General features: G+C 36.4%; 1 long non-coding RNA gene across 1 annotated transcript; it reads right to left on the reverse strand.

The window, feature by feature from the left end:
* Positions 1–32,510: 32,510 nt before the first annotated feature.
* Positions 32,511–45,726, reverse strand: LOC148758222 (uncharacterized). The gene is made up of 3 exons (XR_016021430.1): positions 45,647–45,726; positions 36,064–36,124; positions 32,511–32,624 (listed from the first exon to the last, which is right to left on the reverse strand). It is a non-coding gene; the product is annotated as an uncharacterized LOC148758222 (long non-coding RNA).
* Between the last annotated feature and the right edge of the window lie 26,363 nt (positions 45,727–72,089).

Raw genomic sequence — 72,089 nt, forward strand, 5'->3', positions numbered from 1 at the left:
TGGGTTCCTATGATAACCCCAGTGTCCTATCACTACACCCACCTGTGACACAGACTCTTGGAGACACTACTTCCAGACAGAACTAGGGTAACTGCTGTCGCCCCGGGGGCATTCCTGCCACCCTCAGGCTGTGTGAAATAGGTGGTGGGTAGGGAGCTTGGCGCCCTCACAGAAAGGAAGCAGTGCAAAGAAACTGCCACCCTGAGAAGCAGGACCTCGGGGACAGAATATTGCCTGCCTCGTCCCCTCTAGCTGCAGCAAGCCAGGGCATTTATGGAGCACTCAATAAGTTAGAGCCAACCTCGTGATATGTCATTAACAGAGAGCAATGCAAAGTCCCATGGAAGCCAGAGTGAAGGAGAAACTGGATCAGCACAGTGCTGATCTCAGGGGAAAAGGCAGCACAAGCAGGAAGCATTTGCCGAGAGAGGGACAGGAGGACTGAGGAGTGTTCACAGGGAGAAGGGCATTGGAAGCATGGAGAAGGGCTGAGTTTGTTAAGCTCCTGCTGTATTCTGGTTGACCCAATCGCTGACTGCACTTTGTATAGTATACAAGACACCACTTCCCTCGGTAGAGATTCAGTTTCCCCATTGGATGGCAGAACAAGTGTCCCACTTATCATTCTGGCTCAGCTGGGTTTCCCTAGAAGGGCCTGAGATGGAGATTCTCATCAAATGATGTACAGAGGGGGCGGTGCACTTAGGTGAAACACGTAAAGAAGTAAAGACAGCACAATGGGTCCAGGGAAGGACCTGAGCAGGGACGTGCTCTCAGCCAATGAGGAACTTCAGCCTGATCTCATGGGAAGCTCTGGGCCCAGAATTGTACCAGAGTCCGTCAATCATCGATCAAGTCCTGACTCAAGGAGTAGGTCACCTGTCAAGCAAGGAAGCTCCTTTCGAACCAAGGACAATTCTTTGGAGAGAGGGTGGCTATGGTATGCTAAGTGCCAGTACCGCCCAGTGGCTGCAGGATGGTGTACCTGCTGGTGAAGTGCTTCTGGATGGGGCTCTGAGAGCATCCATGAAACCTTTCTATCTCAGTAAGATATAGAAGAGAGTGGGAAGTGCCCAGTCATCCATCCCATTCAATCAGCCAGAGTCATCTACACACCAGCATGTCCCCTGGAAGAGGAGGAAAATGCTGAGCCTGATTTGAAACAATGGCCCAAACTCGCTCTTCGGCACTTTTTCTTTCTTTTAGTTTTTTTTTTTTTTCTCTCTCTGCTTTTCCTCCTGCTCCTGCAGATGCTTTGCCCCTTTGATCCCAAGCCTAATTCTGATTTCTGAATTGGTTCTGTGTTTACTCCTCCAGACTCTGCCTGGGCTCGTGCCCTAGGTTCCTAGTGTCCATTGGTAAAGTCGAGCAGCCTTACCTCAGGCCCTTGAGACCACATGTCCTATCCGGGCCACCAAGCACGAGTGCCCCCGATAGTCTCACTCTCTCAGGCAAAAGTGACAGATCAGATTACTCATTTGAAAGTTTACAAAAAGAATTTCTGATAACATTCTTTGCCGTCATGCCTGTAAATTAGTATTTTACGGTCTTTTATTTCACGGACACCAAACTGAAAGTATTGTTTTCACATTAAAAACTATTTTTAGCTTGCAGAGGGAACAAGATGATATATGCTGCAGTTGTCAACTGTCTTTTAAAATGTATGTAGCACACTGGAACTCATACATATTTAAAATGCCTAAATAATTGTCTAAAACTCCCCAGTCTGTTTTTTCAAATGATCATTTCCAGAGGGAGCAAGGGAGCATTTATTTGTTCTTTGTCAACTGTCCAGACAGAATTATCATATTTGAAAACTTGTCCCTCCTGTTTGTTGCTGGTTTTGTCATTTTTGACTCACTACCCAGTCTCCCTTCTCCATCTCCCCGCTTGTTTCAGTGCTACAGATTTGGCCCGTGTGCCAAAATACCTCCCTCACAGTCTCTGCCAGATAGAGGATCGGACCATCCTGGGAACCTGCTAGAAAGAAGTCATAAACAGGGTCAAAGGATAGACACTGAGGACATGCTGGCTCTTCCTGAATTGTCAGGGACTCTCCTGGGCAAAGTGTGACCATGCCTCAGTTATCAGGGGCATTCTTAGAACATGTCTGTAGGTCAAGGAAGTTTCCAAGTTTCCTGGATGGAAAAGGATGGCAATACGGTGAAAGAGAAATAGCAGAGAAATTGTAATTATGTCTTGGCCACTTGCTAATAGTGTATGTTTCATGCACTTATTATAAGGCAAAGCTCATAATAGTTACCTTGCAGGTTTATTGTGTGAATTAGGTTAATGTTTTAAGAATTAGATAAAATGCAGAGCCTAGTACCAGAGACCTATTAAAAGCTCAATAATTGGTAATGATTACAGTGTTTATATATTATCCACTCTTTTAAGTAACATAACATTTAAAATTATTTCAGGAAAAATACTTTCAAATATAGTTTATATAGTGTTCCCATCTTCAACATGGTGAATACTAAAAAAAAAAAAAGTTGCATTTCCTTGATGTCACCATCATTAACTTGAATTATAATTTAGGTGTAGGAGTTGGATGACCCTCAGGCTTATTGAAATATGTAGAGATGATTGTCCCTACACTATTGTTGGATTGCAATACATACTATTTTGGTCTATTATCTGTCGATATATATCTTTTTTCTCTATTTCCATGTTTCTTAGGAAAGGCATGTATTTGCTAGTAGTAAACTCTCCTCTTGAATTGCTGCTTCCAAGTGGATGTGCCTTTATAAACCAGATCACCAAGCTTAGCAGAATTGCAAATATCCAGTGTTTCTGAGAATATGGAAAACAATATATCATGGAAGTTCTACCAATAAAAACACCTATGAAAACGTGGATGAAAAATAATAAACACAATGTTAACGCACAGCAGAGGTCTCAAGGATTTAAGGGAAATACTGAAGGACCACACCTGAACAAGAATCTGAAATCTGACATGAGGAGGTACTGAGGTGTCAGCCACTTTGGGAGAAATTGAAATCTCAATAACTGAGAGTTAAGAGTTTTAACAGCCACATATGGTTAGGAGAAAAGTAGTTGGGCAAATACTAATATCCCATATAAACCTGTGATGCTGAAAATGATTCATCTTCAGTAATAAGATAAACTAGAATTTTTTAAATGGCACCTCAGAGATAAAGGAAGGGGGGAAAAAACCTTTTCTATTTTGCTGTGAATTTTGAATAAGAGAAAAGAAAAAAAAATCCCTTAAGAATTTATAAAGATGATTCTCTGCTCAGAAGGATTTAAGTTTGAAATTCTCAATGCCTGCATGGTCCAGGAAAGCTCCAGCTAATAAATTTAGAAAACAGGTGGTCCCAGGCTGGTAATTCCTCAGGAGGATCAGGCACAGGTGGTTATCTTAGACCGGATTCCTTAGAAAGCAGAGCCTATAGCAAAGGACCTATTGGTGAGAAACAGTAATTATTTTAGGGTAAGTGAGAGACAAGAAGAATCAATCAAGCTGGGAAGGAAGAAGCCTCCAATACAAGGATGGATTCCATGGGAACTGTCCTTCAAGTAACCATAAAACTACATCTCAGCAGTCTTTCCAGAAGAAGCAAGGAGAGAACACCATCTTCTGGCTCCGATATTTCACTTGTCAAATATTTGTCCCATGAGGCATTAATGTGCCCAATGTCCCACTGTTTACTGAGCTAGGTATTTGAGGTTCCAAACCCTGACATCTAAGGCTAAGGCTAGGCAAGAGGCAAAAGGCAAATGGTGTTAGCATGAGGCTAGTGAGGTGGAGTTGTGTCTCTGTGAAGTCAGTAGGAGCCCAGGCAGACCTGGTGACTACATTGGCAGTGGGAACAAGAGGCAAATTGGGCTGAGAAGCTCGGAAGTGAGCTATAAGTGGTGTCTTATACACCAGGCTATACAAGTTTACCACAGATAACATTTCATGGGCAATGCACTTGCAATTTCAAATTACAAAACCCACGATGAAGCAAAACATCATGAGCAAAGCAAATAAATCAACATAAAACCCAAGGAAATCTATAAAATCACTATATATTGTGAGAAGAGAGACAATCCTAAAAGCAGACTTCCAAATAATTAATGTAGGTAGGAACCCCTGTAGCTTAATGTACTTCTTCTATTCTTAACTGTGGGCTGGGATTAGTGACTTGCCTCCAAAAAGCCCAGGGTGAAAATGGGTGGAAAAGTAACTTTACAGTGGAGAAACCTGGCAAACATCACCTTGATCAGTTGATCAAGATTAACATCATCAGTGATAAGTCATGTCAACAGGATGTACCTTCAAATGATGTAATGAGAATTGTTCTTTAACTCTATCTCCTTTCTAAAGCCCATGATCCCAGTCCAGCCCTGAGAAAACTACCAGGCAAACCCAAAATCAGGGAAATTCTAAAAAATTCCTTTCCACTACTCTTCAAAATTGTCATGGTCATCAAAAACTGTCACAATCTAGAGAAGCCCAATGAAACATAACACCTAAATGTAATATGGTCTCCTGAATGAGATCCTGGAACAGAAGGACTCTTGTGAAACCCAAATGAGGTGTGGAGCTTACTTAATAGCAATATATCAATGTTGGTTCTTTCATTTTGACAAATTACTATGAGTGGAAAAGCATCACAATATATGACATTGAGTAGTTTCTTCAGAACACTATGGCTGGAGTAGTTGGATTAAATTAGCTCTAGCATAAAGACTTATGGTAAGAAAGCTTGAGAGCAAGCTAGAAATGAATATACTGATCCTAAGTAATGGCATGCCAGAACAAAGTTCAACAGTATTTAAAGGAATACAAAAAATTGTAGCACCCAAAAATATAAAATCCAAAATATCCAGAACTATATCAAAAATTACCAGACATGTAAAAGTAGCAATACATGCCCATAGCGAGGGGAAAATAATCAATCAACAGAAATAGACCTAAATGGAAGAGATTATAGAATTAGAATATAAGTATTAAGAAAACAGCTATTATAAATCAGCATGATATAGTCAAGAAGATAGAGAAAATTATGGAAATGAGTAAAAATTAGATGAAATGAACTGATTCCTAGAAAAGAACAATTTACTAAAGTTAATAAAATAATTAATGAAAATACAATAGTTATTTGACTAGTAAAGAAAACCAATTCTGTAATAATAAAAAAGTCTCCCACAAAATACACCTGGTACAGATCATTTAACTAGTAAATTTTACCAAATATATAAGAAAGAAACAAAAATAAGTCTTACGGATACTCTTCCAGTAGAGACACAAATAATAACTATTTCCCAGTTGTTTGTATGAGGCCTACATGAACTTGATACCAAAGCCTTACAAAGGCTTTAAGAGAAAAGAAAATTGTCTTTTGTAAGCATGGATACAGAGAACACTAAAAACATCAGCTAATGATAGCAAAAAAAGTATGTATCAATTAATCTCTATATCCATATCCACATTCATATTTATATCTATGGATATGTCATCACCAAATTTAAAATATTCCAAGAGTGAAAGTTTGCTTTAGCATACAAAAATATGTCAATGTCATTTTCATGTTAATAAAGTAAAAAATATTATGTAAGTATTCAAGAGATGCAGAAAATAGTTTTACAAAAGTCACCATCTTAGGAAGCTAAAAATATAAGGAAACTGGTAAAGCATATTCATAAAATAATAATTGGGAAGAGAAACTTTAGATGTAATAGTCACTTATATAGAACATTTCTTTTAAAGGCAGAATAAAAAAGGGCATTTATGCCCACCCACCCACACCACTTTTATTCAACATTGTGTTTGGCCAAAAAGAGCCAAGGTATTCTTGAAAAAAGACAAGTGGAACAAAGAAGAAAATGAAAAGACTTATCCCACTAATTTTCAAGATTTATTATATAGCTACAGTAGTTAAGACATTATGTTATTAGTGCCTATCTGAAAAACAGACCTGTAAACAGAATGACAGTACAGAAACAGACTTACACATGTGTGACCACTTGATTTTAACAGTGGCGGTCCTCAAGAACAATGAAGGACAGTTTTCAGTAATGGTGCTTGGAAAATTTAATATCTATGTGGATGAAAAAAAGTCTTGCTCCCTATTTCACAACTCACAAGTAATAAATTTCAAGAGAATTTTAGCTCTAAATGTAAAAGGTAAAAAGTGAATTGTGGAATACAGAAGAACATGAGTATATTCATAACATTTATATGAGAACAGTTTTAAAATACCAACCATTGAGAAAAGTTGGACTACATTTGAACTGTCAACTTTTACTCATCATGAGATTCCAGCAAAACAACTAAAAAATATACCACAAAGTGAGAAAAGATGTTTTCAATATACATAAAGAAATGATCCTATCAAGATATATAAAGAGCACTTTCAAATCAATAAGAAATTTAAGTTACAATCAATAACAAATCAGTAAGGCGAACTAATAAAAAATTGAAAAATCTGAAAAGGTAGTTCACAAAATGGACAATTATTATATGAAGTTATATTAGTGCAATAAAATGGAAAATATGACAGTAATAAGATACCACTTCACATTCACCAAAATGTCAAGAAATGAAAATTTTGATCATTTAAATTTGGTAAGAAGAATCACTGGTATCCTTTTCAATTCTGCACACATGCTTCGAAGATTTTAAAAACATATTGATATTATCAACTAAATTTGAGCATAATATATAATCTGGCAATATCTAGAACAAATGCATTCATGTATATAAGAATATGCATGTCCAAGAATATTTATAACATTATTAATCACAATAGCCACAAATTTGTAACCACACAAATGTCCATCCACTTCAAATAATAAATCAGTGGAACATTATCTAACAATAAAAATGTTAAATTACAACTACATGTTAAATGGTAAATGAGTCCAACAACTTGAGCCAAATAATGCAAACATAGCAATTATTTACTGGATTATTCTATTTATGTAAAGTTTAAAAACAGAAAAATTAATATACAATGTTAAAAACCATAATACTTATAAACTTTGGAAAGGAGAAAGAGAGGAATGTTTGAGGGAAAATATGAGGGAAATTTCCAGAATTCTCAATATTCTGTTCCTTGAATTATTTTATCTAGTTCATAATAATTTATTGAACTCCATATATGTTTTAATGCACTTTTCTGTGCATATGTTCTATATTGAGTCGGTGACATTTTAAAAAGGATGTTTGATGCAGTTTAGAATAAAGAAAAACCGCAACAAATGTAAATGTCTTTCAATAGTTGGCGATGGATAAATTTCTGGTGTATAGTTAATTTGGAATGACAGCCAGTCATTTAAAACGCTGTGATATTAAGACGTGGCACTTAAGTGCAACATACGAAAAAATGTAAAAATATTTATTATGCAATTCCTCACCCCCCCTTCCAGAAAAGTTTAAAATCATGACTCCTTTGCAAATTACTTTTAGATAAATAAAGGTGACTTCTTTTCCCACCTCAAGTAGCCTCTGTTGTTTCTCAAACTCGAAAATACCTGGGAGTGGGGTAGGGTAATTTGAAACGGGCCCCTATACAGAGAGGGCAAAGAAGACCAAATAGACAGTCAGGCCACTCCTGACTGGTAGGTAGTGGGTTTGACAAGCAAAGGAATTTACTTACGAGGCTCCTTCCTGCCTGACCGCCACAAGGCTAGCAGCGCTCTGCACCCCGCTTCGGAATCTTAGCAGCTTATCCAGAGGCCCTAACGTGGTGCAGTCACGTATTCCGTCAACATGGTCTCAACAACACCTACTCTCCCAAGGTTCCGACCTTGAAATGGTTCCTAACTGGGGAATGGAGGGCAGAACGTGTGTTCTCAGGGCTGGCAGGGAATGAGGTTGCCCCAGTTTGAGGGTCAACCAGTGGTCATATCCTCTCTATGACTTCCTCCAACAGCCTCCTCAGAAATTACTCAACTCTGTGCAGCAGCTCAGAGATATATTTTATCCTCGTTTTCAGTAAATTGCTTATGTGAGATAAACCAATGACCTTTGTAGCCAGAAAAGTTCCCCTTTCTTTATTTAACCTGGGGAAAATGGTCTATGTTGCAGAATAACTATAACATTCTGCAACATTCTCATGATTTAAGATATTTTAAAACCTTCTTTTATTTATCTGATTTTATAACACTGGACAAAACATACACCTAACAGGATCTCAGTTGTACCCTGATGGTTGACTCCTGACATTTTATAGAAATAAAACTTTTTTTCAAATACTGATTATCAGTGTTTCCTGGTCAGGTCCCATTTCATTTCAGTGGAGATCATGGCAATTTCTCTCACACAATATTAAGAGGAGCAAGCAAATTGCAAACATAACTATGCTATAATAATGTTTACATAAAATATAATTATACAGCTAACTATATACATGCACTTCCATGTATGTGAGTATAAATATGTAGTGAAATCCTTCCAGATTCTGGTTTAGGCCAAGGGGCAGCACTGCTTGGAGATGAGATGGAGGAGGAAGTGGAGGTGAGAGTATTTATTCATCTGGTTTGTTATCAGCCCTGTCCCTCCAGCACCTAAGGCTACAGCTACAGCTTTCTCTTTTTTCTCATAACCACTCTCTCCCCAGCCTTGAGGCTTACCCGATGACACAGAAACTGCTAGAATGAAAAAGCCAAGCCTGAGCCCCAGCATGATTTAGAAAGACTCCATGTTTGTAGAGCAGCAGATACAAAAACTCCCCACATCTATTTCCCATTGTTGTGTGATCACAGCCACTTCACAACTATGATGATCTTGTTGAAAGAGATATAAGAGTGGGCCACTGAATGTTCTCTACGAAATATACAATACAGAGAAATAAAGAGTTTAAATGAGGCTGGAGGTGATTTCCGTGTTGACCTAAGTAAGAATTGTCCAATACAGATGAATACAGGTTTAAAAATATTCTGCGGATCACTTTTGAGAGACTATGGAAGAGAGAGTGGAAAGGAGAAGACATGTGCATGTTTTTAGGTAGCAATTAACCTGTCGTTCACAATAGCCAGGCTCATGGCTTGAGTTTTTTCCAAAAACAAAGAAGGCAGAGCATGGATCAGTAACGGAAGGCATTCCATGTATCTTTGAACCTCTATGCTTCCATTTCTCAGGTCACAGAGCCACAGAATCAGAGCTCACTGACAAGAAAAGGGATGAATGAAAAGCAAAGGGATGATTGAAAAGACAGGAACCAATGGGAGATGGGAGCAAAATCTGCTTTTTATTCCTTTTCCTGTGAAGATCCTACCTTATCTCATATAAAGAATGGATCTTAAAATCAGACCTATTATATTTCTTAGTAAAGAGCACAGCAGGGGAATGTCTTGGGGTTTTTTGTTTGTTTAAATTTTCTTATTTTATTATTGGCATCCATCAGTACTGGCCTGAGCCATTTGTCTCTGGGTTCTGTGAGTTCTGGTAAGAGAAGTGGGCCCAGAACTCCTAAGGGAATTTTGCCAGAGCACCTCTAGCTGCCATGGTCTTCCAGCTGTTCTGCATCACTAACAACTTTTTCTTGGTTTGTCAAATTGGTGTCAACGCTGGGTGGGTTACTCTGAAAATTGCCTCATGGCCCCAGGCTTCCTAATGAGAATGGATCACATTTCCTGTGAGGCTGCAACAGTCAGGGGCCTCCAGCCTGCCAATCATTCAGCAGAGAGAGAGCGAGTGTATTCTTCATGGCACTGCCAAGATCTGTCTTGGAAGGCAGAAAGGGCAAAACCAGAAAACCGAATTCTAATCTGTTCTCCAAAGAATCCCATCGTGCTTTTTATCTTCCACTATTTGAAAACAAGTTTTTTAAAAAAACAGTTAAATAACATTTTCCATGTTTTTAAAGTATAATATGTTCTTCACAGAAAATCCAGGAAATAGGTTTGTATAAGAAAATAAACATAGTCCATAAACCTAACACCCAGATAGATCTACTGTGTAGGCATTAACATACTTATTTTCATCTATCTCATCTGTTTCTCTCTACATATATTTGAAAGCTGCTGCTATTTATCTAAGCTACAAATGATGACTATTTAAAGGAATAAGCCTTCCCGTTTTCTCCATTTCCATTTCATATGTACATGTGAGTGTCTGTGTGTGCTTCTGACTTATTTGTGACCGTTATTCTATCCTTGTGAAATTCTAACTGCTGCTGCTACAGTTGCCTCTTTAGTCTTTTCTAGCTGCCCCAAACCTTGCTATTATTTATTTACTTAAGTTTCAAAATCTTTCTCAAAATCCTTACAGAAGACTATATAATTTGAAAATAAAATCAACCCCATTTTCAAACACCCTCATCCCTGACCTTCCTGTTTGGTCTTAGTTCTGGCAGAATAATTCTCCATTTAAGGTCACGTCAAGCCCTAGGTATCATTCTTATCAGTTCCCATGGATCTCTGGTCTTTGTGCAGGAACTTGGGGCTGCCTATGACACTACCCCATTGTAGTATTCACACACATATTGCCTAACCTTCTTATAATGTTCTTACCCTGTTTTGTGATTGTGGGGACAGAGCCCCAGAAAGTAGTTTCCAGGCTCTCAGCCTCACATAGACAGGTGCTGGCTCAGGTAGTAAATGGCCATCAACTGTGATTGCATGGCCATCAGCTGTGGCTAGTTGGCCGTCAGCTGTAACCAGTGAGCCATTGGCCACTAATATAACTGCTGTGGCTACGCTAGAGAAGAGGAAGAGAGAAAAGAATGGGGGCTAGCAAGAAGATGGCGGCTGGGCTGGCAAGCGTGGATGGCGGTTTGCGGACCGTGTGGATCCAGCCTCCAGTGAGAATATAGTGCCGCCAGAGAGAATATAGTGGTATGACTCCCCTACCTATGGCTCCGTGGGTGTTCCTTTTTGGCCTCACCGTGTCCTGCGTTCTTGTATGGGGAGTGGGAGCAGAAACCCCGCAGGCCGCCCCGCACGACAAATGGCGCAGCGAGCAGGGTCTCCCGCATGACAGTGATTGTAATGGTATACTATCTGTCATTCACCTTATTACCCAAACTAGAAATTTGTGAGGCATCCGAGACTCCTCCCTCCCCTTCATTCTCAACAGACAATCCCAGATCCTCCAGATCTATGTCCTGAATCACCCTGAATTAATCTCTTCCTATCGTTCCCCTTTGATATGACCCTGGTTCAAACTCTGCTCATGTCTCCCCTGAAATACAACAAAAGCCTCCTCCTTGGATGGCCTCTCTCTGATCCAGCCCTCGCCTCATTTAGCTTCCATATGGCCTCTTTCCAAACACAACTTGGCTCCATGCTCATTGCCTCCGGAGCCTATCACTCTATCATTTAGAAATCCTCACCAACTTTCTCACTCAGGCGTTCTTTCAACCTTTGTCCCGCAAGTACCTGAGAAACATACTAAAGCAGTAGTTCTCACAGTGTGGTCACCAGACCAGCAATATCAGCATCAGCTAAGACCTGGTAAGAGATGGATATTTCCAGGCCCCAGCCGAGACCTCTGGTGGTGGGATCTAGAAATTCATGTTTTACAAACTTGCCTGGTGACTGACGTTCACTAAAGTCTACACTAAAAGAATGTCCTATTCAAATATATATTTCACTGGTTCTTAAGATAATGGAATTTTCCATCTACAAAGAACATTTGAGGATTCTCACTTTCTCAGATGAAGACAGCAAGCATCACAAAGGATACAAGGAATGAACAAGATGACCAACTGATTAAAGGAAATACTGGACCCAGTATCCTTATCAGTATTAGTGCCCCCCACTCCATGCTGCTTAGAGTACAATTCTCCTGCCTAAGAACAGTCTGACTCCATGACAGAGATGCTTGGTCACATAGATCACCTGTGAGACAACTCATTTCTGCAGACTTTATGGCCAGAGAATGGAAGCTACAACAAATGTCAGAAAGCTATCAAAATCTTTACGACCATTACCCTCTTTTCTTTTCCTGCAAAATGTATTCATGCCTTTATTTCTTAATTTCTTCCTTTATTTTCCTGTCAACCACTGAGATGTTGATTGAGAGTTCCTGGTGGTCAAGAATGATGTCTTCTATTCATCAGTAATAACAGAGATAATAATATAATTGCTAGCTAAGAAAAACACAGATTCACAGGAAAAAATTACACAGTACGTTATTTGTGAACTGTGCCAGGAATTTTTATATATTGCTCATGGGTGCCAAGATTGATTCAACCATGTCTGAGGGAAATTTTAAGAGATATATTATAACTTTAAGTATAATCTAGTAAATTCATTTCTTAGAATTGCTCTGAGACAATACAAATACGCACTTGGTGGCATAGAAAAAGGATGTTCTGTGCAGCTGCTTTTATAACAACAAATAGGTAGGATAACTGTTAAGTCAACTAAAACACATTCATCTTAAGGAATGCTAACAGCTATTACAATTGAATGAGGTTTGTTTATATATTTTGACAGTAAAAACTCTTCAATGCATATTGCTGCATGAAAAAAGAAAGCTATAAAAATTCCTAAAATTTGTAAATTTTTTTAGTTAAAAAAGCCATAAAAATAATTACATGCCTATTTTATATATATTTATATGACATATATAATATTAATATATAGATTTGCATGTGTGTTAATGCATAGCATATGATAGGGGTACATATCAATATCAAAAATAAAAATAGGTGTTACCTCATTGGAGAGAAACGGGATCAGTCAGGGGACTTTGTTTTATTTGTACTATTATTTTTTTCCAGCTTGATGCATTCATGCTGTATTTAGGAAATTAAAATAAGTGTAAAAAAAAAAAAAAATCCCCCCCCCAAAAAAACTATGTTATATCAACCTCAGAGAGAGAGAGAGGAGAGAGAGGACAAAGTATTCATACCTTACTGTCTTAGATTAAGATGGTCTCTAATCATCTCATCAAGAAAGTCCCCACGTCCCTAGTTGAGAGTCCTGTCCCTAAAGTCAGAATCTCTTCCCAGTATATGAAAATACCTCTGTTTATTTCTTGTACCCTTCTGTTTATTCTTCAGGTATATAGACAACTTCCTACATGGTCTCAAATGCCATAGGACTTAGTCTATCGTTGTGAAGGTGGATGGAATTTTCCCCGGCGATGGAAGTTGTCCTTTGCTGAAGGAACTTCATCCTCACATTACATCAGTCACAGAAAACATAGGTAGATACAAATGCATTGGAAATCCCTCTGATCCTCCTTTTCCATATTAAGTACCTACGTCTTTTCCTCTCCTCGCCTTTCAGAACTGCATAGGCCAGTTTGTCCTGCCTCACCTTACTTTAGGACTTCTGAGAACAAATGCAGCATAGTGCAAAATATCTGGGCTTTGGAATCCAAAATCCCAGCTCTGATAATAACCAGCTTTGTGACCCAGGGAAAGTCAACTTCTCTGAGCTTTAGTTCCTTCATCCATCAAATGATGAAAATGCCAGTCTGGCACACAGTAGGTACTTAATATTTTCTTTACCTCCAGCCTGCTTTCCTCCAGCCCAAACCTCATACCACTGGCAGACCCCATCCTGGACCATCACTTATTAGCTTTCAACTAAAAAACTCCAGAAGCTACTTATTGTTCATAGGATAAATTATAATCCCTGTATTTTTAACTCATAGCCCTCTGGAAACTGACTGCAAACTGTTTTGTTGTTGTTGTTCAAAATACCTTTTGTAGATCTCTGTCTTGGTTATAAATAACCAACTCTGCTCTCTGGAGTATTCCCACTCTAATCCTTTTATCCTCTACTGCATTGGAATTATTAAAGTTTAGTTTACATACAGTAAAATGTGCAATCTGAGATGTAAAACTTAATGACGTTTCATATATGCACACACCTATGTAGCTACCATCCAGTTCAAGATGAAAAACATTTCACCCCAAAATATTCCTTAATTCCCATTTCCAGGTAATTCCTTCCACACCATGAGTGAATCATTTTTCTGACTTCCATCCCCATAGATTAATGTTTGCCTCATTTTCAGTTTCAAACAGAATCATACAGTATATACTCTTTCGTGTCTAGCTTTTTTTACTCATCCTAATGCATTTGATATTCAGCGATGTTGTTGCATGTGTCAATGGTTTATTCCCTTTTATCACTGAATAGTAGCCCATGGAGGGAAAATGCTACCATTTGTTTCATCATTGTCTTATTGATGAAATTTGAGTTGTTTCCACTTTGTGGCTAAAACTTCATTAATTTTTGCAAGCAAGCCACCTCATCTGTTTTACTCTCTCCTTCCCACCAGTCCATTACATATTTAGCCCTCTCACAACCTCACCCAAACCCGGATGTCTTTTCTGACCACAGGGAACCCCACTGCTACCTTCCTCCTTTTATCCCACCATTGCCAATAACAACAAAGACTTCTGTTTAGAACTATTATGTCTCTGAGTCACATGCTGCTTTATGGTATTTTTTCCTGAGACAGAGCTCCCCAAACTAGATGGAAAGTTAGATCAAAGCAAAAGTTTCTCCTATGTTTTCTCACATGCATCGTAGACTCTCAAGCATTGCATAAGCAATATTTTGTTAGATGTATAAAAATTTAACTTCATATAACCTTCGTAATAGCTCAGTAGCATCATAATGTTAACAATTTCATCATCAACAACAGAATTGGCTGCCTGTTATGAGTGAGCCAGGTGCTCACACCTGAATTCCATTGCTTTACCTCTAATGAGTTAGGTTTTGTTGATGGGTCACACAGCTACTCAAGATCTCAGTGGCAGTGTCTATAAAATGAGAATATTAGTTCTTATTGATGTTAGGTTTTATTTAAGGCATAGTGCTTTGCATAGTGCTAGGAACCCAGAACATGTTAATAAATGTCATTTCATTATTATCTCATTTAATTTTCATTATTAAATTGCATTTAATTCCACAGGTTTGGCAGCATTTCCACCATCATTCTGTACCACTATTACCACATGATTTGCTTGCTTTCTGCCTTTCCGTATTAATATGCAAGCTCCATGAGGGCAAGAAATGTGCCTCTTTTTTAATCATTCTATCCCCATCCCTAGAAACATGCCTGGCATACAGCGGATGCCCAATAAATGTTTATTGAATATGTGAATGAATAAATATAACATCCACCATTTCATGGATGAGAGACTGAGGCTGAAAGGCTAAGTTCACTTAGCAAGTTTTAAGGGTCTGAAGTGGACCCTCCTTTCATGTCCCCACTAAGCCAACTCTCTGCCTGAATTTGGATGGTAGCAGAGATCCCACCACTCAATAAAACAGTCTATCTGGTGATTGGTAGTTCTGATTTTTAGGAAGTTCTTCCTCATCCTGAGCTGACAGCTCTCTCCTTGTGCAAAATGACAGTGTCTCTGAGTTGAAAGGGACATCAGGTAAAGATCCTAGTGCCTGAGCACCCAGCAGTTACTGTTTGCCTGAGATGTCATGCTGGAGGCAGCATTTAATTCAGATGAGAAGTGACACCCACGTCCTGATACCTCAGCTGCCTGCAAAGGGCCAGTGACAACTTCCATTACACAGAAGGGTGAGCCAGGTGTCCTAGAAAAACTCCAGCTTCTCAAATCCCATCTACCTAATTAGATTCTCTCTGCAGAGTTAGCTGGTTCCCTTCCTCTGTGTCAAGTCCTAAATTCTGCTTTAAAAAGTGCTACTTCTGTGCTGCAATGCTGTAAAGAAAGCTGCAGTTAGGGATCAGAGGAACAGCAGGAGCTGAGTGACAGGAAGGATGAAGGGAAGGGGATTTGGGAAAGGAAAAAAAAAAATGAATATTGAAATACACCCACTTCTATATTTAACAGAAAATATTTGGTCTTAAGGCATTAATTTGTGGGACATGTTCAATCTCATTAAGTTCACAGTTTTGAGATTTGGAAGAAAAAAATTCTCTGAATCCCATCTTGGGTTTTGTAGGATGCTCAGATGTTTGACTTTAGAAAAGCTTTAAATGAAACTGTTATTATTAACTCAAGTTACCTTTGCCTTCTTTCTCTTCCTGGTCCTAGAATTGTGTGGCAGGAGTTGGAAAGGGATGTCCCTTACGTACTCTGGGCGTGCATTAGAGAAAAACCACAGAGCTGCTGATAAGAAGTGATGGCAGCAAAGGGGCTGTGAGACAGTCGAGGGAAAGGTCGGGTTTATTTCAGTCTTTTTCACTGATGATACAGCACTGGCATCAAAATTATCATTTTGTGTGTTCATATGTACATGAATTGGAGCAACCACAAATCAAGAACAATTCAGGAAAAGGATAACATTTTTGTTGAGTTCGAAGTAGAGGTGATGCTCCCATGTTAAACATTATGTTTTATATGAAGAGAAATGGAACACACTAATGGCACTATATTTTTCATCCAGAAATCAAGGCATCTGATGTGACAATGAGACATTATTTTTGAAATTGAGAAAAAAACTCAGAAAACATGGGCCTTATATGAATAACTTCTGTACGCAAAAGTTCATGATATGGCCCTTGGTAAACACAAAGAGCTCCTATATTTTCTATCAATCACTGCAAGTGAACAAATGTCTTCCTAAGCCATGTGCAGGGCCCTGAGGAGGGGGAGGGCGGGACTTAGACATAAATCAAATAGGAACTTGCAGTATGTTAGAAGAGAAATGATGTTTTGCAGGTTACCACGGGACACGGTCTACAGTGAAAATTGCATTGTGAACCACCATAGAGAAAACGGACTGGAGTGTTAAGGGGTAGCTGATGTAAACCTATAGAATCAATTTAACGTAATTAATTTAAGGGACGAAAAACAACAGTGCCCTGAGAGATGTGTGAGTTAGATGGGTGTATGAGGCATTTCTATGCACTTGGGTGGCAGGGGATTCAGCCTGGTGTTTGAGGATGGGCTAGGATATCAGAGGAACCCAGTGTTAACACGGTAGGGGAGCCTCACTGGAGAGGGCCTTAATTGTCCGGTTGAGGAGTCAAGCCTCGATATACCATAGGAGGTGCTGCAGGAGGCATTGGGGGCTTTTGAGCAAGAAGGTATAGGAAATGCCTTGTGTTAGGAAAGTCAGCAAATGGCACTTACAGACAGCAGTTCCTGGTTCCTTGTTCTGCTTCTGCCAGGTGAGGTTTAAGGGCCTCTTGGAAGAGGTGGCATTGAGATGATATTATGCTAGTGAGAAGAGAAGGTAAAGATGATACTGAGGGGAACAGAGATAAGTTGGGCAAGAAATACCTCGTTACCATCTGTTTCCATAATCTTTCAGGCAGGCCCGTTTTATCCTCCAACATTCATGCTAGGGCTACAAGAAATGGAAACTGCTCCTTCAACAAAAGCAAGTCTGCAGATTCTCATGCCCTCAGCCTACTCAGGAGCCTTTGCTCCAGTTTCATGCAAGAGCCCCTTACACTCACACTTTTCCTGAAGTTCTTTACATGGGGGATGAAAGAATGTTTTAAAATACAAACAACACCTATCACTGAATTCTGATGTACGTTCAAATTAAAGCGTCCCTTTAATCCCACATACAGGGGTTGCTAAACACTGTGGTCCTGCATTGGGCCACTGTCCCTTTCAAAGACAGAGGAAGTAGAAGTGATGGAAAAAGAGGCACCTAGCATAAGAAATAAACAGGTAGGAAAGAGTTATTGAAGAGGGAAGTAAAAGAAAATGATATGAAGTCAGAGGGCTGCTGACCTCCATCCAGACTAGGACCAATCCTATATTTCTATTTTTGGAAAACAAAGCTCTTCGAACTTTAAAGAAGCGAGAATAGGCCACAATACAGGGTCTTCTCTTTTCCATTATATCAGTATAAAATGTCAAGTTTATCTTCTTGCATTTATGCATAGCAATTCTTCAATGAGGAGATACCACATACTCATGTGGTAATAACGAATTATCTCTTTTTTTGATGCAGCATCATCATAGTCCATTATCATTTATTTTTATTCATGGACAAAAATTAAGCATTCATCCATTCTTGGAATTGAAGCATTTTTTCACTTTAGAAACGTAGTGTTTAAAGGAAATATACTTTTTGTTATGGTTAATAGGAAACGAAAAATACGTGGAAGGAGCACAACGTGAGACTAGAATGTGTGTGTTAACATCTTCACTCCATCTCCTACCTTGTGTATCATTTACAAAAGTCCTGTTGACGTTTCTGAATCTTGGAATCTTTACACATAAAGCGGCAGCATCAGTCTTACATGACTCACACCACTGTGGCATAGAATAAAGAAAGAATTCATGGAAAACTCTTTCATGGTCACCTAGTAAATTCTCAAGAAGGTTAGATACTTTTAACCTGAGTACACATTAACTAGGCTCTTTAAAATGCATAAAATAAAAAAGATGGCAAAATGCCTATAATCTCACATTTTAAATGAAAACATATCACGATCGAGTTTGAAAAATTTCTTGGAGTGGTGAACGCACAATGCAATATACAGATGATGTATTATAGAATTGAAACTTACATAATCTTATTAACCAATGCCACCCCAATAAATTTAATATTTTGGGTAAAGTTTGGAAAATCCAAATAATATAGAAAAATAAAAGTATTGAATCAAAGTGCCCTTCCAACATTCTAAGTCCCCTTGTCGAAAATCACCGAGATAAGAGTGTCGTGTAATTATTTCAAGACAATTCTTTGTGCATGCATCGATGTATACTTGTTGATGTTCATAATTGTTCATATTTACACAACAGATAACAGTGTACATGTCTAATGATTTTTGTTTACTTCACTTAATAATACATGTTAAAGAACTTTCCATAACAGCATATATGTATATGCATATATATGCATATATATATATATATATATATATATATATATATATCCTTTACATGTATTTTAATGATTTTTAAAATAGTCTATTATAATATTTCAGATTTTAAAATATATTGCTTGTTTTTTGTTGTTTGTTATATCATAAACAAAACTGTGGTGAGCATTCTAGTTCCAATAACTTGGCCCACTTTTCCAGGTACAAATCAAGAGTTTGGAATTGCTGAATTCACACCCTCAGCTTTTTTATATTCCTCTGAAGAGAAGCAATAATTTACATTTTTCCAGTGCTGGTATTAGTAAATTAAAAATTTTTGTCATTTAAATAGATGAAAAAGTTTATCTCATTTTTACTTTTATTTAAATATCTTTAATTAGGAGTATGTTTCAGCATATTTTCATTTATTGCTTCATTTTTTGTGTTTATGTAGTTGTGAAACATTTGAGAAAACTTCTCATGTATTAATTGTACCAGATTTTTGTAGTATTTTTATAGTCTTAATAAAATATATGTTGCAGATATTTATTCTCTGGTTTCTCATTTGTATTTTAATTTTGTCTGTGATGTTTTAACATATGAAGCTCAAAGTTTTTATGTGCTCACTTTCACTATTATTTTAATTTATATCTTATGAATTCTGAATCCTACATAGACTACTTTGTGTACTTCAAGAAAATATATAAATTCAATCATGCTTGACTTTAACACTTTTGTAGTCTATTTTTGAGGTTAAAATGTGACCAAACTCCAACTTATTTTGGTATAAGAAACAGGATACAAATCCAATTTTAAAATGGACTACTAAAACAATCATAAAATTCTGGAGATCTTTTAGGGAATAAAATTAATAAATAATGATAAGTCTAATGGACATACAATGGTTTTCTATTTATTTAGATCTGTGGTCATACGTGTGAATGTGCACGTGTGTATATTTACTTCAGCAAAATTTGAAAGTTTTCTTCATATAAATCCTTTCTGTTAAGTGTATACAAAAGCATGGTTTATAGACTTGACTGATAAATCCATAATTTGTTTATTTTCTCTACCTGATTATTGCTCCCACATAGGAATTTTTTTAAAGCAAATCCTTTTTACTTTTAGAATTTATGTGTTTAATCATATGTTTTTTTCTCTGATGACACATTAATATGGTAAATTATATTGATTTGCAGCTTCACTAGAATAGAATTGCAGGTCATAGAAACCAATATAATGATTTTAAGAAGAAGGTACTCAAAACCAGGAATCCAGGTCTAAGTTGGCCTTCCAGATCCTTCCAGAACAATTGTGCAGAACTGACCTTCCAAAGTAGCTGCTACCTTAGCCGTACCAGGAAGCAGGAGAATCAGAAAACCTCTGAGCCTGTGTCTGGCTTCCAGATTTCACTCTGGAAGCTCTCAAGGAGGTTGCGAACAAACACTCCACTCCTGATGACATGAGGAAATCACCATTTAAGCTGAGATCTGAATAAGTTACCACCATCTTCACAGCTGTCGGTCTTGTCAGCTCACATCAAAATTGTTAATCATGTCTGTCTCTTGCCCATAGGGAATGTGTAATATATAGAAGTTTGACTGTTCAGCCTCTCCGATGCAGACTTGCTCAGTCTGAGGAAGCTGGCACACATCTGGAATGGGCCAACCTACCATATTTGCTATGCTATTCTAACAGTGAACCACACTCGCACACTTACCATTTGGATCATGCTGTGTTGTATTTCTAAAATACACTGAGCTATATTTTCTTATACATAATTTTTAAGGTTTTAACTTAATATTTATTCATAAGTAAAGTGGGTCTATACATTTCCACTATTGTTGCTCTCTTTGTAAATTTTTACATATTGTGGTTAAAATAATGTGAAAGTATCATCTAATGGGGGGACTTAAAGACTCCCCTCCTCTTAGGTTGATGTCAATTTCTCTTTATCAGTCACTTACTTTTGCTGCTATGCTATTGTAGGCACTTGTCTATCCTTTTCTATTTAACCTTTTTGAGTCACATTGGTTTAGATATGGTTCTTGCATGTAATACATATTGTGCGTTGCTTTTTAATGCAGTCTGAGCCTTCAATGCTTTCAGTAGATTAAAATTTATATCACTTTTCTATTGAACTAACAGAATTGGTCTCTCCAGTGTCTTCTTATATAACTTTCTTCTTAATGTTTCTGTCTTTTTTGCTCTGTGCCTATGTACCTTTTTAGGATATACAGGGTATGTGTGTTTGTGTGTGGTTTTCTAGTATTTTAGAAGCGCTATTGTCTCCTGATGATTCCTCAGTGAAGTTTACTTTTTATACTACTCTTAATTGTCTAAGTCATCTTGTACAGCATACAAAGTGCAGGTAAAAAAATAAGAACTTTACCTCTCCCATCACCTCTGCTATTTCTTCCAGTGTTTTGTATTTATTATTGTTGTTACTATTAGCATATTCTTATTATTACCTCTTCTACTAATGTACTCTGTAACTTTGTTTTTTCTTTTCTAGGTGTATCTAAATTAGGTAGATGCTATTAGCTGGCTATTTTTTAAAATACAAGGAAATTGAAATTTGCACATTCTTTCTCATACTTCCTTCATCATCCATGTCCAGGTTTTGGTTTTATCACCTTTACCTTTATGTTATTAGAGTTCCTGATGTTTACCTTCTGAAAGCATATTCTCAAAAGACAATTAGACTTTGTTCTATATTTAAATGAATTCAATGCTCACCATCAATCCTGCTTCCGTGCTTTCACCTTTCATATCCGGTTTTGTTGTCAAGTTCCTTTCTCAAGAGTATCTCATGTAACTTTCCAATAAAATAAATGGCCAAAAGACATACCTGAACAATACACAAAAGAAATTCAAATGTTCACCAAACATGAAAAAAATGCTTCATATCACTAATAATCAAAGGACTATCAAATAACACATTGTAATAACATTTTATTTTATTTTCTATTGTGACAGTCTGCTGGCTGCTTACCTCAATATCTAGTCTCTTCCTCTGTACCAGTAAAATCTTGCTTTTTAGTTGAGCATACTGCCATCAAGAAAAAAAAATGCAATTCCCAATCTCACTTACAACTGAATATATTCATGTGGTGTTCTGGCTGACGAGATGTAATTGGAAGTTTAATATGGAATTCCTGGGAGTTCTTCTAAAAGAAAGTCAAATCATTTAGAAGGGGCTCTTTTCTTCCCCTCTGTTTTCCCTCCTTCCAATTTGCAATGCTGAGGTGTTGTCCAGAACTCTCTAGTAGTCTTTTTTTGTACTATAATTTACTTTGAAATAGAAAAGTCATGTGCTAAAATTATAAATATGAACATTAGGAGCTGGGGACCCTTAACATATAGTGTACTATCTATTTCCAAATTTCTTACACTTGAGAGATAAATAAAATTGTGTATCATTCTCACCAATATTATTTGGGTATTTCTGTTATATGCAAGTGAATGTATTTTAATTGACAGATCTATTATGTTGAAAAAGATTTTGTAAATGTGTTGGCAAGAGAAAAGATGGAATCCAATTCTATGACTTCCAGTCTCTTGATTATCTTCATGAGAAAAGACAGTTATTCATAATCAAAGGGTTACATTCCAAACACAGGGCAGGTGCCCACACAGAAAGTCATGGGGCAATCCCCACATTGCACTCTGGAGCAAGAAGTCAAGATTCAATGCTTCCCTGTCCCCTGTCACTCCACACCCTTTCTCTTTCTCTTCTGTGTGTGATTTTAACTTCCTTGATTTCCTTCTTGTCTGCTAGCACCTATTTATACACTCAAGATTATTTCCCACCAACTTCATTAGGACAAACATCAAATAAAAATCATCTTCCACACATTAAGTACAAACTACAAGATATAATTGTAATATCTTTCTAGGAATATGAAGGAAGTAAAAAAATGACATTTGATATATATTCCCAAATTACTACCTAGGAACTATATGTATATATTTAATGTAATATAATTTACCTTGAAATAGAAAATAGACGTGTGTGTATTATATATATGTGTGTGTGTGTATTATATATGTGTGTTATATATATGTATATCTATAATTACATTCAATTTGATACTATATAACTGTGTACATTTCTTTAGTTTCATCAATATATGTTTATTTTTAAAATATTTACCAATGTGACAAACACATACATGTATGACATACACTTAAATAAATAATTTTGTTATAATTTATGGTTAGTATCTTGTGATTCTTCTCTTCATGTCTTTAAAACAATTTTTGATTCTTGTGTTTATTTCTCTTTTTAATTTATTTGTAATAGCACTTTTGATTGAAAAAATATTGACCTGGGTCATAATTGATAATGCACAATCATTTCTCATGTCTTATTTTAGAGGTGTTTTTAAGTTATTTGTAATAAAACTCTAATGTCTCCCCAATATCATTCAGTTGAAGCAATCCCTGATTGTATACAGGACGGCTATCTTTTGGGGAAGGATTCCCTACTGTACTCTAGGCATCTTGGAGTAACACCATGGGCTTGAAGGATGCAGTAGACAATTTGGGGGACTAAAGTCAACAATTCTGATCCTTCTACACGTGAGAGTCAAAGATAAAGTTGTACAAATTTAGTGTTCATGTGTGCATGTGTGTGACTGCGTATTGTGAAAGGGAAGATCAAGTCCTAGTTTCTCTTTTTCAAGGTTCTCACTCATTTCTTGACTTTGCTTTAAGATGATGTGTATTTAAATAAAAGTTTTAAATCAATGAATAAACTAAGTCAATAAGTAGGTAAAAGTGTGTGTGTGTGTGTGTGTGTGTGTGTGTGTGTGTGTGTGTTTCTCACTGATAAATTTTAAGGAATTGTGATCCTTTCCCTTCCTAGCTACTTGCCTTCTTCCATGATAGAAAAATTTAGTTCTGCATTAAAAGAAATATATATATTGAAACTTGTGCCTCACAAGTTTCAATAAAATATTTTGGATCCCAGAAAGATTGAATCAAAGAGCTCAGTTTTCTGAGAAAGGTATTTGGATGACTAAAGGCATTCTGTTGTTCTGCTTATCACTTACTGTGAGTTCGTAGGACATATTAATAAACAGTAGTCTGGCTGTACTTCCTGGTTCTAAAATGCAAGCAAAAATACAATGCCCTTATTAGATAAAAATTAAATTACTGTACTGAGTATAAACTTTACCACTGGGTAATTTTAAATGTCAAAATTCATCAATACAGCATGTATAGCATAATTGCGGGGGGGGGGGGAAGACATTTGCAGCTTTTCAGGAGGACAAAATTGCATAACATCATGAGAGACTCAGAATGGGACATACAGAAGAAAAGTGCTGGCTAGGATGAGCTGAGGTCCACAATGTGATAAACCCCAAATACTCAATAGTGCATCTCATGGGCCAAAGAATTACAAATACAAATAGGGAGGCAATGGCAAGAAGGGTGAGCAAGGAAAAGTATACTACTTCAGGGGTGGAGTTTATTGAACTAAGTGACAGTCTTTGTGATGTCACTGAAAAAGCATAGACTTTGCAGTCAGACATGAGCAGATTACAAACCTGGCTCCACTACTCTGACCACAAATGGTTACTTATCCTCTAGGACCCTCAATTTTCTTATTTATGAAATCGTAAAAATGAAGCCAATCTAATAGGATTATTCAAAAATCAAAGGAGACACTTGTGTGAAGGACTGTGTCGGACATCTCTTCCTACCTTATCCTGCTTCCCTACATTCACTCTAGCCATGTTGTAATAACCCACACTACTGAACTGTAAACTGATAGCACCTTGCTTCAGCTCTACACATATCTCTCAATTTCTACCTCAGTGTCCCCTGACATATCCTGGGGCCTCTGGAGAGAACTTCCACACTCTCATGCACAGCCTAGAAGTGCTGTGGGAAATTCTTAACCTATAGGACATGGGAGTTAGTGGACAAATCCTGTCTTATGTCCCCTGAGGTGGAAAATTTGGAGGTCTATTCCTTATGGTTTCTCATAAGGTCATGGAATTTCCAGCCTGAGAATCTACCCAAAGTCATGGAATTTCCAGCCTGAGAATCTCCTTTCCTGTTTCAGTCTCCCAGTCTCTTACTTTTGTTCCCTATTATCACATCACAAACTCTAGTATACGCCCAAGCCTATGTCTAGAGGAACTTAGGTTAAGAAAAGCCCTTAGCTAAGCACGTACTAAATGACTTGGAACATTAATACCCTAACTTTGCATCCATCCATTCTTAACAGCCATCCCCATGGACCACCTAGGCTAATATATTCTGCTTTAGAATTATGGTCCATAAAATCCTGGATGGGAACCACTAACTATGCTCCCTAGCTTTAACACCTTGAGAACTAAGTTGCCCATTAAAAGCCATTTTGTTCTATATTTATCAAAAGCCAGCACCAGGCTTTAGAAGCCAGAAGGTAAGTTTACCATTCATGTATTAATTCATTCACAGTCAATAAGCCATTAAATTCTTGCTGAGTATCCCTACCATGGGGGAATGCCAGGAGGACACACAAATGCAACGTCTCTTCTAACCTCAGGAAAGGAGATACATGAACATTACAACACTGTAGAATACTAGAAAAGTCAACATGGCATTTATGCTATGATAGCTGATAATTTTTTAAGAGTCTTATTATAACTCAGAACATCAGAAACGTTACCAAAATTAGCTTTCCCTGTAAGGTGTGGCCAATCTCCCCCAAGGAGTCCTCCCACCTTACCGTGTACGTATCATCCTTCCTGGTCCCCTATTAATACAATTCCCCTCTGTACTGTAATGATAGGCTCGTCTGGTTGATTCTCCAAGAAGCCTATGACCAATTCAAAGGCAAGTATCATGATTTATTAATGGCTACAGCCCAACATCCAGGCAAGTGCCTGGAAACTGTTAGCCATCAAAACATCATGTTTACTTGTCATCAGGTTCTTCATAGAAGCTCTTTGAGGATATTCCACTTAAGTGTGCATCCTCCATTTACCTTCTTAATGGTTCACATAACATACTCATATAAGATCATCTTTCAAAAATGTATGCCTACTCATAATTATTTTCCTGCTTTAAATTTTTCAATGGTCCCCATGATTTTCATGATAAAATTTAAATCCCTTAATATGGTTTATGATATTTTTTCTGATAATTGCCTTTGAATGCCTTAACAGACTCAACTCCTTCCATTTCTCCCCAAATCCTCTTTCTGCATCAAATATAGAACTGGTTTATAAAATTACTATAGGAGTGACTACTGTTATCTTATCTGAAACAGGAGTGTATGCGGTCACTCATATAGGATGATAATAAAACAGAATGAAGGAATATCAGATTATATTGGGCAGACCCTTCAAAAGAGACTCTGATATTATGGTTTAAGCCAATAAGCAGAGAAAGACACAATAGGATCTAGAATAAGGGAGCAGGATTTACAAATCTGGGCAACTATGGTCCAGGACAAAGTGGCAACAGGGAGATGAAGAAACATCTGGATGCAATGGACATTATAGAAGAAGGATTCATAGAACACGGAGATAGTTTGAGTTGGGAATGGCTGGTTGGGAGATAAAAGATGCCAAATGCCAAATTAGTCCAAAATAATTTGAAGGACATGAGTAATACTACTTCACAACATTCAGCAAGTTTTTGTGAGTGCCTACCACGTGTCCTGGCAATTCTAAAAGTCTGGGAAGTGGAGATGAGGAGATATAGCCCTTATTGAGAACTTTCGACTTCTCTAAGATACACTTAGCTGTTTATGTGCTAGATGTTTTCTATGCATTGACTCATTTCAATGTACTAAACATGTTGTGAGTTGGGTAGTGTTTGTTTTATCTTAACTTGTGTGCTTCGTTTCAAGGAGTTCCGTTTGAAATGTCAGAGCAATTCTCTTCAGGCAGTGAAGATGAGGGATGTAATCAAAGCAGCAGATGCCTGGAAATGATTCCAAAGTGGCGGTTTTGCCCACCCACTACCTTTCACCCCAAATGTTCTACACCCGAGTCGCTGTCTTTCAGGTCTTGTCGCAGTGCCACCACCTGCACACAGCTTCCCCTCACCTCTGACACCAAAGGAACAGAGTCTCCTTCTTCTGAAGCCTCACAATGCCCAGTTGGTGTTTCTTGTGTCCTGTAAGGTTATCCAATTGTGGCTACTTATACGTTTAAAATATCTACCTGATAGTTAGTAAATTCCTTGAAAGAGCTCTGTATCCCCCCTCAGAACCTGATTTCACATCTTGCATAAAGAAAGTGTTCAGATATATGAGATGAAATGAATAGAATTTAACTTTTCCACATCAAACTATTGAGGATGTGGCAACATGTTTACCAATTTTATTTATTTCACTAAAATTTGATAATAAAGATAATATCATCTTTCCAAGAAGTACACTTTTCAGTGACAAAAGATTATACTGCATAAAGTTTAACAATTAGCAGCTGTTTTTAGTTTACAATGTTAACTGGATTATTGATGGTGACAGTAACTGAAACAGCATCAAATCCCGTAAGTTTAGTTATATCACACTTGTTACAGCCAGTGTGAATGCAGTAACACATTTTTTTAGAGGGTAAAATTATTTTTTCACCCAGCAGCACATCATGAGTTTGGAAATCTGGATGGTATTATGTTCTTCTTTCTCAAGAGGTGTGTTTTGAACATATTTCACAGAATCTACTAGAATGTTAAAATCTTTTAAGAGATGAACATTTGTTTAGCAGTGGAGATCCAATCGATTTCACTGCTTTCCCTCTTCTTAGGGGACCAAAAATTATTGAGATAGCAAGAAAAAACATTGTTCTACCTAAAACCTATTCTTGACCTACAGTGCAATATTTTGTTTGAACCATTTTGGGACTATTTTTGTAAGCCAGCCATCCAGCTGAACGTACCCTTTGGTTGAATTTCATAGCATACTACAAAAAAAACTTCCTTCTTTTAAATTTCACAGTATAAATTACTACAAAGAATCTACATACAAAGTGCTAAGGAAGATCAATCCCGTCATATTAAAAATTTTGGTTGTCAAGAAAGCCTGCCCCAGACCCTGCAGCAGACACAGAAATCAGTGCCATGTCTGCTGCCGCCAATCCTTGTCACAATATGGTGGGAACATAACAAATGCCCATTGACCACAGTAGCATGGTCACAGTCAAAGAACCCACATTCCTGGGACACAAACACAGGTCTCTTTCTTCTTCCTCTTCCATATATTTTTATACTTCTTCATTTCTCAAATTCTCTTTTTCTTTTTTTTCCCCCTCTGTCTTCCAATTCTCAACCAAATATATCTCAGCCTTCTACTCTAAGTCTGTCCCCAAGTATAAATTCCATTCTTAAGATTCCATCCATAAATCTTTTCATTAAAGCTTTCTTGTAGCTTGAGAGCAACGAGAACTGAAATATATCCAGTCAGTAAGTCAATTAGATGATCAGTTTAGCACGTGGAAAAAATGGTTTTGGTCAAAATGGATCATTTAAAGGTTTCACTTGGATTGTTGTAATACCATGGGAGAAACAAACAAATTTGAACGTCCCTATTATCTGAAGGAATCGTGAGATCTGTGCATAGGGCTGACTGAAGGAGCCATGATTTCATAGATGCCCCAGATTTCACACTCAGTCTTATAAGGGGCCTGGCGTCTACACTACTAGATTCTGCTTGCACAGATGCTGTGACTTTATAAGACAATGACTTAAAAGCAAGCAGGTTATTTGTGACAAATAACCTCTTAACCCCGAAACATAGTAGTAGGAGAAGGTTTGGGGAGATTCTGTAACATTTTGTAAGAACAAAAGTATTTACAAGAATAATTCGAGTCTCTGAAATGTGCCAAGTGTTGTGATACGTGTTTTGCATAGATTACCCCTAATTTTCATAAAACCCCAGCAAAGTGGTACTGTTTTACCCAGTTCTCAGAGTAGGACACTGAACATTATAGAAGTTAAGTGGTTTGCCCAAATTCGCATGTTTAAAAAGTTGGATTCTGACACCAAAGTCTATGCTTTTTCCTTTGCGCCTTGCTGGAAGGAAAAGGGAGATATACATGCAGCCTCCAGTGCAAATACTGGGCTCCCAGTGTCAGAGCCCTGACTGGTATGGGGAACGTCTGCCTTTGAGGAATGAGAGCAGGTGACATGGATGGTAACAGTAGACACACTATGTGATAGCATTTTAAGGGACCCTAGATCATGACTCATATCTATTCATTCTTATTTTGTCAGGACCAAGTATAGTGTCTGATATAGAGCAGATACTCAGTATATAAATTAATCTAATTTAAACAAGGGCCCAAATTGGTTGCAACACTAGGAATAAATTTCATGTATGTTTAATCCCATCTTGGCGTCTGCTTCTTGGAGGACCCGAACTAGCACAAAGAACATGCCTGATACCTAGTGTATGTCTCACCTCTTTGTCTTCTCGGATAATTGTCACCCACCCTTTCTTAGGACATCATTATGGGGACTCACACTGCAGTGAAGGAGGGTTATTTCATTATTTCACACACCTAAGTGTCCCAACATTACTCTCCACATTAAGTCCAAATTGCCTCCTCTCTATCACTTACGTTCACTGGTTATAAAATTTTCTTCCCTTTTTCACATGTGTTTGTCTAATTGGACATCCTGTTGAGTCACTACCAAGTGCCCTGCCCTGGGCTGGCAAGATATATACATATATATTTGCCTTGTGAAGTCTGATTGATACATCTGTGTTCTAGGTAAAAACAAAACAAGATTACAAAGCTTTTGAAGCTCAGAAAGTTTAGATATTTGATCAAAGAACATATAGCACATCAGTGGCAGAATCCAATTTCAAATCCAGATCTGTATCTCTCTCTCTGACTATGTTTAGCCTTGCATCTAGATTCAGTTCTGAATCCTGATACTAAAGCTTCAAGTACCCAAAGAGCCAGGGTTCACAGAGAGTGTGTGCTTATTGTCTGTTGCAGAGATGTTGTAGCCTCCCAGAGGAGACAAATCAGGATGTATTGGAATGGTAATATCAGATATTAAAATAATTTGAAATCCACCTATTGCTACGAGCCACACTCATAAGCCAGGAGAAGTCCTTTCCTTGGGGTATTTACAGTCTAGCAGTGAAGGTAGGCATGCAAATAAAGGACAAGATGCTAATACTTATAAAAATAACATTATGTAATAATAGCAGTTAACATATGTGAAGTACTTACTGTATCCTAGGCACTCTTAAAGGAGCCGTACATGCATTATCTTATTTCGTTTATGCACAACAACTTTATGAGGCACAGACTATATTTACCTCCACTTTACTAATAAATAAACTGAAGTACGGAGTGGTATCGTCAGTTGCCCAAAATCGCACAGCTAGTAAGTAGAAGGGCTGACATCCACTCTTGGATAATTTGACTCCACAGGCTGCCGAGGATGCAGAGATCGTGGAGATGTTTTCAGAACCAATGGGAGGGACACCTAATCCAGATTGGCAGTGACACAAATAGAAGGCAGATGGTCAGGGAAGCACTAACATGCTCACCTATTATTTCTTTACAAATTAAAAAGATCATGATTTTTTATAACACTAAAAATCTCCCTTGTAATGAATAACTTGGTTTGGTTGACTTTTCTTGTTTTAATGATGGGTCAGAAGCTTTCCATTCTAGTTAATGGATGCAGATTCAGCCGAGCCAGGGATTTCTGGAGGATAATGATGAGGTAGGTGCTGGACTCAGTTTGCCAGAGGCAGTGCCTGGAGGTTTTAACTGCCAGTCTATCATTTAATAACCAGGACAGCAGAGGCATTTCAGTTATTTTTAACCTGCCATCTTGACTCATTTTAAACCTTTTTCATCAGGGGAAGTTTCCCTAAGTGTTATAGCATCCTAAAAATGCAAGCGGAAAGGCAGGATTTGCGGGGTGGGGTTGGGGCATCAGTGGACAAAATGTTCCCAGGAGAGAAGTAAACTCTGATCCACATGAGGGCAACAAATAATTAGAACTTGCAGATTTCAAAGAGGAGAAAGTTAAGTGCCAGCAAGAGCTTCTTAGCTTTCTCATGATTTCTGCAGGTTTAATGAGAGGCCGAAAAGAGAAGGACTTTACAAATGCTTGCAGGTGGATGTGAAGACTGACAGTAAGGGCTGGTATCCTGGAGTTTTTCCAGATTGATCCTTTTACATCTTCTACTTTGCTTGGATAGGGGGAGGTGGGGCTAAGCGTTCCTGGTTTTTAGAGCTTTTTCCTCCAATCAGTCTGAATAACAGGCAAAGCTCTGTCCTACATATAGAATACAAAGAACAGTCTCTTCCACCAGGGGGATATACTCTAGAAAGGGACCCATTTAAAACAATCACAGGCAAAGCCCTCCTTCAGTGATTCATTCATTTGTTCACTCACTCACTCATTCAAACATTTAATAACTGTCGACATTGTGCAAGGCATTGGAACATAAGGATCAATGAACCACAAATCCTGTCTTCAGGAAGCTCGCAATCAGATGGGGAAAAATAATACATAAGCAGATAATTACAAGGCAGGGCGGAAGCTAGAAAGCCCAGGGCCTAGTAGAACACAGAGAAGAGGTAATGAAACCAGGTTTGGCATGTCAGGTTGCTTCTCAGAGGAAGGGAGCTTTAATTTATAGTTCAAATTGGAGACAGTTTGTGGAACAAAGGGAGAAACGATCCCAGAAAGAGAAAGCGGTGTGCAGAAAGCAGTTTCAATGAACTTCCAGGAGCTTGGGAGAAGGAGAGGATGGAAGACAGGACATGGATTTTTTTCCCTACAAAGATTCATACCAATGAGAAGTTAACCTAAATGAATTGCCTCCGTATCATTCTCTTCATCTTTGGTGGCTTCCATGGACCTAGTCAGGTGCGATTTCCCATGGAAATGATCTTTTACTCACTTTCCCTAAAGCACGCATTGCTCAAGGACTTATTTTAGGCTTTTCCACATTGTGTGTGTGTGTGTGTGTGTGTGTGTGTGTGTGTGTGTGTGTGAGCGAGAGCGAGAGCGAGCGAGAGAGAGAGAGAGAGAGAGAGAGAGAGAGAGAGAGAGAGATTTTTGTAGACCTAGGGATATGTATGAACAAAGAAATTAGTACTACAAGGTTAACCAATGAAGAGAAATGGAAGAAATTTTAGAGTTGCAAGTAATAGCCAAATTATGAAGAAGTTTACATACCATGAAAAGCCATCTAGACTTTGTCACAAATTTAATAGTTACAGTGAAGGGCTAGAAATTGAATCAAATATGCAACTGGGAAGAACACAATCTTGACTGTGTGAGAACAGAACTGGAAATGACTGGAAGACCAGAGGCAGGGAAACCAACCAGAAGGTCATTTCAATAGTCCAAGAAAGAGATGCTGAGGTTCTGGTCTAAGGTAATGGCATAGAAAAATAAGCAGATAACAGACTTGAAAGATAGTTAATAGATTGCATTGGAGAAGTCGGACTGACCAATCAGATGTAAGGGATGGAAAACAGGGTGGAGTTAAGGATGACTTCTGAGCTTTTGGCTTCAGAGAAACAGTGAAACTGCATAGTATCACCCCTTCTTTTCTTCACAAGAACAGTGAGATTCAGAGAAGTTAAATATTTTGCCTAATGTCACATAACTACTAAATGGCCAATTGGGGATTCAATTTAGAACTTGCTGATTAAAATCATGCTCCCTTCCAGGCATCCCACCAGTGAGACAGCTGTTCTAGAGTTAGGGAGTAAGCGCAGAGTGAGGGGCAAAAACTTAAACTACCAACCTCATTAGACCATCTGAAGAATATAGGAAAGAATAAAAGTCACAATAAGTGGAATGGAAAGTGAAGAAACAACTAGAAATGGCCCATTAATTTTATTACCTATGTTTCCAGTTCAGTTTCCTCTGAATTGCCCACCAGTGGTCTAACAAATCTTTTCTGTTTTGATCCTCCTCATCCTTAGTCTCTCTTCACAGTGTTAATCCATATTACCTGGAAAAATCAAATATAATTAGAAGTAAATCACAGTAATTATAACGTCATTGAATACATTGAATAATGAAAGTGGTATCATCTTTTCCTTGCTGTGGCAACCATCTGTTCTCTTTTTCTCCCTCCTCTTCTCACGTCCAGAAATTTTTACCCATCAAAAAAGTGTTGCTCAGCTAAATGTCATTTGAGAATTAATTCTTTCTATCAAAATAAGAAAATGAAATAAGGGAAAATTGTAGGTTGTGAATGAAGACCCTTTAAAGCTCACATATTTCTAGGTAACAAAATGAAGTTATTAATCCATGAGGACTTCATCCATTTATCTTTCTCTTCTATTCTCATTTCATAAACACAAATTTTCTGTTACATCCCCAATACATTTGTTGGAAGAGGGGGGTGAGAGATGAATTAACTGAACACCCACTCGATAATTCCTGACCTTTCCTTTAGCATGACAGTTTTATCAGTCAAGCAGAGAGATAATATGATAAGGATAAAAAGCTAATATTCTCTCCTGGTGAAAAAGAATCAATGACACTTTCACCCACAGCTTTATTGAAAAATAGATGATAATGGCTCAAGCTCACCTACCAGAGTGAGCTGCTTGAAGCTACATTTAGCAAACTTCTTAGAAGATGAAATATAACTGAAATTGTAGGGAGGCCCACAAAAGTGGTACAGGAATATTTCTTAAAATGAATGCAATAAACCCATTTCCCTCTAGCCTATGGAGAAGCAATGAAGTGCCTTTTATAGAAAGGGAGAATGAAAGCTGTAAATTGCTCAAGCTCACTGCATTTTACAGCTAACATTCTTGTTTGGTGATCCTAACAGTTTTAGCCTTTGGGGAAACTTGCTCCAACTTCTGGACTACACCTATTAAACTGGGGAGAGAAGAGAAATGCAGTCACCTATAAAACTTTTATTATTGATAACAACTGGAGCTTTTAAAGATTAGGTCTATTAGAATAGAATATTTCTGGCCTCTGCAGGAAAGATGCAAGAACATTTTTTCTTCCCTCAGGATTCCTAATTAATTTACCCCCAGGAATGTTAAACTCATTGGGCAGAATGCAAAATACTGATTGGGCTACATTTGTGAATGAGTTATAAATGAAACTATACTGTAATTGTTGTCTTGATACTGAGAAATGTGTAAGGTCCCTCAAGTGGAACACTCTGAGGTTAAGTCTGAGTTTTAGGGAGGGAAGTGACTATGCAGAGTTTCCGCCTGTACTATTCCAGATTGCTGGAGATTTGCATTGGAGTTTGGGTCCAAAGACTTAGTAACATTAAACATTTAGACTAATTTTACTCTTTTCGTATGTATGCTCAGACTTGGCTGGGCCAAAGAGGATTCATAGAGTCTCACCTTATTATTTTCGTAAGATTCTAACTTTCTGATGAATACATAAGCCTAGTCTGTCCTCTCCCTCTTCCTGAGCTTGTCTTCTCTTCCTACTGGATTTCTCTATCTTGAGGGAGAGTCACAGGCCTCTATTATAACCCTCAAATTCATGAGACTAGAAGAAGCCCAAAAGTCCCGAATTTCCTCCTTTCTCTCTTTCTCTTTCTTTCTTTCTTTCTTTCTTTCTTTCTTTCTTTCTTTCTTTCTTTCTTTCTTTCTTTCTTTCTTTCTTTCTTTCTTTTTTATTAAGGTTTATTGGGGTGACGGATGTTAGTAAAGTTATAATACATAGGTTTCAGGTGTATAATTCTGTATTACATCATCTATATATCACATTGTGTGTTCACCATCCAGAGTCAGTTCTCCTTTCATCACCATATATCTGATCCCTTTTGCCCTCATCTACCATCCCCCCACCCCCTTACTCTCTTGTAACCACTAAACTATTGTCTGTGTCTACGAGTTTTTGTTTCATTTGTTTGTCTTGTTCTTTTGTTGTTTTCAGTTTTGTACACCACATATCAGTGAAAAGCTGATTTTCAATAAAGCGTATGCAAAAAGAAGGCTCAAAGAAGTCCCCAGAGCCTCAAAAACCCCAGGCACACAGGAAGGTGCAATGGAACATCACAGCCAGGACCCGCTACCTAATTTCCAAGGTTCAGTGCAAAACGAAAATGCAAAGCCCATTGTTCAAAAATGATTAAGAATTCCAAGATGGTGATAGCAAAGCATTAAACCAAGTTCTCATATGTCAGACCCATGAAGCATGGCTGAACAACACCTGTGACTTTGACCTTCACCAAGTCTTCTCTGTGAGGTGTGGATTAAGGGGATGGGAGACCTTTGCATTCATCACCAAATTTGGAACATGTCCATAACACCCCATTGCTATGGGTTCTTTTTCCTGATAAATAGAACTATACCAGTTATCAGCCAGGATTGAGGCTGTTTTGAGCAGGGGAAATTATCAGCAGGTTATCATAAAAACTGAGTATGTCTTCATCAAATGGACTCTCATATCCTTCTCCCTGCTCCTGCATATCTACCTGGCAGCAATGAAACACAGTGCAAGTCTGCAATAACTTCATGAATATCAACCTGATGTTGACTCCAAACACTTGTGAAATGAATCAACACATGTTTTCTGCTGGATTTGGTGCTTGGTCATACTATGCATTAAGTCAAAAATCACCCTTTTCTCATTTTCCATCTCAAATTTGTTTTATGTTGTTCAGGTCTATTCTTTATGTTATTATCAATATACCCGATAACTACACATAATAACATTAAAATAAAATGCAATGGATTTTCTATCACCTTATAATATTTAACACAGTAAAAGCTACCTTATCAATTCAATCCATTATTTTGACAGAGAAAATAACAGCGTACTCTGTGTATAGACTACCTTATTCTACTCACGTTATCCAAGCCTGTCCTGCACACACCCACATTTCTGCTCAGATCACATGCCTCTTCTTCAGAAAGTACCATTGGAGGCTTCTTCCTCTGAAACCCATGCTGCTCCTTTAACCTCACCCAAAATGGTGTGCTCCGATCCCATCTTTCCCATATTACACATGTTTCCAATGACCCAGTGAGTTATCAAAGCACCAATCCCTTGTTAAGCCACCCATATCCTAAATAGAGGCCCCCAGATGAGATTGTCGCAGGGCTTCGCAATCTATATGCAGATTTTAAAAATATAATTGACACTCCCCAAGCCCTAGTACTGTTTCCAGAACATGAATTATAATCTAGACCAGTATTTCCTAAAATGTCCAGCAGAGTGCTAACATGCCTTAAATTTTTCCATGGAAAAAATAAGTTAACTGCAGAGTCATCCTGAAATACATGTCTCTTTACTGCAGATGTTTTAAAACTGTCAAAATGCTCATGCTCATTCTGAATCTCAAGTAAAGGACTTCTGTCTATCATATTTCCAAGGTAATTTTTCCATCAGCTTCCCTAATACTCACCTCCTCCCCAATATACACAACAAGATACCCGATTACATGCCACAAAACCTACTTTAGAAATGCTGACTGGAACACACCATGTCGTCAGTAACAGAATGAATCCTCAATGTGTCCTAGGAAAAAAGAACATTAAAAAAAAAAAAAAGGAGAGAAAACAAGAAAGGGAGAGAGGGAGGAAGGGAGGGGGAAGGGAGGGAAGGGGAGAGAGAGGGAGAGAGGAAGAGAGGGAAGTAGGGAGGGAGGGAAGAAAGGAGGGAGGGAGGGAGGGAGGAAGGAAGGAAGGAAGGAAGGAAGGAAGGAAGGAAGGAAGGAAGGAAGGAAGGAAGGAAGGAAAGGAGGGAGGGAGGGAGGGAGGGAGGGAGGGAGGGAGAAAGGAAGGAAGGAAGGAAGGAAGGAAGGAAGGAAGGAAGGAAGGAAGGAAGGAAGGAAGGAAGGAAGGAAAAAAGAAAGAAAGACTCACATTAGTTTTCATTTTTTACAAGATTCAATGTTTTGGTATGCAGCAATCTATTGTCAAGGAACTTAAAACCTATTTGGGAGAAATCCTTTGACAAAAGTTTGTGACACTCTTTTTCTTCTTTCTTTCTTTCCTTCCTTCCTTCCTTCCTTCCTTCCTTCCTTCCTTCCTTCCTTCCTTCCTTCCTCTCTTTTTTTCTTTTTCTTTTTCTTTCTTTTCTTTTCTTTCTTTCTTTTTTTGTTTTGTTTTTTGTTTTGTTTTTTGTTTGTTTGACATTTAAATAATTTATGAAGTGCTCCCTCCTATTAGCACCAACCTGGCACTACACAGTTATTACACTGTTATTGACTATATTTCCTATGCTGTATTTTACATCCCCATGACTATTTTTTTTAATAGTTTCAGGCATACAAAACAATGCAATCTGGCTGTACCAATTTGCAGTCCCACCAACAGTGCTCAAGTGTTTCCTTTTCTCCACATCCTCGTCAACACTTGTTTTTTCATTTATTGATGACAGCCATTCTGACAAGTGTGAGGTGGTATCTCATTGTGGTTTTAATTTGCCTTTCTCTGATGATTAGTGACATTGAGCATCTTTTCATATGTCCATTGACCACCTGAATGTCCTCTTTGGAGAAAAGTCTATTCAGGTCCTGTATCCATTTTTTAATTGAGTGAATGTGTGTGTGTGTGTGTGTGTGTGTGTGTGTGTGTGTGTTGAGTTTGTATCAGTTCTTTCTAAATTTTGGATATTAACCCCTTATTAGATGTACCATTAACGAATATCTTGTCTTATTCAGTAGGTTGTCTTTCATTTTGTTGATGGTTTCCTTTGCTGTGCAAAAGCATTTTGGTTTGATGTAGTCCTATTTGTTTATCTTTTCTTTTGTTTCTCTTGCCCAAGGAGATATATCAGATAAAATATTACTAAGAGGAATGTCAGAGAGTATATCGCCTATGTTTTCTTCTAGAAATTTTATTGTCTCAGGTCTTACATTGCCTTTAATCCATTTGAGTTAGTTTTTGTATATTGTGTAAGAAGATGGTCCAGTTTCTTTCTTTTCTTTTTTTTTAATGTACCTGTCCAGTCTCCCAACACCACTTATTGAATAGACTCTCTTCACTCCATTGTATATTTTTGCCTTCTTTTGTATCCTCCTACTTTACTGAATTCGTTTATCAGTTCTAACAGATTTTTGGTGGAATCTTTAGGGTTCTCTATATGTTGTATTATGTCATCTACAAATAATGACAGTTTCACTTCCTCCTTTCCAGTTTAGAAGACTTTTATTTATTTTTCTTGTCTGATTACTGTGGCTAGAACTTCCAATATTATGCTGAATAAAAGTGGTGAAAGTGGACATCATTGTCTTGTTCCTGATCTTAAGGAAACTGTCTTTAGCTTTTCACCACTGAGTATGACGTTAGCTGGGTTTGTCTTATTGGCCTTGATTATGTTGAGGTAGGTTCCTTCTATTCCCTTCTATTCCCATTTTGCTGAGAGTATTTTTTTAATCATAAATGGATGCTGCATGTGGCACTCTTTTACAAGCGTACTATCTTATGTCTTTAAGTGGGGCATCTGAACAATTCTTGTCCCTTTACACAACATAGATATTTGCAATGCAATGCTGTATACCTATACTTCCTGAAAACACTACCCCTAATGTCCATCCTTACTAACTACCCCTGAACTGTTCATCCTGATCTACCCCAAATGTCCATCCTTACTAACCTCTCGACATTTTTACCAGCTATGATTCTTCACCTCCCCATTCTTAGCATCACAATCATGCAAGAAGCATCTGGGACTGCTAGCTTACGGTCACAGAAGGCTCCCTATCAATCATCATGGACTTCCTCTCCTCACAACCTCACATCTTCTCTAATTTTTCTCCATCCAGAGGGTAACCTCAAATAACTTTTAGCCTGTTGTTGATTTTTTTTCATATTTCCAAAGCAATTCCCTCAGAGGCCCAATGAGAAGAAAGATGTACTTTTTCATGTGCTTTTTCTAAATTTGTTTTCCTCAGCTTTTTATTCTTCTAGGTTGTAGGGGATTATTATGCCTCTATTAGTAGGAATCACTTCCTTCACTGATTTTCTGTTGAGTCTATGGAGGAAAGTTCCACATAGGGCACAGGAAAATCATACATTTATGAATCTCTACTGCTCCAAATACATAACACTCATGAATTTTATTTTATGTTTTGTTCATAACTAATATTCATGTGTTGAGTAAACTGTTTGCTTTTTCACATTAAATTTTAGAAGTTATTTGAAAATCAAGGAGAGTAAATGATTTTTGGGTTACATGTCCTGCAAAGATCCTGTATAGTTTTGTGAATTCCTGTTTAGCCTTATTTTATGGTGTCTTCTTGAGACAAATTTAGGTAATAAGATATAGCATTCTTTTTCTTCATGGTGGCAATTTGCTCAATACTTTTAAGCGATACCACACTTTTTAAATTAACATACAATTAGAACAATTCTTAATATCTAGCAGAGATAAGTCCTATCTTTTCATGTTTTTTAGTTCACAATGTAAAAGTTACTGATTTCTCTTTGTGTTTAATATTATTTTGTCAAAGGGCCACAATAAGACAAACAAACATACAAACAAACAAACAAAACTTCTCAGGTTTTATATATGACTCTTAAGAAGAACCTGAAAACTGGAAGTTCCAAAATACATTTAAGTAAACTACCCAAAGAGAGTAAAAAAAGTCAACAGTCTAAGTATAAATTAATTTTGGATTAAGTTAGTTTTATTGAAATATCTGACAAAGGCTTAATATAAGTGTATCCTGGACACTTAGAGAAAAGTGAATAAACGTCTTTCATTAGAAAATTTTTTTTCAAAAGTACAGATGAATATGAAAGAGATTCAATAACAAGGTTAGATGTGAAAAATATCATTACCAAAAAAATTTGAATCCCCAATATATAAAATGTCTTGCCAGGAATTGATAATGATTTATCATAGTGAAAGATGGAACTGAGAAATATACGCAAAATGTATCACAGGAAAACAAAGAGATTAAAAAGAATATGAAAGTAGAATTAAGAGTTGTGATAGATAAACTAGAAATCTCCAATCTATATATAATTGTAATTCTAGAAGAATAGAGAAAAGAGAAGTAAAAAAATTGTTAATAATTTCCTATAATTGATGAAAGATACAATTTCTTAAATAAAAAGTGCCATATAAGTACAGATTAGAAAAAATAAAACCATTTCACATCCCAAACATTGCAGTGAAATTGTATAATATCTTACAGAGAAAATCTTAACATTTATAGAGAGAAGGGACATATTAAAAGCAAATAAACAGTAACTGGAGTAAAAGCAGACCACTCATCAGCAACAACAGATATCAGGAGATACTGTCCTAAGGGAAAATCCCTTAACCAAGAATTTTTCATTCAGTTAAACTATTTTTCAAGTGCAAACTAAAGGTATTATAAAATAAAAATAGAGATGTTTTGCCACCCATAGACTTACAATGAAATATATATATATATATACACACACACACACACACACTGTGTTTCCCCGAAAGTAAGACCTAGTTGGACCATCAGCTCTAATGTCTCTTTTGGAGCAAAAATTAATATAAGACCCGGTATTATATACATTATATTATATTATAACTGGCATTACATTATACCTGGTTATATTATATTATCTTATATTATATTATACCCAGTCTTATATTAAAATAAGACTGGGTCTTATATTAATTTTTGCTCCAAAAGACGCATTAGAGCTGATGGTCCAGCTAGGTCTTATTTTTAGGGAAACATGGCATATATATATATATATATATATATATATATATATATATATATGCTTTTTTTTTTTTTTTTAACAGAAAATGGACACAGAGTTGAGACGAACACATCTCAATGTGGGAAACATTGAGATGATGGTGATGTATGTGACCCTCACCCAGAGTCCTGGATTCTCAGTTTCTCTTTTGATCTTGATTCCCGCATATTTGGTTGTCACCAGACTAATGATATTACAGTTACAATGAACTAGCAATTAACTAGCAGATCCCTAGATTTTTATATCTCTCTTTCTTTTTCCACCCCTCTTTAACATTTCACATATTTGCTCTTCCTCTCCTAGTTAAAACTTCCTCCTGTCTTGGAAAAGCATTATAGATAGGGGCAGTGTGACAAAACAGAAAAACCACACATTTTGAACTCAAACAGACCTACTTTCAAATGCTAAAACACCAGTTACTAGATACGTGATGATTATTTAAACATCTTTAGACTCAATTCCTCTATCTATCATGTGGCAAAAATAATACCTACTTCATAATATTGTTACCATGGAAATTCATTCAAAGAAATATTTATCTGCTGCTTATTCTGTGGCAGGCATATTAAATGTGATAATAGATACGGTTCTATTTCACTACTCGGTACATAGTTTAAGTGTTCAATTAACTATATGTACTATGCTCCTTTCCTGTTCTCTTTCAATTGTGGATTTTCCCAGTGTTCAATGTGACTTTGGTGATGCTTTCTCTCTACATTCTACCCGGAAAGTCTCACTTATGTTCAAGACTTTAACTCTCACTTCTGTACTGAGTGACTCTGTCCCATACTCAGATCTCATACCACATTTCTATTTATCTACTATAAATTCCCACATAGATGGACACGTAATACTTGTAACTCAAAATTCCTAAAATACAAACATCTCTCAAGGAGAAGTATAGTATATAATCTACCTACCCAATGCCTGAAACATAGGCACCAGAACCATGTTAGTTCAATTCACAGGTGTTAGTTTATTTTTTATCTTCTGTACCAAAATTGGTTTCACCCTTACCTTCCATATTTCTGTCATCAGCACCACCATTCACAGAGGTATAACCTTGGAGTCATGTGAGGCATTTCCCCCTTTGCCATAAGCAATCAGTCACCGGTTCCTATTACTTCTTTGCTATTACGAGTCTCCCCTGAATTCATAACCTTCTCTGTGATTTGGCCTGGCAACTTCATGTGTGACTTATTGAAATAACGCCCTGACTTGTCCTCCTTTCAGCCTCCCTTATCTCTCTATCCTGCAATCACTTTCATTGTTTCCGTCTACTTTTTATCATATTAATCCCTTGCTCAGGCTCATTAATATTTCATTAACTTATCAAGTATATTTTAGACCCCTTAGTCTGCCTGATATTTATGTCTCTCTGTTATCTGTCCACATCCAACCTTCCCAGTATTATACCCCATTAGTTCCATAAATAAGAACTCTGGTTGTCACCACAACTATAATTAAAAAAAAAAAAATCACAGGGATGTAAAATGCAGCATAGGAAACACAGACAATAATGTTCTAATAACTGTGTACAGTGTCAGATGGGTAATAGACTGATTGGGGTTATTACTTTGTGAGGTATATCAATGTCTAATCACTATGTTGTTTTGTACACCTGAAATTAATTTTTAGAAAAGTACTCAATCCTGAAGAGTGGGATTCCTCAATCCCCCTCTGACAGTTTCTCTGTAGGACTGACTCTGTCTCCTTACATGTGCTGATTGTCAAGGAGGCAGTGATGAATAAGTTACTTGATGAATTGATATATTTGGGTAGAGGACAGAAGACACAAAAAATAATCAGGTAAATCACAATAAGTAGATAACATGATAAACCCAATGTATAATCCAAGTGCTATGAAACTATATAGCCAGTGGGAAAGATAAAGTCTACATAAAAATATATATTAACAGATGATACGTATTTTTTATTCCTACCAATTATAATAGGATAAAACAGACACATCCAAGTAGAACCTCAATAACAGGTCAGTACTAATTAATAAAATGTCTCAGTAGTAGAACATTCTTAAAGACAAGTTAACTTGAAATTCTTCCATTTTCAGTGAAAAATTCAATGTGTGGAAACTTAACACAGTGAGATACAGCTACATGGCGGGCAGTGTATCCCATAGCATGACTGCACAAGATGCTGAAATGCTTTTGTTTAGCTCTTTCCTATACTCCTCAAACAAAAGCCAACAACAAAGCACTAAGAGGCACCGTTGACTGAATACTCATTCCACATCACTTTTCATATATTATTTGTCATCATTCAGAGCAGGCGGTATCATCACAATTCTGAGGAAGTTGAGATTCAGAAAGGATAAGTAAGACTTCCAAGATCACAGTGCTAATGACAGAGTACATACAAAACAACACTGCCTCTTACATTTAATGTTATTCATATTGTAGGTAAAGTTTCCCTACCAGGAAACTATTGAAATTTTTGTTGCGGGGGTCTGTCCAGAGCATTGTAAGATATTTAACAGCATCCCTGTAGATGCCAAGTAGCACATCCCAGATTGTGACAACCAAAAATGTATCCAGACATTGTCTGTCTCCTGGGGAGACAAAATCACCTCCAGGAGAGAACCACTGTTCTGGGTGTAGAAACTATTCTTCAGAATGTTACTTGACCAAAGTCATACAGCCAGTGGATGTTTGAGACACGATGTGCATTCAGAATACATACCCAATTTTTCACTGTGCTCAGCACCCATTCAAATGTTATGGGACACTGCTAAAATAGTATTTAAAAGATAAATTTGTCATTTAAGTAGGTTTATCAAAAGCCAAAGAACACTGAAAGTGAATAAGTCAAGCATTCAACTCAAGAAGTAGGAAAATTGATAAAAGCAAATTCAGAAGAGAGTTAGAAGGATGAGATAAAACTAGAGGAGAGAAATGAGTGACATGTAGATCAAACAAACAAAACAGTAGAGAAAATTACCCAAATCAAATCCTAAATAGAATATTAGTTAACTAAATCTAATGGTGGATTAAATATGTAATATATCTTAATCAAGTAGACTTATCTCAAGATTACAGAGATGGTTCCATGTTTGAAACTCAATTAGTAAAATGTAATACCCATTTATGACATATAAACAAACTATCAGAGAGCTAGTAATATAAATGAACATCTTTAACTTAATAGTGATTTAAAACCCCACCCTACATCAAGCAAAATACTTAGTAGAGAAATTTCAGATAATTCCCATTTAAGATGACAAAACATGAAGGACCTCACACACTGCTATTGTTTAGCATCATATCAGATGTTTGAACCAATTAAAACCACAAAAGTATCATATTTGGGGGAAAACAAAACCAAATAACATATTATGTGATGATTATTTGATCTTCTACATAAAAAAAAAAAAACTCCATAGAAAAAACACAGTATCTAACCAATGGAAGGGTTCATTACTATTGCCAGATGTTAAAACCAACTCAGAATATATATACTCCCACACAAACAAAACAGAACCAGAAAATAAGATAGAAAATATATTATTTACCATAGAAACTATAACCATTAAGAGATAGTGTGGTACATGTGAGAAGATACAGAAACTCATTAAAAACCATTAAAAAAAAAAAACAAATAAAAACACAAATAAGAGAGGGAATCAAGAGGAATATCTGGAATCATGGAAATGCCAACATATCTTGATTTAGTTGGTGGTTATACAAGTTTAATCATTTGTCTGACTCTAAGCTGTACATTTATAATCTGTGCTTCATGCTATAGACAAATTATACCTCAATAAAATTAAACCTATGAGTTTGTGAAATATTAAAAAGGTAGATAATACTCAGAGCTAGCAAATGTGTGAACAAGAACTCTCGTGCACTGTTGGTAGTAATGTGGACTAACACAGCTACTCTGAAAATAATTTTGGAAGAATCAAATGACTTCAGGTGTGCATATGTACTAGCAAGATACCAGATATCACTCACCTGAATATATATTCCAAATAAATATTTTCGGAGATCTATAAAGATGCATCCAGATGGGTATTTATTATAATAGTGTTATGTTTCACAGAAAAACACTGGAAGACACCAAATTACCATCACTTAAGGAGTGGAAAGTAAAATGTGGTAGATTGATATTGTAGACCACTAGTTAGAAGTAAAGACAAGATATACACACAGTAAGATAAATAGATCTTAAAAACAGTTGCATTTTTTTAAACAAAGAGATGTGAATTCTAGCACAACACCAACATGCGCGTTTGAAACAAACACAAAACAATACTCATCTTACTCAAGACATGTGCATATTTACAGACACATGTCAAACAAATCAGAGTTGATGCTCAGCATAGGAGTCAGGATCAGAAAGGGAGAGGGAAAAAAGTGAAATAAAATAAAGGAGGAACCTTGATTAGACAAATATAATAGTGTGCTATAAACTAAGGATAATGAGAAATATCCCTTTGTATCTGAGTTCCAAAAACAGAAAAATATAACAGAAAGGAATGTGGCCAACAGAAAGAACACATGCCCAGTTTGTCCTAGATTTCAAGCCCACAATCTTCTCCATCTTAAGAGGCCAATTTGCTAACATATTTACACTGTACCATGGTTTCTAAAACTATGTCCAGATGACATTTCTTTGGCTTGGGAGATGAGTATTCCATTTTAATACAACATCTGTGTGTAGCCATATTTTATAAAACAGTACCAACAGAGTCAGGCTACTATAAAAAACAATCCTATAACCAATTGCCTTTTATAGCTTTGAGCCAGTCATTTAACTTCTGGAAAGTAATCGGCTTGAAAGAGATGTTCTCTCAGCCTTTCTCTTTGAAAATATCTTTATATCCACACACAGAATCCTGGAAAAACCCAGCAAAACCATGCTTAGCATTCACATACATACTAACACATGAACCTTCAGTGTGACCAAGAGTCAAGAAGAAGCTATTTAAAACAAGAAAACGTGTAATTTCATCCTAAGAAGTTAAGAAAACCAGCACAAGAGACTGACAGAAGGAAAAATATTTTTAATATTAATAAGATTAACCTTGAATCCTTATCAAACTGATGCTATATAAAATATTTCAAGGTCACAAAGAGATTTGTTCATTTTTTTAGCCAAATATTCATTGATTTACTCATTTAATAATGAAATTCTACCAAGTGCCAGGCACTCTTGTGGGTACTGAAGAACCTAACATTGCATAGACCCTGTCTTTGTAGATTTTACACTCTAACAGGAAAAGAAGTGCTAACCCAATTACTGCACAACTAACAAATACAATTAATTACACTGTGATGCATGCTGTGGACAGGGCATTAAAACATATAACACAGCATGTTCTTACCAGACTGGAGTGACATCAGGAAAACCTCCCCCAATGGATGAGGCCAGAGAGTAAGTACCAGTCGGCTAGCTGAAAAGACTGCATAGAAAAGAAAAAAAATGTTTCAGAGAGAGAGACACCAGACCGAAAGGAGAAGGCCATGTAGTTAAGGATGATAGAAAACATTGTAAAGAAAATGGGAAACAATTAAAGAACTTTAAGAAGGGAACTGACATAATTAAATTTGCATTGTTCAAAATATTTGTCTTGTGTTGTATGAAGAATAAATGCTATCTAGAGAGTATTTTGTAGAAGAATAAAATAAATGTCAGGAGATAGTTACAGAAATCCAGTTAAGAGATAATAGGACAGATTAGGGTGATACCAATGGAGAAGGTAAGAAATTCATGGATTTTAAATACTTATAGGAAATGGGATTTAATAACTGACTTGCTTATTGATTGGTTATGGAAGAGAGATATGAGGAATGATATCCAGGTTTATTTCTTGGAATTGGGTGGCTTCATTCAATAAGATGAATAAGACTAGAAAAACATAACTCCTAGAAGCAGACATCCAATCTAGCTTAAGTGCAGAGTATAGAAACAAAGGATTCATCAGGTTGCTACCCACCCACACACCCACTCACAATAAAGCCTGATATTAAACATAATGCTCCGTTCTCCTCACATTGAAAATAGCGCATCACACCCATATCCCGCGATCCCATCTCTAGCTCCTCCGACGTAGGCGGAACTGGTTTCTCTTTGTCTTCTTTCTCTAGACAACCATCATCTACTATTTATCATCTCATCATAGTCAAGACTGCCTCCCCCAATACGTTAACTTATATATTCCTGTCCATTTTTAAGTCATTCCTTCTCTTCCTATCCAATACTAGTTCCTGTCTTGTAAGGCTGTCCCTCTTTTTTCCAAGTTTCATTCATCTCCATGAGGAAATACTCATATGTAGATACTCTCTAACAGATCTAAATTTTGAGAGACCTGAGGATAAAAGAAATCAGCAAAGTCCAATACAAGTATTGCTTGACTGTTGAAGCAGATGCGTCACACAGTTCTTAAACTAAAATATTTTTAATATGGCGGTATCGTAGTGGGAATGAGACACGATCATTTATATATGACGTTAGTACTTTGGGAAAATCACAATTACGACTGACATCCTCTGAAAAAGGGCTTCTCTTGGGCCGAATATTAACTGTAGTGGAACAGATCTTCAACAGCAATAAGTTTCCTCTTATAATGAGAACTCAATTTCAACTTTCTGGCTCTGTCTCCTTCCTTGCAATTATACATGAACCACTGAGCTGGTTCCTGCTTTTCCCATAAGCCTGTCACCAATTCAAGCAGCAGTACTTTTTCTAACTTAAAAAAAAATTAATTTGTCTTAAAGTTATTTTATTTTTTCCATAAAAGAAGAATTTCTTTCATTAAAAAAATGCTTCTTGTTGCAATAAAGTTCTCTGCTAAATAAAGTATCCTATTAGGGGTGCAGAATTCAGTGATATTGAAGGCTGTATTTTCTCACTCTCCTAAGTAAATAAGAATCCTAATTGTGGTTAGTCTGACTTTACCTTACCAGTTTTAATGCTGACCTCTTCCTTATATGTAGTACAGTTAACACTGATTATTCAGTAGCATAATACGGATAAGGGATTCTTTAGACCTGTATTTTGAGAATGTCAAATAAAGTGTTGGCCATATAGAATAGCAAATAGCAGTGTATCTTTTTTTTGTGTTGTCCTTACCAGGTTTTGGTATCAAGGTAATGTTGGCCTCATAAAATGAGTTAGGGAGTACTGTCTCTTCTTCAATTTTTTGGAAGAGTTTGAGCAGGATTGGTATTAGATCCTCTTTGAAGGTTTGGTAGAATTCACTAGTGAAGCCATCTGGTCCAGGACTTTTGCTTTTGGGAAGGTTTTGGAAGACTGACTCAATTTCGTTACTGGTGATCAGTCTGTTTAGATTTTTCAGTTCTTCATGGTTCAGCCTAGGAAGGCTATATGTTTCTAAGAACTTGTCCATTTCTTGTAGGTTATTGAATTTGGTGGCATAGTCCTTCATAGTATTCTTAGATGATCCTTTGTATTTCTGTGGTGTCCGTGATAACGTGCCCTTTTTCATTTCTGATTTTGTTAATTAGTGTCTTCTCTCTTTTTATCTTAGTGAGTCTAGCCAAGGGCTTGTCAATTTTGTTATTCTTTTCAAAGAACCAGCTCTTTGTCACATTAATTTTTTCTATTGTCTTTTTGTTCTCTATCTCATTTAGATCTGCTCTGATTTTTGTTATTTCCTTTCTTCTGTTGGCCTTGGGTTTATTTGTTCTTCTTCTTCTAGTTCTTTAAGGTGAAACATGAGGTTATTTATTTGGGATTTTTCTTGTTTCTTGAGATAGACCCGTAATGATATAAATTTCCCTCTTAAAACTGCTTTCGCTACATCCCCAAAATTTTGGTAGGATGTATTTTCATTGTCATTTGTTTCTAGGTATCTTTTGATACCTTCTTTAATTTCTTCTTTGACCTGGTCGTTCTTTAAAAGTATGTTGTTTAATCACCATGTATTTGTGTTTTTTCCTGCTTTCTTTTTGCAGTTAATATCCAATTTCAAATCCTTATGTTCAGAGAATATGCTTGGTATGATTTCAATCTTCTTAAATTTGCTGAGGCTAGTTTTATGTCCCAATATATGGTCCATCCTTGAGAATGTTCCGTGTACACTAGAAAAGAATGTATAGTCTGATGTTTTAGGATGAAGTGCTCTATAAATATCAATTATGTCCATTTCATCTAATGTGTCATTTAGGGCTGCTATTTCGTTATTTATTTTCTGTTTGGATGATCTACCCATAGCTGTCAATGATGTATTTAAGTCCCCTAGTATAATTGTGTTTTGGTCAATTTCTCCCTTTAGTTCTGTTAGTAGTTGCTTGGCATATTTCGGTGCTCCCTGATTGGGAGCATAGTATTGGCAGAAAAACAGACACATAGACCAATGGAATAGAATTGAGAACTCAGAAATAAAACCGCATAAATATGGACAGAAAATGAAAGAATGAAACTGGACTGCTATCTGTCACCATGTACCAAAATTAATTCAAAATGGATCAAAGACTTAAGCATAAGACCTGAAACAATAAACTGCATAGAAGAAAACATAGGTACTAAACTTATGGACCTTGGGTTCAAAGAGCATTTTATGAATTTGACTCCAAAGGAAAGGGAAGTAAAACCTAAAATAAACGAATGGGACTATACCAAACTTAAAAGCTTATGCACAGCAAAAGAAACCATCGACAAAATAAAGAGGCCACCAAATGAATGGAAGAAGATTTTTGCAAACAGTGCCTCCGATAAGGGGCTAATATCCAAAATATACAAGGAACACATGCAACGCAACAACAAAAAAACAAACAACCCAATTGAAAAATGGGCAGACGACCTGAAGAGACATTTCTCCAAAGAGGACATACAAATGGCAAATAGACATATAAAAAAATGCTCAACATCACTAATCATCAGAGAAATGCACATAAAAACCACAATGAGATATCACCTCACCCCAGTCAGAATGGCTACCATCAACAAGACAAATAGTAACAAGTGTTGGAGAGGCTGTGGAGAAAAAGGAACCCTCATACACTGTTGGTGGGAATGCAGACTGTTGCAGCCGCTATGGAAGGCAGTGTGGAGGTTCCTCAAAAAATTACTAATAGAATTACCGTATGACGCAGCATTCCCTCTCCTGGGTGTCTACCCAAAAAATCTGAAAACATTTATACATAAAGACAGGTGTTCTCCAATGTTCATTGTAGCTTTGTTTACGGTGGCCAAGACATGGAAACAACTAAAATGTCCTTCAATAAATGAGTGGATAAAGAATTTGTGGTATATATACACAATGGAGTACTATTCGGCGGTAAGAAAAGATGATATAGGAACATTTGTGACAACATGGATGGATCTTGAGAGTATGATGCTGAGCGAAAAAAGTCAGACAGAAAAAGCAGAGAACCATGTGATTTCACTGATATGTGGTATATAAACCAAAAACAACAAAAGAACAAGACAAACAAATGAGAAACAAAAACTCATAAACACAGACAATAGTTTAGTTGTTACCAGAGGGTTAGGGGAATCAAATATATGGTGATAGAAGGAGAACTGACTCTGGGTGGTGAACACACAATGGGATTTATAGATGATGTAATATAGAATTGTACACCTTAAATCTATGTAATTTTACTAACGATTGTGACCCCAATAAATTAAAAAAAAATTAAATAACAAGTAAGAAAACTAAAAAAAAAAAAAAAAAAAAAATTGCAATGCACATGTATAATTAGCTACCTGTAGAACATCAGGAGTTCAGAAGACAGGGTCAGACTTTTCTTCAGATTTCTACTAACCCCCAAATTCCATATTCCTACTTATTTCAAACTGAAAGAATGTTTTGGTTTATTTATTGACATGATATTCTCATGTCAATTCAAAATTTGCATATTTATTCCACAAATATTTTTTGAGCACCTACTATGTGTCAAATATACATCACGTGAAAATGACTTCTCGAGAAACTAATGTGTATGATAATGAACATGGGCTGGAAATACAAACTTGTACAAACAATAAACTCGCATTGCATGCCACCTTCTTCTAGGTATTATTCTAGGGACTTTTGCTCATAAATTCTTACCTGTGTGCCAAGACTCAGTTCAGTCATCATTACCTCAGTGGCATCGTATTCTTTATACAGACTGGGATTACCTTGGCTGCAGACACTCCCTGGAATATTGAGCATACTGCCCTTGTGGAATTGGTACTCCATTGTACCTACTTACCATACCCTATCTCTTCCCCTATGAGAATGCAGGCTTCATGAGCCAATGGCTAGAATCACAAACATAAGGAAGTTCCTAGTACATAACAGCCCCCCACAATGTTTACTTAATCAATGCATGCAACCTTCCTGTAGGGTATATTGTGGTGTTCAACTCACATCCCCTCTTCAGGGTGACACACCTATCCTCTATCTTCTGCTTGTCATAGCGATGTCCCTTGCCACAATCACATAAAACTCAGAATAGTCCACCCAGAGCTTTTTGCAATATCAACTGAGGCCTCAGTTTAGACTTTCACTCTGCCATTCCTTCCTTCCTTCTTTCCTTGTTGATATGTCTCCTAAAAACACTCACGAGCAAAACATGTGCATACAAATTTCATCTTAGAGTCTTTTTTAAGTAGCCTAACCTAAGACACCTGCCTTAAGATGTTTTCAATCTCATTGAGGAAGCATTCTTAAAAGAAAAAAGAACAGAATAAGGAGTTCAAGTAACAAATTGATAATTGAAAAATAAAATGACAAAGAAAAAAACTCATAGAGGAAGAAGATTTTTATAACACAATTACTGGATTGGCAGTGGACTCATTCAGAGAAGCTGGAAGTGAGCACCCCGCTCAACAAGGAGTGATGGAAGAGCCCCGAACTTTGGTCCAGCCTGTGTCCAAATCTCAGTTTCAACTCCTAACTTCACTATACAGCAATTCAACCAAATGGTTAACATTTCTGAACCATTGTTCTTTCATCTGTTGAGTGGGAACCATAATATACAAGTGACAGGATTCTTAGGATGATTAGAAATAATATGTGAATAATGTTTGCCACATGATTCACACTCAAACAGTATTAACGATTATAATTATTTAGGAAGTGAAAGTAAATAAGGCTGTAAAGAGGCACATGTGAAATTTTCTTTCACATAATAAGCCTCCAGAATGGAGAAGAGAGAAATGTTTACTTCACAAATTTGAAAGACATCATTACTTAGTAACATGGCTTCAGTGTGCCAAGAAATTGTTCAAGAAGGAACTCGTTTGGAGAAACCAGGGAAAATCTTCCCAATGATATTCTGGGGTAACATGGCTGGTGATGAATGCTAAGAGGGGTTTTTTCTTAGAATAAAAAACTAAGGCACAGATTTAGGGACACTTCATTACTTAAAAGGTCACAGAAGAAATTCAATTTCCTTTATTTCTAATTTGAATTCGTTAAAGTGTACAGGGTAATAATATTAAGAGGATCAACAGGATAAACCCAGAAGTCCAAACTCAAGAACAAATCTTCTCCTCAAACTATGTGTGCTCTTTCATGAATAGTAATGAGGAGGGTAGAGTGGAAAATGATGTAAACTGGTTAATCCAGTCCTCAGTTACCACTCAAGTAGATAAAACAAGTCTTTTGTACAGTATGATGGTCACTGAGTCCAGTTATATATATATATATATATATATATATATATATATATATATATATATATATATATATATATATATTTTTTTTTTTTTTTTTTTGAAAAAAAAAGAAATTCTAAACACCCATATTCCCTATCCCTGAAGGTGTTTATATTCATTATACTCACGGCCCTAATCCAAAATAATTGATTTTAGTCATGATTACTACCGTAATACTGTTTTAATCATGATTAAGTGCCCTGTTTTTTTCTCTCTCTTTCCTTTAGCTTGTATCTGTGCTAACTCTAACCAACTATGAGCATGTTCTGTACCCTTCTGCCTCTGACTGTTAGGAGAGCATTTGGTATCTAGGTCTTCCAGCTAATGATCAACATTAGGTAGAAACCCTTTAAAATTCAGTGAAAACAAAAACTGTGGAAATTCTTCTCCATGACTTCAACACACATCTTATGGTTACCTGAGCTGATTAGTTAAGACAACCAAAAACTGAAATATCTATGTGTATATTTGAAGAGGCATTCAACATTAGCGGGTATTTCTCTTCAATCAATTTTGTTCAGCCCCAGGGCACAATTCTAGATATGAATTAGGAGCCTATTAACCATGAGAATAACGTATGCAATATTCCCCATTTGGTCATCTGTGTTCAAATCTCAAATCTGCCTGTTATTAATCTCTAATTTAATTTCATTGTGGTCAGAGAAAATACTTCATGTAATGTTTCTATTTAAAATTGTTTTAAATTTCTTGAGACCTCTTTTTCTTTTATGGCCTAGCATATGGCCTATCCTAGCATATGGCCTAGCAAAATGTTTTATGTGCATTTTTCTTTTAAAATACACCTAGGCACATGATATATGTATTATTAAAGCTGTGTCAATGATTTTGTTAAAAACCATCCACAAGTTAGCACCAGTGATCTCATCTAAACAAAGCATTCATTTTATAGATAGTGGAGCAGAAGTCATACAGAGGAAGCTATTCCCTCAATCCTTACATACTATTAGTATCAGTACCATGGCACCTTGTTCTTGGACCAGTGTTGTTTCATTCACATGGGATAATGATATTTTCTTTGGGATATTTTGCCTCATAAGTTCATTTTTACAGAGATGTATCATTGATGATTTCAAAATTCTACTGACCCAGATGTGCCCGAGATTCAAATGTGATTCTTTCACGCTCCACAGCTCTCTTCATTTGAACATCACCTTAGTCACCCTAAGTAGCAAGAAGCCATCCAACCATCAAGGAAGTGATGATTTCCAAATCTTCTTCTTTCAGTCAATGCAAGAATTCAAGTATAAAATAAAAGTGAGAAAAAGAAAATAAAATATCAAGTTGAGAACCTGAGCTTCCTTCACCTCCTATAGCTCCTCGTCAGGCTAAGCACGTCATTAACTCATCACCCATTTTATCTCAAAATCCTGAATCCCTTACTTACAGTGTATTCATATAGATTATTATTGCACTGGTCTAACTGCGAAACATAAAAGAAATATTAGAATGGAAAAATATACCCTAGAAACAATAAGAGGAAACCCTCCCCCATGCAGACACCAGAGAGGTTATTAGAATAAATGAAAAGAGTCACTTGACTGCAGTAAGTACATCTTTTCACACAGAGGGCTCTTCATCGGAGGGCTATTCACACCCTAGGGATAAAAATCACTCAGATTCTGGGCACTTAATAATAGAATGAACTCCAAAAATATCAGCTCTTGTCCTGTTACATGGCTTAACCAATTCACCCAGGAGCAAACCTTTTGTTCTCTGTATAATATGTGAACCTGATGTCAACTGCATCATTTTACGGTCTGTTCCTCTTACCCTGGCTTCTAGCTCAGCCCTCTACAGAATATCACTGATGAAAATCACTTAGTATCCCTGGTTTTATCTCTTGAATATTTAAAGGGAGTCCATATTTGTAAGAGTCAGCCGAAATCAAGTTAGTATGTGATAATAAATGATATTAAAAATGGAGAGTTGAAACATTAAGAGGTTATTTGCCTCCACATTAAATATTGATTATGGATGTGTTCTGCTCTACTCCATGTCACCTTCACTCAGGGACCCAGGAGCAGCCTCATTTTCAAACACTTTGCATCATGACTGAGGCACAAGATCTCATAGCAAAGTAAACACTGGCTATTAAAGTTTCCTCTTAGAAGTTACACACATTGTTTATGTTCACAGTTCACTGGCAAAGCAAGTCATGTGGCCAAACTTGATGGCAGTGGGTCAGAGGTATATATAATTTTCTTGGAAGGAATAGCACTATACAAAGGGTACCCCATGAAGAGACATGCAGTAGAGGGACCATGGAAATTAATACAACCTACCACAACATTCATGAAGGGATATCTCGTCTAGGAAATCAAAGCTCGAAAGCAATGCTGCCCAATAGAACTCACAGTACTGATGGAAATATTCTATATCTGCCATCTTCAATATGGTAGCCACTAACCACATTAACTATGACAGGCGACAGAAACTCAATTTTTAATGTTATATAATTTTTGTAAATTTAAATACCCACATGTGGATAGCAGTTACTGTATTGGGCAGTCCTACTTGAAAGCTTAGATTTAGAGAATCCTGGAAGGAAGACTAAGAACACTTCTCTCTAAAAGCAAGAATGAAGACCAGGGATATGTTTTGGAATTTCTGGTGACCATCCATAATTATGAAATGGATTTCTCAGCTTTCAAGAGAAAGTCCCCTAGGGCTTTAGCCATCTGAAGTTTGCATGAATGCCCGTGTTAAAACAGGCCTTCCAATCCATATTTATTATGCAATATACACTATGTTAGGTCCATATTGTGAGACTTTTGCATGTTTAGTAGAAACACAGCCCTGTCTCAGCCCTACCCCAAATCCAGCCCCACCTTAGAGCCACTTGCAGGCCCAGGACCTGGGGTAGAATCTGAAAAAGCTAGTCTTGGAGTGGAATCTGAGCTTGTGTTACAGACGAAGGTAGGTAAGGATGTGGCTCAGGAATCAGAGATGTGGTTTCAGTTCAACTTTGCCACCTAAAGCTATGGGACCTAGCGTAAGTAGATGAACTTGTCTGAGTCCCACTTAATTCATCTCTAAAATATAGATAACAACACCTACATCGTTTCTTCTGTGGAATATATGAACTAAGGCATGTGAAGTACTTAGCTTATTGTCTGGCACACAAAAAAGTACTCAATAAGTGACAAGTTTATGACCATAATCTATTCTAACTCATCAATTTTTGCATGGAAATTGGCCAAAGGGGAATATTTATTTTAAATCCATTAATTTAAGTCTAAATATTATCACACCAAATATATTAATTATACCTCATTGAATCTCCCTTCAAATACTTTTTTTTTAATGTATTTGGGATGCAAAGGATACCAGAAAGACCTGGATATTAATCCAAGCTCTAGCATTCCATAGATGGGTGTGTATGTACACACTACCCTCCAAGTTAGTTGCTTTTATTTGGAATGGAGCTAATTATACCCAACTTGCTATGTTGGTATGAGGGTTAAATGATTAACCAAACCTAAAGAGCTTACCAAGAGTTGCTCTACAAAATAGATGAATTTCTTTGGGTTCTTACATCATGACTATATTCAGAGAAAGAGATTCCAGATCAATAGTAACATTTAGCATCTTCTAATCTTATAGTCAACGTCTCCCTTGTCAAGGATTTATGACTATATCTCTCATTTGAAACAAAATAAAAAAGAGTACACCGTAATAGTATACAGAGAAGCCCTATGCAGCCTAAGCGTCTATTCCATTGGAGGGGGGGGGAAAGCAAAGTTTAATTGCATATTACAGTCCAATAATAAAAAAGAAGGGGAGGTTGATTCATGTTGACATCATAGTTCTAATATAATTTGCAACTAACATAGCAGTACTGCTCTGGCTGCATGAAACCTAATTGTTTCCTTTGACAGCATTTTGAAAGCTTTCTGTTTAGGATAAAGAGAGACGGTGGGGAGAGAGAGAAAAACAAAAGAAGGACAGTAGAAGACCCTAGAACTGATATTTATTTCAGGTACCACCAGCATCCTATATTCCTTTGATTAACAGGGAATTTGCTTGGTTGACTGAATTGTCTAACATGAGGTAAATATTAATTCAATAAGAAAAATTTATTATTTGAACATGGATAAAATATATAAATTATCCAGCCTTTGGTAAGCTAATGTTCAGGGCTTAGATAGTCAAAGCTGTTTCAGCATTAGCATTGGGTATAGTAGGATCCACAGCAAGAGCTATATGTGTGGTGGTGACTCAGCCAAATTGTTGAACCTCAACACACCTTACTGGCATTGTTGTATCTGTTTCACAGAGGTAACATACTCTGAAATGTCTCTAGCAGATTTAATTGGAGAATGACTCATTCATTTACTCATTTCATTATTCAAATACATATTAGAAAACTCCTGCATGCCAGGTACTAGAATAGGTATTGTGGATATTAAAACAAACAGAACATATTTCTGGATCTGACAGGATTTTAAGTATATTCAAATGTTTTCCCCTTATGAGGGTGGTGGTGAATATGTGAACAAATAAGTCAAAAATGATAATTTCAATGTAAAAATCAGTTAAAGAAACCTATTAGTAAGTACTAGGGAAATGCAGTCTGACTATACTACACACATTGTGACTATAAATCATAGTAAAATTCCCATACATGGTAGGGCAGGAGTATGAAGGATTTTTCAGCCCAAGAGAAAAGCCTGTAATCTGACCAGGTTGTGCAACCACTGTGCATTCTCTAGGTCCCCTCACTCCAGCTTCATGTACATTATCACGAGCCAAGGCTTAAGAACAGGCCAATCCACACAGTCATTTTTTTTTTTTTTTCATTTCCGTTTGCTCTTGCACCCAAATTTTCACTATAGTTTTTCCTAAAAGGAAGACTTATTCAAAAATTAATAAAATGTGGGAAATGGATGTATTCATCTGCTAGGGCTACCATAACAAAATACCACAGATTGGATGGCTTAAACAACAGAAATTTATTTTTTCACAGTTCTGAAGGGGAGACGTTCAAGGCCTAAACTTCCTTGTCATGCTGTCCTCACGTGGTCTTTCTTGTGGGTGTCCTTGAAGAAAAAGAGAGCGAAAGAGAAAGGTCTCTCTTTATCTAAGAACACTGGTATTATGGATTAGGGTCCCACCCTTATGACCTCATTTAACCTTAGTTATCTCCCTAAAAGCTTCATCTCCGAATACATTCACAATGGGGGTTAGGACTCCAACATGTGGATTCCATGGGGGGACACAATTCAGTCCATAACAATGGGGCTGTTGAAAGATGAAACTTTGAAATTGCCTTGTACATGGGGCAGGAAGGAGCAGAATATTAACTGGATGCCCATTTCAGACCTTTTATCCACTAAAGAGATTTGTAATCACTTCACCAAAACACAGCTCACTTTTAAAATAAGTTATAATACACTCTTCACCAGGGTTTAGAAAGTAACATTTGCTTTCCATTCCTACAGCTCATATTTGATTGTACTGGCAGGAAGCCATGACTCACAGAGCCACCTCCTGTCTAATCAAAATTATTATATAGTAATAATTGGAGGGACACTGGCACATAACATTGAATGGTGCCAGTTAGAAGCAAATACCACACTGAGCTCAATGTATATATTTCCAAAAAAAAAAAAAAAAGAGGTTGGAAAAAGCAACTTTAATCCCTATGTCGAAGAGAAGGTATTCTTTTAGAAAGTAGAGGAAGAAAAGTTACTGAAAATCCTCCCTTACCAGTGTATATTTATGAGAATCCCAAAGCCAACCTATCTCAGGGTCCCCAAGGTACCTCAGAGTCTACAAACATGCAAAAATTTGTGTAACAAGTTTTATGAAGGGTGAAAATGACAAAATGTCCTCAGGCACAGAACCAAAAAGTCCTGAAGTTTTGCAATTTGGGGGTGGGGGTGGGGAGTGATTACTCCAAGAGAAGAAACTGATTAGAGATTTATGGTCTGGGAAATGTCATGGGCAGCATTTCTTTCATTCCCACTGGAGAAACAAGGAATTAGTCAACATCGACAAAAAAGCTATGTAAGCTGAGTCAGCCATCTTGAGGCTTCTTCACTGATTATTAGCATATTGAAATCAGTTTCATATAGTTTATACTAAAAGCTGGATCCATAACTAGGAATGGTGACTTCAGTGACATGCCACCAGTGGCCTGTTCTCAGAAGGGCCCTGCCTATGGTTTATTGCCCTGTTATAACTGTCTTGTAATTCTTAATAATATTTAAACAAGGAGCTGGTTTCGTTTTGCATTAGCCCTCCGCCACAAAAAAACAAACAAACAAACAAACAAAAAATGTGGCGCTGGTTCATCCATAAAAGAAGAATTGATTCCCCAGCAGAACTCCTGCTAAAGAAGCAGGCTGGCTGCCAGCCGTGGTAGACTTCCGTGTGAGATGAATCCATCCTCAGCAACTGTAACACCTCTGAAAGGAAATGGTCAGCTGGACTTCTAACCCTAGTCCAGGCAGGACTTCATAGTCAGAACAAAATGCCCATCCTCTCAACACCGCACATATATTCGATATCTGTGTAATCCATTCATGTTCATGAAATGACTCAAGAGGCTCATTGGGATAATTGTTGTGTCCATTCAATAGTTACTTTTTAACTGGTCCTAACAGTGATTCCATCTTCCAACTCAGGTACCAGTAGCTGGTGGCACTTCTCTCGTTAGGTCCCTTGACTTCAATTCTGATTAGAGGTAGTGACCTGACTCAGGAAAAATTATCAGGTTTATTCCATTCAGCCACTGCCTCACTGGAACTCCTAATCACAACCTGTCCTTGCCTATGTTGAAGCAAAGGCTACCAGACTGAATCAGATATTTTATTTTTGGCAAAATGGCTGGGTTTCTAGCCTGAATTATTTAATAGTCAAATAAATATTTCCTCTGGAAAAGTAATTTGGTGCCAAAATTAACTCTGTTTCATGCAAAAAAACAAAAACAAAAACAAAAAAAAACAATAATTACTAGTGAGATAAAATGTGAGACAATTATTTGCATTTTGTTCTTCAATAAAGAGTCAGATAAATGCAAATCTCAAAAGTGTTGATGATGCGTCTCAATAATTATATCAATTTCAAAAGATACTCTAACTTAAGTACAATTAAATCTACTTGTATATTTCATTGCTTAACAACACATTAATACAGTGAGCTTTTTAGGCAAGTTTTAATGATAGATAACTACATTAGGAAAAACTTAGAAAATAACCACCTTAACTACAATATGAAAGCAAGGGAAGCTCAATATTAAAGAAATAAGTAATATTGTTTATTTCTAGTGGAGTGTCTTACTTTTTTTTTTTATTACTATTTTCTAAGAATGTTGGCAGTCTCTAAATTCAACATAACATATGGGCTCCCACCTAAAAAATTAATAATCTTTTCTTTTTTAAAACGCAGAATTAGATGTCAGGCTTTCCATAAAGTGCAACCCAATGTTATTGGAAATAAAAAGAAAGTGATTCCTGGTTTCACTGAAGACGACTGGCAACATTAGAATAAGGGCCAGGATACGGTATCAAACCTGGTCATGTTGACAAAAATATTAGGTTGGTGCAAAAGTAATTGCGGTTTAAAAGGTTAAAAATAATTGCAAAAACTGCAATTACTTTCGCACCAACTTAATAGTTTCTTCTGGGTCAGGAAACACAAAAGAGTCTATAAATTATGGTTCCAGCAAATGCAGAGTGAGTGCAAGTGAACAGGGAGAGTCTGTCAGGTAGATGTAAAGAAGTCAATTCAAGAGTGAGAGCCAGTGTCAGAAACAGATCCACCAGAGAATGCATGCAAGAGGCAAAGAGCATGAAGGCCCAGAGGCGACAGGGCCTCTTACAACTCAAAACTCGAGTCTGCAGACCAGAAGCCTTATTATGACCTGGGAACATGTTAGAGTTGCCGAATCATAGGCCTGACCCAAGAACCACTGATTCCAAATCTACATTTAACAAAATCCCTAAATGATGCATATGCACTAAAGAAGCACGTAAGAAGTTTGAGAAGTGTCACTCTAGTTGATGGGTTCCTGCCCAAGCTCACCTGAGAGGATGCTTATGTTCTCTGCCATTACAGTATTTGTGACTTTGGATAATCATGTCTTTTATCCACTCTCCCAAAACAACTTTTCTTTCACCCTTACTCTCTAGTGGTATTCTTTTCTTTCTTCTCGTCATAAGTGTTGAAAAATTCTTATTGAAAACTTAAAACAGACACTTATGTATATTTGTGATTTGAGCGAATGATAGATATTGTGATCTAATTTTGGTCAAATGATAAGTGAAGAAAAATATTTTTTAAATAATTACTATGGGATTAAATATTGTCCTATTTTGATGAAAAAAATAGTGAATTTATCTTTCCACCTCATGTAGTATATAAAACAATTTCCAGATAGATTCAAATTTAAATGTAAACAAAAAAGCCATAATAACTTAGACATGTATTGCCCTATTTCTAAGTAAAAAAAGCAATAACCACTTTTCTGAATATTAAATATATTTCTCAATATAAGAGACAAAAGAAAAAATAGATTAACCTTAGTACATAAAAATTGGAGACAACTGTATGTCAAAATAAATAAGTAAAATTAAAAGAGAAGCCACAAATGGTGCATGATATTTGTAACATATATGATAACCAAAAGAATATGTTTACTAAATCAAAAGGTTTTAAAAACCAGTAATAAATATAAATACCATAATAGAAAATTAGAAGATGAAATAAGTAAGCATTTCATTAAGGGAAGAGTCAATTGTCCATATCTGAAAAACTGTTCAGCACTGTTAGGTAAAAAATATATAAATTTCAAAAATAATGAAACATACTATCAAGACCCATCATATACTTACAGTAACTATGACAACATGGCAGTAGTATAAGGATTCATAAATGGACTCTGGAATAGAATAGAGTCCAGAGAATACTTCTGTGGTCAATTGATTTATAACAAAGGGGACACTGCAGTGCAGTGTGACGGGCATGGTCTTTCCAATAAATGATATTTGGTGAACTGGATGTTTTGTTGAAAGAAAATGCAACTTGATCCCTACTTCAGACCTTAAACAAAAGCTATTCCAGATGGGTTGCAGATCTAAATGTGAATGGTTAAGAAATAAAAATTTTAGGAGCAAACGTAAGAGAATATCTTTATATCTTTGGAATAGGTAAAGATTTTTTTAAAAATAAAAAACTACAAAAATTGATGCATTCGATTTTATTACAATTAACATAGTTCAATTTCATCAACGGTTATTAAGAGAGAAAACAGGTAAGCTTAATGGAGAGAACATATTTGAGTGTACCTATTTGACAAAAGACTCTCACCTAAAATGTGTAAAGAACTTTCTAAATCAGTTAAAAAAGAAGTTAAGTAGAAAAATGATCAAAAGATTTAAATGGAAATTTCACAAAGAAAGATATCCAAATGGCCAGTGAACATGAAAATATGGGATGGGTGGGTAACTTAGTTGGTTAGAGTGTGGTGCTAATAATACCAAGATCGCTGGTTCGATCCCCACATGGGCCACTGTGAGCTGCACCCTCCTTTAAAAAAAATGCTCAAATTTATTATTAACACCATAGTGAAATATTATTAAACCTCTATCCAAAAGGCTAAAATGGAAACAAAAAAAGAAAAATAGTGTTTCTAAGGCTCTCTAGGTTTCTTGGAAAAGTTGACTCCCCTTATATTTCTTTCCAAAGTTTTCTCTTTTTAGGATACTTTTAAATCACTAACCTAAAGACTGGAAAAAGCATGGTTATATTTCAATCTTCACAATATAGGAATCTTGTCCAATATTTCTAATTCATAATGTTACATTTAAAATAGCCGCGTAAAAATCCATGTCTAAACTGACTTCATCCATGGAATTAATTAAAATCTGATTCTTACTACCAAAGTGAGATAATGATCTAACTGCCTGGTTACCAAGTTATTCATCAAGTCAGAGGAAGATCGGCCATGTGTCAAATGCAAGATAATGTATACCTTTCAGTATAACTAGCACAATAATTTATATTATCAGCCTCCAATGCATTCTTAAAAATGTGTGAATGTACTGTGATATTTTAATTTAGAAAAACAATACTTTTCCTAATCTTTTCTCATACATTTTGTCATTAAGTGGCGTTCTTCAAATCTTATTTCAGCAATTAAATGGTGCCTTAGGAAAGTTAAAGAGGATATCTTGGACAGGAAACTTTTGACCCAAATTGCTTTGGAGATGCCGGAAAGAGGTTGCCTTATAGTCTGTCCCCACATCAACCTGGATATAGGCAACCAAAGAAACACAGAACTAAGAGTGATCATATCTCAGAAGACCAGAGGTTAGCTCCTTTGTGATGTTCCTGGTTCTGTTGAACATGGGCTGACCAAAGAATTGAGTGACAGCGAGCCAGACAGAAAAAAAGACATGGTGTAAACTGCCTCCAACAGCTACCAAATGGAAGATTTTCAAGATACGTGTAGTATAATCAAAACAGGAGGCAAGGTTGAGTCAACTAGAAAAGGCCACAAGACTGACTGAATAAGCTTAAAACTTGGGGGAAAAAATTCTTTCAAGTGTTTTTTGCTTGTTTGTTTTGGGGTTTTCTTGTTTGGTTTTTTACAGGTTAAGAAACGACACCAAAGCCTAGTAGCTTATTTGACCACGATTCTGTGGGTTAGGTGTTCAGGAAGGGCTTATGAGGGACAGCTCAGCTCTATTGCCCTGTGTCCAGGACCTCTTCAGAGGCGTCTTAGATAAATGGGGCTGGCTGGGACTACTGAATTGGGGTCAGATATGTTTGCGGCCTCATTCTATTAAAGCTCCCAGCTTATTCTTAGGTTCTCTTCTACGTGTCTTCTCCATATGATTTGGGCTTCTTCATAGCCTGGTGGTCACAAGATTCCAAAAAAACAGTGTTCCAAGAAAACTAGCCCCATTGCTTAGGGCTAATTAAGAACTTGCTGACATTACACTTGCTAATATCAAATTCTCCAAAACAAGTTACATAACCAACCCCATGGTCAAGATGGAAGGGGACTATACAAGGATGTGAATTCCACTTTTGTCATCTGGAGACAGTGGTATATTGGTAAATATTTAACAACCAGCTCTCTAAGAGACACACCATTTGCCAATTTCCAGGATATAAATACTCCTACGATGACCCACGAAAGCCACCAAAGTGACAAGCCAAAATGACAAAATAATGGAGTTTGGGAAGAGATATACACAATTGGCTCTCCTACACTGGTGGTACAAGCTGACTCGAGCACACCACCATCTGGAAACTTAAATTGTGAAAGCACTTACTTGGGACCAAAACCTACAGGACAAGAAAGACAAGGAACACTACGGATGACGTCAGAAGAGCTCGAATAAAAAGTGCAGATCCTTTGGCCCACACTTCTCACCTACACGCCCAAATGCCATCCCTTAGGAGAGAGGTGGGAAGGATTTTAATTCTGAAAATATTAACAGGTTTAAATTATTGCATCAGACTAAACTCATTGGATTAGATTAAAATATAGTTGTCCCTATGCTCCAGGGGGATGTGGGTTTGTAATACAGAACAGATCAATTAGGAAAAAAATAACAAAATTATATTTTGAATGAGGATTTTTATTAAAACGGACAGTGTTTCTCTTGTGAAATCAAGGACTAATCCTTAAAAGCAAAATTTGTCATTCTTATTCCAGCAGGTCTGGGTTAGGGCTGGAAAGAAAAAAAGACTAATCACCTCTCTGAATAATAATTGAAATTAGTAATTCCAAGGAAAGGAGTTAGCACAGTACTAATTATGAGAAAGTTCAAGAACCCTTTCTTCATTATGGATTTACTCCAGGATTTAGGCCTCAAATCCTGAGGCCCATATAAAAGGAGAGGTGTTAAACATTTGTGAGTGTTCACGCACACACACACCAGCACCTACGTGGCAATACAAGACATTCTACACTTAGCCTTAGGGCCGGGGAGATATAAGAAAATGATGGGGGTGTGGTGAAATAGAGATCATATACCCGGTTTAGAGAGCTGACATCTTCTCAAGCTTGTTTTTGCCAAGTGGGATGTGAGCTTCTAGTGCTTGATAGCTGCTTTTCACGAGAACCTGGAGCTCCAGACATTTAAAGGAAACCTCCAGAGTTTTCATGTATGTTCAAGTAATTCAATTCCTGTTCTGTTTTCTTCCCTCTTTCCTTCCAACCTTCCTTCCTACTTTTCTTCCTTCCTTCCTTCCTCCCTTCCTCCATTTCTTCCTTCCTTCCTTCCGTCTGTCAGTCCTTTCTTCCTTTCTTTTTTTCTTATTTTTTTAATATCATATGGTTCGATGTTAATGCTAAAACTGAGCAATTTTGCAAGTTTTGGTCAACTGGTTGTGACTTTTGGTTTAGACAGCCTCATACCTGAAAATCGATTTCTGGGCTTTTAAGAGGTGCATGTGTATATTTGGCCTGATCTCTGTGAGAGTTAACAAACATGCATCCCCATATCTCATCGCACTGCTAGGGGTAATATATAAGTTCCACTTCATGTGACTCCACAATATTATTTCCAATACTGCATGCAGCGTCTTAGGCTACAGAAGCAGAAGACCTTCCATACTAAGATTGATAAGAAATGTTCTGCATCAATCCCATATTCTTTGCTATAATAGGATCACACAAAGTTGAACAATTGAGATCGCCCCAGGATGTCAGGGCCCTGGAAACTCTGCAGCAGAGCAGCTGCCAGAGTAAGGCTGGCTGGCTGGTGATGGATAAAATCCCATCTCCAAAATTAACCAACAAGAGGACTTTGACGGATGTTTCAGTCTCCCTACGTTTTATGTTCTCTCTCTTTGAGATAAAGTCAATAATATTACCTATCTCAGAGTACTATTGAGAAGGAAAAAGAAAATGACAAATGTAGCACAGGGCCTTGCATATATAAGCACTCAAAAAATTAACATTGTTTTCGGTGTCATTTTGTTCTAGACCTTGTGGGTCAGCTTGTGACCAAAATTCTAAACATTGTGACTACTCTAAGAAGAACGTAAAGGTTTATATTGGCATTTAAGTCACTGACAATCATAAGATAACTTATTTTCACTGCTGCTGCTTTCCATTCTGATTTATTTATACAAACACCCCTCCCTGAAAAAGAAAAAAAAAGGTCTGCAAGAAACCCCTGTGACTAAGTAACTATGTGTGTGTGTGTGTGTGTGTGTGTGTGTGTGTGTGTGTGTGTGTGTGTGTATGTGTGTGTGTGTGTCTGTGTATAACACATATCTGTATTTTCAGGCCATATTTAGAAGTTTTCTCATTTACATATAGAATATATTTCTATCTGCAGGAGGCCAGTTGGACCCTGTCAGAATTTGGAAAACCGTTTAAGGAAACTCTAAGTCAGCTTAAATGTCAAGCAATTCTTTCTGGGTTGATGGGATTATAGGCTCTTTTAAAAAAATTGTTTATATTTTTTTCTTCTTTAATGAACACGTAATATTTTTAAAACCAGAAAAATACTTATTTTAAAATGAAAATAATTAGCTCAAGAATGATAACATTTATAAGAGTTCAGTTGTTCCTGATATACTTTAATATAATTAAATAAAATTATATTAATACTTGCAAGTATTATTGAGACATTTTTGGCTTTCAGCATTTAACCAGGATGACCTTGAAATGCAGATTGAAGTTTTCCTTGAGCTGAACTGAATGAAAATTCATGGCAGCACATTTACCTTTCATTGCATTAAGAACAAATCTTTAGTTCTCATTGAAAATGTGACTTATCTGGGCTACTCCTCAGAGCAAGTATTATAACTATCCTTGCTCATCACGATAATTGAAATCCTGTGCTATTTAGCTGTTTCTGTGGAATAAACCACACCAAACATTGTGATTTAAAAACAACAGGGACATTTTTAACTTATGATTTTTGTTAGGCTGAGTGGTTCTTTTGATCTGGGCCAAACTTGGTTGAACTCAGCCAGGCTCACTCATGTATCTGTGGTCACCAGGGGGACATCCCTTCTAGAATAGCCTCATTCATAAGTCTGGTGACTGGCTGGCTATTGTTTGAGTAAGAAGTCACCCATCTGTCCTCCTCCGGCAGGAGAGCCTAGAATTTCTCATATGGTGACCACAAGGGTCCCAAGAGAGTGAAGCTTAGATTTGGAATTAGAACACCATCACTTCTGCTCCATTCTTCTGTTCAATCTAAGTTACAGTGTTAGACCAGAGTTCAGATGTGAGGAAAGAAACTTTAGCTCTTGACTGGAGGAGCAGCAAGTCATATTGCAAACAGCATGGAGACAAGAAGGTCATTGTTAAAACTGATCAGCTATAAAACTTGCTCGTATTCGTAAGTATGGAATCAAAAGCACCACAGGGTCAGACTGTTGGGATTCAAGTACTAATGGTATTAAAATGGCAGTATGTAGGGACCCCGTGTCCTAGATCAACATTTTTGGTCTAAAACCTCCAACAGCCAAATGAAAACTCACTTCTTATATCCTCACTTCCCAGTTCCATGGAAATGTTCCCATTTTGCTTCTCTAATAAAATAAATAAATAACTAAATAAATAAAGGGATTCTGTTCAGAAGGTCTCCCATTCCTTCTACATCATCCTTTGAAGGTACAACCTGCCAACCAGGACCAGCAATCTGTTTCCTCTTCTCTCAGCAAAAGTTAGAACTGGACTGCAGCTCTTCTACATGCTATTCACAATTTTACTGAATACCTTCAATACCTGTTCCAAACAGTAGTTGTGTTTTGATGGAGGAAATCAGCAGTATGCTTCAAATTAATGCAAATGAAGTGACTGAGGATGACTATGAATTCAATGAGACTTTTTTGTTAGGGAGAAGTAAGCTTCATTTACTGAGTAGTACAGCAAATGATTAGAAAATTCATTTTCTCTAGGTGAAGCTAAGTTTATACAATAGGCGGTAGTTTCTATGCTCAGTTTATGTAATAAGGGAGTGTGGGGAGTGGAGCCTACCAGTAGTGAACCTGATACTGCTTCCCACCTTCCTAATATACATTTCCTCTTCTTCCTATCTGACAGAATTACAACTTGGGGGTATGAGGGTGTGGGTGGCACTGGGTGATGAACCATGATTTATCTAAGCCTATATTGTTAAACCTGTCCTCAGCTTTTCTAGCCTCCTTTACAGAAAAGTTGTCCAGTTAGTTATTGACCAGAGTCACAAGAACACATCGGCTGAGAGCAGGGATTTGGGGAAATTTGTAATTTTTAAAGACTGCATAAATGCATATTTCTTGTCTTCTCTTAACTTATTTTGAAAGAATATATATATATATATATATATATATATATATATATATATATATCACATATAATGTGTTGCTGGTCCTATAACACATAGAAATGCAATCTATTTGACAATAACAACAAAATGGAGGTGGGTGGGAGAAAAGCTGTATTGGAATAAGGAAATGACAGCAGATGGCAATTTTATTCTACCAGAACAAATGATGGAAACATTAAATTACAAATAAGTTTCACAATAAATGTACACTTGCTCTTCTTTCTTCCCTCAGCTTTATTCAAAAACATAAAAATAGGTAAAATAATCATTGTAACAATGTGCCATTGGATTTGTAACATATATAGGTATAATATTTACAACAATAATAACACATAAAGGAGAAAAAGGTATAGAATTATATAGGAGTAATGGCTCTATCTCTCACTGAAATTGTTAGTATGAATCTGAAGTAGATTCTAATAAAATGTATATGATGAGCCCTATAATGAAATTAAAGTGTTGTACTCGTTTACTATAAATGACAAAATATTGCTGAAAAAAATTTGAAAGGACCTAAATAAATGGAAAGATATCCAGGATCATGCTTGAGAAGACTTTATATTGTACAGATGACAACACTCTCTGAATTAACATACAGATTCAATGCAAAAATCTATCAAAATCCCAGCCAAGTTCTTTGCAGGAATGGATAAGCTGATCCTAAATTCATGTGGAAGCCCAAGAGACCCAAAATAGCCAAAAAGATCTTGAGAAAGAAGAACAATGTTGGAACACTCATACTTTCTGATATCCAATCTTACTACAGAGCTCTAGTTACAAGGCAGTATGGCTCTGGCCTAAGGACAAACATAGAGCTCAATGGGGTAGAATTAAGCATCCAGAAATAAACTCTCACTTTTACAGTCAGTTGATTTGCAAAAGTGCCAAGAAAATTCAATTGAAAAAGAATAGTCTTCAACAAATGGTTCTTGGAAACTGGATATTCACATTCAAAACAATTAAGTTGGATTGCAACCCTATGTTATACACAAAACTTAACTTGAAATTGATCACAGACCTAAATGAAAAAGCTAAAACTGTAAAGCTCTTAGAAAAAATATAGGCAGATATCTTCAGGACCTCGAGTTAGGCAAAAGCATATTAGATATGACACCAAAAGCCCAAGCAACAAAGGGAGAAAAAATAGCTAGGTTGAAATTCATCAAAGTGAAAAATATTTGTATTTCAAAGGATACCATCAAAAACATGAAAAGACAAACTATACAATGAGAGAAAATATTTTCAAATGATGTATGTGATAAGAGATTTGTGTCTTAAATATATAAAGAAATATTACAACTCAATAGTAAGAAGATGAACCAAATGAAAAATGAGAAATGATCTGAACAGACGTTTCCACATGAAAGATACAAAAATGGCCAATAGGCACATGAAAAAAACCTCAACGTCAATAACCATCAGGAAAACGCAAATCTAAACCACTGTAAAATAGCACTTCACATGACAAGCATACATACATAATAATCAATGTTGGCAAGGTTGTGGAGGAATTGGAACACTTATACAGTGCATGGGTGAATGTAACATGTTGCAGGTGCTTCAAAAAAGGGTGACAGTTCCTAAAATGTTAAACATTGAGTCACCACCTGACCCACCAATACCACTCCTGTGTATGTACTTCAAAGAATGAAAACATAGTTTACATAAAACTTCTTGATGAATGCTCAGAGCAGCATTGTTTACAATAGCCAAAAAGTAGAAACAATTAAAATGTCTATCAGTGGACAAATGTGTGAATAAAATGTGGCCTATCCATACAATGGAATATTATTTGGTAATAAAAAGGTGTAAAGAGCTGAAACTGTGACAGCATGGATGATTCCTGAAAACATTAAGCAAAGTGTAAGAGGTCATTTACAAAAGACCACATACTATATGATTCCATTGATATAAAATATCAGAAAAGGCAAATCTATAAAAACACAATATAGATTAGTGGTTGCATAAAACTAGGAGGGTTAGGAAAAAAATGATGATTGACTGCTAATCAGTATGGGATTTATTTGGAATAACTGATGAAAACATTCTGATTGTGATGATGACTGCGTAACTCTGAGAATGTACAAAAACAATTGAATTGTATACAGTAAGCAAGTAAATGTATGGTTTATGAATTATACCTCAATGAATCAATTATAAAAACTGTCATCCCAGAAACTAATAAAATATGTATGTACAGTCACTAAATATTAATTACTTAAAATTAATAATAAAAGTGTTGTGCTTAAGAGAATGTAAACAAAATTCTAAAGTTTTAAAAACATGAAAGTGGTGTTATAACAGATAATTAAAACATGTTAAATGTCCTTTGAGGTTCTAGGATAGACTTAAGGTTTATAATTTTATACTTGGTAGAAGAAAGTAGTTATATATTAAAAAAATTTTAAAGTTAAGGTTAACAATTAAAAATGTACACACATACATATTCTACATTAGTAGAGAAAACAATTAAACAACAAAAAAATCAATGCAAAAGAAGCTGGAGAATTAAAGCAGCAAAGAAAAACATTTGGTATGATAGCATAAGTCCAAATATATCTGTGTTTATAATCAATCTATATGGATTAAAATCACCTAACAAAAGTCAGGGATTCTCAAATTATAAAACAAAGAAAACCAAATAAACCATAGAAACAATAAACCAATGAGCAGGGGGCGTACTAAATCAAGGTGCCTGAGAGATCCTGGAGAAATATCTATGAGAAATCCACGGAGAAAACTTCAAAGTACAATAATAGAAAAGATACATCATATGAATACTAAGTAAACCTTCTGCAATATCAATATTAAACGGAAATGCTAGTGGTAATGAAGATGGACACTACATCATAGAGAAACAATCCACCAAGAAAAAAAGAGCCATGAGCTCCTAATCACTTAACACTTCAAAAAGTTCATAAAGCATAAACTGAGAGGTGTGCAGTAATACATTAACTATTCTACAATCATATTGGGATATTTTAACATGTATCTCTCAGAAATTGGTAGATTAAAAGAATGTTAGGGGAAATACAGGTGATTTGAACAAAAGTAATATCATTCAAAATCAACCCTCTCCCTTCCCCCACAAAGAAGCACATACATAATATACATTGTTTTCAAATGTATAGGCAAAACTTATAAATATTAAAGTGTACTAAGCCATAAAAGGAGTTTCAAAAATTTTGTGAATAATTGGCAACTTACTGGCTACATTCTCTAATCACAACGAAATTAAAATAGAATAAAACAACCCAAAAAGAGTTCACAAAATGAATAAAAAAATGTATTGAAAATTTAAAAATAACCCACCTAAGTAAATTCTGGATTAAATAGGAAAACATAATAAAAATTAGAAAATATTCAGAACTGAATATCAATGAGGGCATTACATAACAAAATTAGTAGGATGTACAATAGGGTTGCTTATACAGGAATAGGTATTTAGCTTCCAATGCATATATTAAAAGACAATGAAAATAAACGAATTTATATTTAATACAAACACTATAAGAAGATTTGAGGTACTCCTACAGAGTAGAAGAAAGAAAATAATAAAGAGCAGAAGTCTCTAAAAATTAAAAAAAAAAAATATTACAGAAGATGAATAAAATCCAAGGGCTGAATTTATTTCTATATGTGAACAATCATTTAGAGATAGTTACAAAATACCGTACAAGCAAACCCAAACAAAGACCACATGTACTATTTTCATGGATGAAAAGCGATAATAAACTAAAAACATAAAATTTTCAAATATTAGTATATAATCATGATATAATTCCATTTAAAATCACACAGGGGTTTTTGTGAACCTTAATAATCTCAACATAAGGTTCAAACAAAAGAAAAGGACCGAGATTAACCAAGGTATTTTTGAAGAAGGATAAAGGGGGGAGACAACTTTGATTTTAATTATAAAAACTTAATTGTAAAGCTAAATAAAAATCTCAAATGAGAAAGGTAGAAGAAAAAGCCAACTGATTAGCAAATAGGCTAGGAAATCCAGAATAAGACCCATGATAACGAGATTATATGACAGTTGTCTTTACAAATTATGGGGAAGGAATAAACTCTTCAATGTATGATTCTAGCATAATTCCATATCCACATAGGGAACAAAATGTAAAATAAAATAGCTATTTCTTGTGGTACACGGCAGTAAATTCCAGGGAGATAAAATTCCATAATTTAAAAGTTTAAAACTTTTGGAACGCAATATAGGACAATATCTTATGATCTTGATATCCTGTAGGATTCCTTTAACAAAACACAGAAAGTGATCATAAAATTTTAAAGGTATTACAATTAATTTCAATTGAATTAAAATATTTGAATAATATGAAGCACCAGTAAGCAAGTGAAGTGGATAGGCTTCCAATGTTATTCACATAAAAGACAAAGGTTTATTCTAGTAGAAACCTTTCTAGAACCAGGTAGACAAGTTAAAAATTATGGACTTACAACTGACAGTTGTGTGATCTTAAGCAAGTAATTTAATTCTCCAATACCTGAATTACCTCATTTGTAAACTGGAGATATTACCAACCTCAGAGCTTATTGAGACAACCACTGCACTGGTATATCTAAAATATTCAGAAATACGAGAAAGAGAACTCAATAGAAGTTAGCTATCATTGTTATTATCCAGAATATATAAAGAATTCCTGCAGCTCATAAGAAAAATATAAACAATGTTTTAACATGATCAGAAGACATGAATATGCAATTCACAGAAGACAAAAAACAAATGGCCAATACACGTATACTCAAGCTTTCACAATCAGATACATACAAGTTGAAAGAACATTGAATTTCCAGTTCACAGGACTCCAACTGAAG

The sequence above is a fragment of the Rhinolophus sinicus genome, chromosome 5 (genome assembly GCF_057876585.1).
Source record: "Rhinolophus sinicus isolate RSI-liver-muscle chromosome 5, RSI-T2T, whole genome shotgun sequence".
Lineage (NCBI taxonomy): Eukaryota > Metazoa > Chordata > Mammalia > Chiroptera > Rhinolophidae > Rhinolophus > Rhinolophus sinicus.